Source organism: Nicotiana sylvestris, chromosome 10, assembly GCF_000393655.2.
Source record: "Nicotiana sylvestris chromosome 10, ASM39365v2, whole genome shotgun sequence".
Lineage (NCBI taxonomy): Eukaryota > Viridiplantae > Streptophyta > Magnoliopsida > Solanales > Solanaceae > Nicotiana > Nicotiana sylvestris.
Genome location: NC_091066.1, coordinates 153,650,310 through 153,722,398, shown reverse-complemented (window position 1 = coordinate 153,722,398; position 72,089 = coordinate 153,650,310). Strand labels below are relative to the sequence as shown.

Sequence of the window (72,089 nt, the reverse complement as noted above, 5' to 3'; positions counted from 1 at the left end):
CAGTGGAGGAGTGTTGTACAAAAGAACCCCAGATTTAGGATTACTGAGATGTATAGATGTTAGTCAAGCCACGACAGTTATAACAGAGGTACATGCTGGAGTTTGTGGGCCACATATGAGCGGATATGTGTTGGTGAAGAAGATTCTTCGAGCAGGGTACTATTGGCTCACTATGGAGTGTGATTGTATCAACTGCGTATGAAAATGCCATCAGTGTCAGATACACGGAGATTTGATTCATTCTCCGCCGACAGAATTGCATACAATGTCAGCACCATGGCCATTTGTTGCCTGGGGCATGGATGTCATTGGACCTATTGAGCCGGCAGCTACCAACGGTCATAGGTTCATTCTGGTGACCATCGATTATTTCACTAAGTGGGTTGAAGCTAAAACTTTCAAGTCTGTAACCAAGAAGGCAGTGGTAGATTTTGTTCATTCTCATATCATCTGTAGATTTGGGATCCCAAAAGTGATCATCACGGACAATGGTGCTAATCTTAATAGCGGTTTGATGAAAGAGGTATGTCAACAGTTCAAAATTACACACCACAATTCCACACCATATCGTCCCAAAGCGAATGGAGCGGTCGAGGCGGCCAACAAGAACATAAAGAAGATACTGAGGAAGATGATAGAAGGATCCAGACAATGGCATGAGAAATTACCATTTGCATTGTTGGGTTATCGCACTACTGATCGTACTTCAGTAGGGGCAACTCCTTATTTGTTGGTATATGGAACTGAAGCAGTAATACCGGCGGAAGTTGAAATTCCATCCCTTCGGATTGTCGTTGAAGCTGAGATTGATGATGACGAGTGGGTCAAAACCCGTTTGGAGCAGTTGAACTTGATTGATGAAAAGAGAGTGGCACCTGTCACACCTCCTTTTTCCTACCTCATAAGGGTATAAGGGAGTTTTTCCAATTAAAGGACAATCAAAACGGGATTTGTTTATGTAATTCAGAGTCGCCACTTGGGATATTTATGGTGTCCCAAGTCACCGATTGAATCTCGAATCGAGGAAAATATTCGACTTTCCAAATGAAGTCTGCGAACCAGAAATTCTAAGTAAGGAATTCTGTTGATCCGAGGGAAGGTGTTAGGCACCCCTGAATCCCGTGGTTCTAGCACGATCACTTAAACTGTTATAATGGCTAGACATTTGATTTTTTATACATATTATAAGTCTATTGTACAAATCTTAACTTTGAACCGCTTTTATCAATTTTATTATTATTGTTATTATTTTACGGAGAATTGCAACGTTATAAAAACATATCTCGAACCACGTCACAGTCAATGTACCCATGGTTATCGACACATTTCGACTTCGTTGAGATTTGGATTTGGGTCACATAAATGTGCACCCAAATTTAAGAAAGTTATTTATTAAAAAACGCGCCTAAAGCGATTAGCGTATTGTTGTTTTGGGGAAAGGCCACAAAATTTTGCTAAACGGCCCATCCCGAAGTCTAAGTATTCAATTAAACATTTATCGAGGGCCTCGTAATTTGTGTGTTATATTGGTGAGGCTCATCTCATTTTTATTTTAAAGGTTGTCCTATAATGACTATGTTTTCTATTTCGTTTGTCTCTGTAGTAAATGAAGAAAAAGGTCCTACTTAAATTACATGCTATAACTAAGTTCTGGATGCGGTTTGTTAAAGCAGAATATAATGGTGCATATGGAAAGTCCGTTTGCCAATCATGGGCCAGGTCCAACGTAAATAGCATTTAACTGAACATGGGCCATTGCATTCCAGTATTATGGCCTAGTTAAATTATTCTACACATGTTCCAAATTTGTAATGTTGAAAGGTAAAAAAATGATAATATCTAATTAAACAAATTACCCAAGTTTTAAAGAATCAATCAATTGGGGTGGGGTAACTTAGAGATCTAATTTTAATTCTAACTTCAAACCATTGGATGTTGAAACTAGACTGCCAGTGTAATTAAAATGATCTACTAGGCTTGATTTTGTTTGACATGTATTTAAACACATAATAACTATTAACCAAACTAAAATGAACAGAATGTCATTGGCTATATTACTACACAAAACTGTTCAGTTATACCAAAGGGGAATCAAATTACATAAGAATAGTACATGGCATGTTCTAATTACAATTAGTGAAAAGAAAAGAAAAGCTATATTAAGACTTCAAACTTCCATTCTTTCATAATTGTACATGCTTCCATATTTTCAGCTTACAATAGTCAGTGTATTCAGTTGTGTACCTGATTTTGGAAAGCAGAAGAAGAGGAAGATCAGCAAAATTACAGCAGCACACACAGAGCAATACAGCAGATTGACAACACGGCAAAATCCGTGAAACCAAAAAAACAGTAGCAGAAATCTCAGGAAATTCCAGATTCAAACCAAACAATATCACCAAGCATTAACAGGAACAAGGATTTATAATAAAACAACTAATCTACGAACTTAGTCGAATCGACTACACACATTGTAACTCATAACAATTACAACAAACAAAAGCAATGCTAGAATTGGACCAAATAAACAGGTCTAGTGGAGATGAGAAGATGAATTGAAAAGCAGGGGAAATCAATAAAACTAAACTAAGCACATACATAGATAGAAAATCATAAATATAGAGTAAAGGAAAAAGAAGAGTACCTCAGAACCTCAGAATTATACGGACCCAGGCTCGAACTCAGACCTAAGCACTTTGAGGTCGAACAGACTTTAATCGAAGTGTTCTCAACTGATCTGGGTCGTTCGATCAAGAGAAATCGAAGGTCCAAATCAATTCACTTAACTCAACGGTGTCGTTTGGCTTAAGTTGGGGAATGGGTTGGCCCGGGGAATGGGTCGGGTATGGGGTTACGGGTAAGGATATTGAATCTTAGCCGTTGGATTGATTTAATCCAACGGCCTTGATGAAAAGTGACCAAACGACATCGTTCGGCTTACCCCTGAGCTGGACTGGATTGGGGCGGGTCTTTTGGAATGTTTGGTCCTGATTTTTGGGTCTAAATTCCTGGCCCAGATCTGATTGGCCCTATATTTTAACTCTTTTCATTTTCTTCTTTTAATTAACAATTCATAATTAAAAATAAAAAATAACACTACACAATTATTAATTAATATTTACAACAATCATACAAATTAAAACCTTAAAATAAAATCACACAATGACAACAAATAAATGACAAAATTACAACAATTACATATTTTTTGTGATTTTCCTTCTTCTAAAATCCAATTATGGTTTAATTAATTCCTATTTGTAAGAAATAAAAATCCTAAGTGCACATGCCACATATTTTTTTTATTATTTCAATTAATTATAACAGGATAAACATTCACTGACAAAACACAAATAATTATCCAAAAGTGCCACGCAAATCCTAAAAATTGTACACCAAGAAAATGGAGGTTTTATTTTTTGATTTCTTTTGGAGTAGTTTTCGTGAAGCAAAAATCACGTGCTCACAGCATCTGTGTGTCATGGCCAGTTATATCAAAAGAGAATGGCAAGAGCATACAACAAAAAGGTGTGTCCCCGAGAGTTTGAAGTGGGTCAGCAAGTGCTGAAACGCATCCTCCCACATCAGGCTGAGGCAAAGGGCAAGTTCGTCCCGAATTGGCAAGGGCCATTCATTGTAACCAGAGTGTTGTCCAATGGCGCTTTATGTTTAACAGATATCGAAGGGAAATGCGTCTACATGGCTATCAATTCTGACGCAGTTAAGAGATATTATGTATGATTTCTTTTAATTGTAATTGTTGTTTGTTTGTACTTGGCATTTATCGGAGAATGAAATGACGGAGGCAATTCTTTCTTCTATCCAAACACTTTAACCTTTGCTTCCCCTTTTGAGCCTTATTTATTCTTTCATACCCCTCTTTTGGAATCAGTAATGAAAATGAAAGAAAAAGAGAAGAGAAAAATAATGAAAAATAAAGACAAAGAAAGTCACAAGAAAAATAAAGGAGTTGGGAACTACGTTTGACCTGATTCCTCAAAGAAGGATACGTAGGCGCCTCAAGGCTCGGTCATAGTGTAACAAAAAATAAAAATCCCCAAGCAAGAAAAACTGGGGCAGAAGTTTGTGTTCGTAATTTTGGAAAGAAAGTTTGATTCCAAGAGTTGTACTGTTTTACCCATCAAAATTATTTTGAACTCTTGATACCCCTTTTCTTTAGCCATACACGAAAACCCATATTTATGTCTAAAAAATACCTCCCGATCAGTATCCGAGAAGTGCCAAGTCATGCAAATGGAAGTCGGGGATAACACCCCGATCCCCAGCAGAGAAGAGGATCATGAACTGGAAATGAATTGATAGCCGAAAAGAATCCCCAACAGAGAGAGTCATATCGGCAACACTCCAATCCCCAGCTGAAAAATAAAATAAAATGAGAGAGTCTTATCGGTGAAAACTTTCACAGGCACCATAAGGCTACGGAAGACGAGAGAAATAAAACGAGAGAGTCTTATCGGTGAAAACCTTCACAGGCACCATAAGACGACGAGAGTTGAGAGAAACGAGAGAGTCTTATTAGTGAAAACCCCTCGAAGGGCACTATGAGGCGACAAGACAAGATTGGCGGAAGGATCCGCATTTGGCAAAGAGTTGAGTGCTTGTTTATCCCCAGCAAGATGAGGCCGTCTGAAAGATTGATTGATACAAATAGACTGGGTTGATTAATCCGGAATGCACGGCATGATCGTTGGGATCGGTTATATCATTCAGATCAGTTCTCTTCTTTCCTTTTCCTCAGCATTTGTTCAGAAAGACTTCTTCTTTTTCTATCTTTTGAAATCATCACTTTTTCATTCCTTGGTTTAAAGACTTTATCTCCCAAGCAGTTTATTTTTGAAAAAGATTTTCAGAGCTTATTACCAGTTGCCCAGATTGTGCAAAAACACAATGTGAATAGGACAGGCCAAAGATAAGGCGACAAAACGAAAAGAAGTTTGTCGCAAGACCCAATGATGGATGGGTCTAGATTCCAAGAGGACCGAATTTCCATGGGAAGTTGGAGAACACAACAGTTGAAAAGTTATGGATCAAATTCCAAGAGGATCCCTAGCAGATTTGCAGGATGTAGGAACAACGACAGATTATCGACCAAGTTCCGCAATGGTCGGACAACACAGAGCGGGGAAGGAAGAGAAAAGAAAAACCATCCCCAGCAGGAGTATCATCCCCAGCAAATAATATCATCCCCAGCAAGTTTTGTAATAAAACACAAAGCAGGGAAAGGGAGAAGGGAAAAACCATCCCCGGCAGGAGTGGCACGACCACTCACCACGTTTTAAACTAACAAATTATTCTTTGATTTGAAGCAGGGAAAGGAAATATTATTGACAGCGGGAAGACATTGCCACAAAGAAAATTATCAAACTGGGGCAGAAAATTTTCTCTCATTGCCTAATTTTTCTTGAATTCAGATACCTACTTGGGGAAGATGGAAGATAACACAAGTTTTGAAGGAAGTGGAATCCCCATCAGTTTAAGGGAGAAGGCAATAAAAGTTTTAAAGAAAGCAATCTTGGAAGAAGCAAGATAACCCGAGTTTTAAGGGTAGTGGTTTTTGAATCAGTGCCATCCCCACCATTGATAAAAGGAGGGAAGTAATTAGTCTTAAAGAAGGAATATAACTCCCCAGCAGTGTTATCCCCGGCGGGTTTCAGAGAAGTGAAAACACCAGCTTGAGGGAAGTAGTTTCAGTGGGAGGAAGGTACCAGTTTTAAAGGAAGTAGTCTATGAAGAAGGAAAATAACATAGTTGTGAATAAAACACTGGTGTTATCCCCAGCAGTATTCGGAGGAATAAGACACCAGTTTTGAGGGAAGCAGCTGAAAGAAGATGATTCAAGTTAGAAGGAAAATGGTTCGGGAGGCAGGAAGGAACAACATCAATAAAACACATTTTTAGGAAGTAGTTGAAGTCATGAGCCCGCCTGGAGAATGGAGGTGTTATATTTTTAAGAAGTAGTTAAAGTCAGGAGCCCGCCTGGAGAATGGAGGTGTTATATTTTTAGGAAGTAGTTGAAGTTAGGAGCCCGCCTAGAGAATGGAGGTTGTTATATTTTCAAGTTGTAGTTGAAGTCAGGAGCCCGCCTGAAGAATGGAGGTGTTATATTTTTTAGAAGTAGTTGAAGTCAGGAGCACGCTAGAGAATGGAGGTGTTATATTTTTAGAAAGTAGTTGAAGTTAGGAGCCTACCTGGAGAATGGAGGTGTTGTATTTTTAAGAAGTTGTTGAGGTCAGGAGCCCGCCTGGAGAATGGAGGTGTTGTATTTTTATAGAAGTAGTTGAAGTCAGGAGCCCGCCTGGAGAATGGAGGTGTTATATTTTTAAGAAATAGCCGAAGTCAGGAGCCCGCCTGGAGAATGGAGGTGTTGTATTTTTAAGAAGTTGTTGAAGTCGGAATCCCGCCTGGAGAATGGAAATGTTATATTTGTAAGAAGTTGTCGAAGTCAGGAGCCCACCTGGAGAATGGAGGTGTTATTTTTTTAAGAAATAGTCGAAGTCAGGAGCGCGCCTGGAGAATGGAGGTGTTGTATTTTTAAGAAGTTGTTGGAGTCAGGAGCCCGCCTGGAGAATGGAGGTGTTATATTTTTAAGAAGTAGTTAGAGTCAGGAGCCCGCCTGGAGAATGGAGGTGTTATGTTTTAAGAAATATTTGAAGTCAGGAGCCCACCTGGAGAATGGAGGTGTTGTATTTTTAAGAAGTTGTTGAAGTCAGGAGCCCGCCTGGAGAATGGAGGTGTTGTATTTTTAAGAAGTAGTTGAAGTCAGGAGCCCGCCTGGAGAATGGATGTGTTATATTTTTAAGAAATAGTTGAAGTTAGGAGCCCGCCTGGAGAATGGAGGTGTTATATTTTAAAAATTAGTTGAAGTCAGGAGCCCGCCTGGAGAATGGAGGTGTTATAAAGAAGTAGTTGAAGTCAGGAGCCCGCCTGGAGAATGAAGGTGTTATATTTTTAAGAAGTAGTTGAAGTCAGGAGCCCGCCTGGAGAATGGAGGTGTTGTATGTTTAAGAAGTTGTTGAAGTCAGGAGCCCGCCTGGAGAATGGAGGTTGTTATATTTTTAAGAAGTTGTTGAGGTCAGGAGCCCGCCTGGAGAATGGAGGTGTTATATTTTTAAGAAATAGGTGAAGTCAGGGGGCCGCCTGGAGAATGGAGGTGTTACATTTTAAGAAGATTGTTGAAGTGAGGAGCCCGCCTGGATAATGGAGGTGTTATATTTTTAAGAAGTAGTTGAAGTCAGGAGCCCGCCTGGAGAATGGAGGTTGTTATATTTTTAAGAAGTTGTTGAGGTCAGGAGCCCTCCTGGAGAATGGAGGTGTTATATTTTTAAGAAATAGGTGAAGTCAGGGGCCCGCCTGGAGAATGGAGGTGTTACATTTTAAGAAGATTGTTGAAGTCAGGAGCCCGCCTGGAGAATGGAGATTGTTATATTTTCAAGTTGTAGTCGAAGTCAGGAGCCCGCTTGGAGAATGGAGTCGTAGTAGAAGTCAGGAGCCCGCCCGGAGAGCGGAGGGTTACAACAAAGATCCCCAACATAAATTAAAGTTCAGAAGTCGGAAGGAAGGCAACATTAGTCAGAAGAAGGTGGTTCAAGCTTCGAAGGAAAAATAATTCGAAGCTCTAAAAAGGAAATAAGCAGTTCAAATTCAGCAATCAAAGAAGACTACGAGTCAAGACAGAAAGAAAGAAACGTCATAGGAAACACCAATCACCAAGACGTCAAAGCAACAAGAGACACAAGAGCATGGCTGAAGTTCTAGATAAGATTTTGTAATTCATAGACTATAGTTTAGTCTAGCTTCTTGTTTCCTTTTAGCATGGTGTAATAAGGAGATCGAAAAGCAGTAGCAACAGCATGCAGCAGCAGTAACAGCAAAAATGCAGTCCCATGGTAGTCCCAGCTACCAAAACTTCTCGAACTACATTAACCTGATTCCCTTTTTAGCCAGTGATATGTAGGAAACCTTTGAAGCAGAGGTTCGGTTAAATTATTCAAAAGATGCTTCACACAGAGTAGCCGAACGGGCAAAAATTGCTCGTATTCGCTCACTTTATCTTTGCACGGAAACCCTTTGTGTTTTCGGACAAAGAGGGGCAACTGTGAGCACGTGATTTTTGCCCTATGAGAACTACTCCCAAAAATTCAAAATAAAATAGTTTTGTGTTGTTTGTAATTTATGTGTATTTTGTCTGCGCATGTTTATTTTCTATTTTAAATGAGAAAAATACAAAACTATGTGTTGCATGTGCATTTAGGGTTATTTTACAATTTAGGAATTAATTAAACGATCAAGTTTGTTTTATGAAATGGAAAAATCACAAAAATATGTACTTTGCATTTTAGCATTTAATGTCCAAATTGTGTAATTTTGTCTTCATTTGATGTTTAACTTCGTGTGATAGCTATTATTAAGAGTTAATGTTTTAGCTAATTATCAATTTTATAATTAGGATTTTTAGTTGGTAATTAGGAATTAAAAGAGAATAGAAGAAAAGGAAGAAATAAAGAGAAGTCGGACTGGGCCAATTTTGAATTAAATAAACCAGGCCCTAACCAAAATAACCCCTTGCAGCCCAGTCCAAATACCTTCTTGCTCGGTCCAACCCAGCCAGCTTTGGGGGCGGATGGAACGACGCCGTTCAGGCATGAAAAATATGGGCCGTTGATCTCACTTGATCAATGATCTAGATCACTTCGCCCTTACCCGTAACCCCATCCCCGACCCGTGGACCCGAACCACCCCATCCCCTATTAAAACCAAACGACGTCGTCCCCATTAAGGGAATTAATCCAGGCTGTCAACCTTCATCGATCCAACGGACCACATCAAATCCCCACCCCACTATATATTTCCAAACCATACCCCGCCTCCCAAAACCAAGCCCCCTCTCATTCTCTCCCAAACCTCGTCTCTTTCAGAGACGAGGAACCCTAATAGCCGCCACCCCATCCCTTCACCGTAAATCCGGCGGTGCCGGCTCCGATGACCGCCAAAATAACACCCCTGAACCTCCTAACCACCCTCAACCTGAATCCTCACTCTGTTTGCCTCGAATCAATCTCCAGCTTCTCTGAATCTTCAATCGAAGATTCGAGCAGAACTCGAACCTACCCCAACCAAGCCCAAATTCATACCCTGGCACCCCATGACCTCCCTCGTGCCCGAACCACCTTTGGTTCGAGTCGAATCTAGCTAGAAACACTCGAATCACAAATCGAAACGTAAGAACCCTAGAAAACCAAAACTGGTTTCAGTCCGAAGTTTAAGGGAATTTGGGTATTTAACTGACCTTAGTCGAAGTGTTCTCAGTTGAGAACACTCGATTAAGGTCCGTTCGACCTCAAACAGTTCGAGTTTGAGTTCGAATCAGGGTCGTCCAGGTCCCGAGTTCTTGATGTATTTTCCCTTTCCTGTTTGTTCCAGTTTGTGTTTGTTTATTCTGTTTATTTGTTTAGTTTAGTTTTGTTGGTTTTTCAATTTCTTTTGTCGACTGATTCTGCTCATCTTAATGACCCTTTATTTGGTCAAACTTTTTCTGGTCATGGTTAATGAATGTGATAAAACTATATAATCGATTTGACTAAGTGTCGTCGATTAGTTAAGTTTTATTATGAATCCATGTTTCCATTAATACGATTCGAATCACCTGTGTGCATGTTCGATTCTTATTTGCTATTGATTGTATGTGTTGTAATTCGTGTAGTCGATTGAATAAGTGTCGTCGATTAGTTTTACATGCTTCAATTCTGATTAAATAACCTGATAATAATGTGATTCGTACTGCTTCAATTCTGACTGAATCAGAGTTCTTTTGTTGATGCCATTTGATCTGATTTAAATGCTAGTTTGAACGGTCATTTGAATTCAAATTGAATTGGTTATAGCTAAAAGATGTAGTATAAATTAAAGGGTTTAAGGTAGGACATTAAGTCACAGGAGTTTTTAGGGGTATTTTGGGGTTTTAAAAGGGTTGAAAGGGTTAGTCTTAGTGGTCTGACCATGAGGGTACTTAATTGACCATTAAACTAATATTTTGTCTAGTAGTAGTGGCTTGGGAAACATAATAGCATCGGAATTAATGGAATATTATAAGTTGCCCATGCCTTTGGTTCAAGACACATGATAATGGGTTGTAAGAGAATATCATGGGCAAAAAGATGATGGTGGTATTAGTTTAATTGCTTTTGAGAGGGGGAAGGGTCTGTTTTTGGGCAGATAAATAGAGTAAGGTTTAGACATTGAGGAGGACTTTTTTTTGGAGGAATAGGCAGAAAAGGTTGAGAGTCAAAAACAAATAGAAAAATCCAAAGATTGGCACACACTGCCTGACTTTGAAAAAGATTGAGAAAACCCACTGTGGCATTAGTTTCCTGAAGTCAAATTAGAATTCCAGTTGATGAGTTGCATGTTTCTAGCTTGATTTCTGATTGTGAGAGTCTCAGAGGTTCCCTGGTTGGTCTTCTAGTGATTTTGGATTTATTCAGGCTAGTTTTGAGTCAGTTCTGGTAATTCTGTTGGGTTTTAAACACTTCTGGATTTTTGGTTTATCGCTTGGGTCTGCTGCATATGTCACTAGCTGTTGGTACCTGCTGTTTGGTACTCGTAGTGTTTGTTCGTTGTTCTGCTGTGTTGTATTGCTACTGTTGCTGATCTTCTTCTTCTTCTTCTTGCATTGTCAATACCAGGTACACTTCGAGACTTTGATGTAGCATCTCGTATCGGATATGAAATAGAAATGAAGTAAGTTTTCCTGCTACGGAATTATAGTGAAAAACTTCTGTTGCATATATGGATAATTTGCTTATGATGCATGTATTTGTCCACTGTGGTTAAGTATTTTGAGCCCCAATGGACTGATGGACTGTTTGTTTTAACTTGTGGACTGTGTTGGACTGTTATAATAAATTCTTGAATTTAGATTTAGTTAAACTAATTAGATGTGTATTCATGGAAGCATGAGAGTTTTATAGCTAACAATCTGATTTAACTTGTGTTAATTAATGGAATCTCAGTTTGCTTTCATATATATTCCACTAAATTGTTTTTTGAGGATATAGTTGATTTTGAAATCAGTATGACGGCCACTTTAAGTTTTATGGCCCGGGATTCATTGTTATAGTATAGGTGTTTGTAATTCTGGATTAATAGTTCATAGCAGTAGTTAATCGAATTGAACATGCCTTATTAATAAGACTGCTTTGAATCTGCTCGTGGATGTTAGTGAAAGTAAATAATCGAGCTGTCTAGTCAAAACTCGATCCCTCATTAGGAATCACCATTAGTTAAACAGGTGGAGTAAGCTGAATTTTAATATGAGATTCAAATGATAAATTGTTCCTTAATTTGAGTAGATAAACGTGATTCTCCCTTCTCATAAATTGTTGAGTGCACGTTAAATAATTTGAAGTTGTTCCAGTGATTCTGCATTCAACTAGAATTGAAGCTGAGGTCAGTGGTCCACTTTGGACATTTTGGGCTTCGGTATTGTCACAAACGGCCCAGGTCTAGCTTTGACTGCATGTTCATCTGGACCTGGGCCCAGATCTATAGTTGGTTGGCTCTTAGTACACACTTAGATAAGGGTTTATTTATACGGACTGCATTCAGAACCTAAAGCGAATAAAATTTGATTGCGTATGAGTTCAATAGACCCAGGTCTTCTAATTCTTACATAATGCAAAACTAATTAGGATCTTCTTCTTTGTTTTAGAGGCAAATAAAAATAGAAAATTATAGATTGCTTTAGGATTGGACCTTTAAATAAAAATGATGAGACGAGCCTCGCCGAGTGAAAAGTACAAGTTGCGGGGCCCTCAATGAATGGTTAAAATAAAACATTTAGAATTCGGGACGGGCTATTTAGCGAATGTTACGGCTTTCCCCAGAATAACAACACGTTAACCTCTTTAGGCGCGCAGTTTAATAATGTTACCTACCTAAACCCGGGTGCACATTTATGTGACCCAAATCCAAATCTCAACGAAAGTCAAAACGTGTCACTAATTACGGGTACATTGATTATGACGTGGTTCGAGATACGTTTTCACAACGTTGCAATTCTCTGGTAAAATAATAAATGATAAAAGCGGTTAAAAGTTAAAATTTGCACATATGTTCATAATTGTACAAAAATCCGATAATTAAGCCGAATATGACAGTTGAGCGACCGTGCTAGAACCACAGAACTCGGGAATGCCTAACATCTTCTCCCGGGTTAACAGAATTCCTTATCCGGATTTCTGGTGCGCAGACTGTTAAACAGAGTCATTCTTTTCCTCGATTCGGGATTCAACCGGTGACTTGGGACACCACAAATCTCCCAAGTGGCGACTCTGAATCTTTAAATAAAATCCCGTTTCAATTGTCCTTTAATTGGAAAAACTCCATTTACGTCCCCTTCACGGGGGTATAGGTGAAAAAGGAGGTATGAAAATTCTAACACTACCTAATTAAATATCTGTTCTAATTATTAAATGTAGTTTTCAATATTACATAATATTGATAAAGAGAATGTCACATCTCCTTTTTACCTGCGCCCCCAGGGGCGTAAAGGAAGTTTTTCCAATTAAAGGACAATCGAAACGGGATTTATTATTAAGAATCAGAGTCGCCACTTGGGAGATTTATGGTGTCCCAAGTCACCGGTTTAATCCCGAATCGAGGAAAAGAATTACTCTATTTAACAGTCTGCACACCAGAAATCCGAGTAAGGAATTCTGTTAACCCGGGAGAAGGTGTTAGGCATTCCCGAGTTCCGTGGTTCTAGTACGGTCGCTCAACTGTTATATTCGGCTTAAATTATCTGATTTTAACAATTATGAACCTATGTGCAAATTTTAACTTTTTATCGCTTTTATTATTATTATTCTAAAAAAGAATTGCAACGTCATTAAAACACATCTTGAACCACGTCACATAAATGCACCCGTGGTTTTTAACATATTTTAACATCGTTGAGATTTGGATTTGGGTCACATAAATGCGCACTCGAGTTTAGGGAGGTAATGTTATTAGAATACGCGCCTAAAATAGACTAACGCGTTATTATTTTAGGAAATGTCGGAAAATTTACTAAACGGCCCGTCCCGAAATTTAAGTATTTTGAAATACATTTAACGAGGGCCCCATGATATCCAGGCTAGGGTTATTGACACTAAAAAATGAAGTATAAACCATTTCTACCATCTATTATACATGGAATTACTGGTACGAACATAGACATTCTTCCTAACCTTTTAGGCTCCATCATATTCCAGTTTTAATACTTTATAGAACAGGGTGCCATACTTGGACTATACTAAAATTGAACCACACTAAGTCGATTCTATTGAAGAGAATAGGCATAGGTTAATAGTCCATATACACAATATCTCAAGTATTCAATTAACTTTACATACCACAAATATTCAGATAAGAAAGAAAGAGCAACATGATTCCCAGAATACTCTACTTGTACTAGGATGAAACAAACTAAACTAACTACTTTCACATTACGCTACTGGATTCCAAACAAGTTGTTATTGAAGACTAAAGGCCAAAGATTATTCATTCATCAAGATTCATGTAATTACAACTTTGCATATTTCTGTATCTCATCTTCTATAGATTCAAGGGATACCTGGAAATGGCAATACAATGAGAAGAGAAGGAGGTCAGCAAACAGGCTAGTAACAGTCAATACAACAGCAATACACCAGCAGCAACGACTCAATCAATACTCCAGAAATACCCAGAAAGGTTGTAAACCAACAACAACAGCAAATACCAAGATAAACAGACTTAACCAAGCTTGTATTAAACCCAAAACTGAACCAGTAGACCACTGAACCACTTAAGCAATCACAAGGAATGAGAATCACTGTCCAGAATTCGAATTACACCTACAGATGCAATGAAACAGTATCTTTCTTTTGGTTTTCTGTTCTTAAACTCTCCAGCACTCTCTAAAAGAAACTAATTGTTTAAAACTCTCAAAAACTGGCCTCAACTCTCCTCAAATATTCTTTTAAATTTAACCTCTAAAAACTGATCCTAAAAGCCCTCAAATAAAACTGATCTTTTGGATCCTCAAAACTGCTCTCTAAGACTGATTAGAGAGGAACCAAAAGAAGAACCTCTCTCAAACTCCTAAGGTCTCACAATTCAGAACCTTTTGAACTCTCTAAAAAACTGATCAAAGACTGATCTCCCTTCTCTCAAAAAAAAATTCCGCCCCTAACTCTGTCTCTCTTTTTAGCCCTCTTAAGGTCTGAACCCCCCTATTCTAAGGTCTGCCTTGTATTTTATACCCTAAGACAGACCCATTTTCCAGCCTTTTTTAACACTTAGATTATTAAGAAATGTATTTCTCCCATCATATTCCCTGACAGCCACTACTAAGTGTCTAATTTCATTATTTAATTCAAATGTGTATGGGCAGCCAGAATTTAAAACTCAGGCGTGCCCTGACAACTAGAATGGGCTTCCACTTGATTTTAACATTTTCACTTCAGTGATTTACCCTTAACTTCATTAACTAATGATTCCTAAACCGACTAACAAGCATGATACAGATTTAAACAACAGCTAAAACAAACAAATTCACAAAACTCAACTGATTAATCAATTCAGTGTTTTATTCCAACAACAAAAGAAACAAGACAACACTAAATTGCACAAGATTGTTTAACAATATGCACGAGCATGGGATGAACAAGTTCTATTAAGTTGAAATGAACCAGTTTGACTGACTAAATTATTAAACAAGGCAGGGTTACACACAACTGACTATACAGACTTGTGAGACCAAGAACAGATTCCCCAAATATTATGACAAACAAAACAGCGCATTGGCAACAGAATAAACAAAATGCCAAACGTTTGTTCTTGATAAACAAAATGGTCGAATAAACAAAATGCCAAAATAGAGGACTGGTCGAGTTTCAATCCGGAAATGACCAGAGAAAAGAAAAAGAGACGGGGAAAGTTTGACAACAGAATAAACAAAACTAGGAAATAAACTCACTGGCCAGGCTCGAATTGGGAAATGACATGCTGAGTCAACAGAACATAATGCCAAACGTTTGTTCTTGTTGGAGAATAAACGGGCGTTATTATTTTATGCTGAAACAGACTTGAATAAACCAAGAAATCCAAACAAACGACCCCCTTGTGCACTGGTCCCAATTTAGGGTTCTAAGGCTTGAACTTAGATTTGATATTCGACAAACTTTGGTCTGATTCGAAAGGAATCCATGATGAATTCATTATGAAGGAGTCACTGGGGGTATATGGCGTTGATTTGGGGTCAATTTGGATGAACTAGGGTTTGGGTCGATTTCTTTGATCTAAGATTCAAAGGGCTCGGGGGTGATTCGAAGAAAAATGAGCGTGGAATCGGAGAGGGGATGGTTTGGTGGTTCAGGGGTGTGATTTTGGGGTTGTTTGGCCACCGTCTGCCGCCGTGGGCGATTTTCGGCGGGCGGAAGGCGGTGGTGTGTGGTGGTGTGTGTTTTGGTCTCTGAAGAGACGAGTGGGGGGTGTTTGGTATATCAAAATTAGTTTATTAATCTGGGCCGTTGGATGATGGGAACCAACAGTCCAAATTAAGTCACTTAATCCAAACGGGGTCGTTTAGGCTTAGCTGGGACGGGTATGGTTCGGGGTAAGCGGGTTGGGCTAGAGACGGGTTATGGGAAGGGGATCTTGGACCGTTGGATTGGGTGATTGCACGGTTGAGATTGATTGGCGACGAAACAATGTCGTTTGGTATAGTCTCTTGGACCAGCCGGTTGGGCCTGGATATGGGGTGTGACATGGGGCCTAAACTTTTCTTTTAAAACTGGCCTAGTCCGATTTTTAACTCTTCTTCTTTTGTTTCTTCTTTTTCTTTTATTTTCTTTTTAATTCCTAATTACCAAAAATTCTAAAATAAATTGTAAAGCCAAAATTAACTTAGAAAATACTAATTAACCCTTAATAATAATTATCACACGAAATTAAATACAAAGATAATCACACAATTTTGACATTAGACACTAAAAATGTGAAGTACGTTATTTTTTTCGATTTTTCATTTTCGTAAAACAAATTACTGTTTAATCAATCCTAAATTGCAAAATTAAATTATAAATGCAAATGCAACACATATATTTTTTGTATTTTTCCTTAATTAAAATAGAATAAATATTCACAGACAAAATACAAATAATTATCCAAAAAAATGCCATGCGAATTCTCAAAATTGCACACAAAGGAAAGTTATTTTATTTCGAATTTTTGGAAGTAGTTCTCATAGGGCAAAAATCACGTGCTCACAGCTGCCCCTCTTTGTCCGAAAACACTAGGGGTTTTCGTGCAAAGATAAAGTGAGCAGATACGAGCAATTTTTGTCCGTTGGAATACTCCGTGTGAAGCATATTTTTGAAAGAGAATTGACCGAACCTCTGCTTCGAAGGTTTCCTACATATCCCTGGCTAAAAGGGAATCAGGTCAATGTACTTCGGGAAGTTTTGATAACTGGGACTACCATGGAGCTGTAATTTTGTTGTTACTGCTATTGTTGTTGCTGTTATCACTTACTTACCTCCTTATTACATCATGGTAAAAAAAAACAAGAAGCTAGACTAAACTAGGAATTACAAAATCTTATCTAGATCTTCAAACTTGCTCTTGTTGCCTTGCTTTCTTGTTGGCTTGTGTTTCTTCTGATGTTTCTTTCTTTCTTGTGAAATTCGAATTGTTTCTCCTCCGACACGCGAATTATCTTCCTTTGACCATTGTTGCCTCTCTTTTGACTTCTGCGCTTGAGTTTATGCTGGGGATTTTTGTTGTAACCCTCCGCTCTCCGGACGGGCTCCTGACTTCTACTATGACTTAAAAAGATAATACCTCCATTCTCAAGGCGGGCTCCTGACTTCAATAAACAACTTAAAGATAATACCTCCATTCTCCAGGGGAGCTTCTGACTTCAACTACAACTTAAAAATATAATACCTCCATTCTCCAGGCGGGCTCCTGACTTTAATAAACAACTTAAAGATAATACCTCCATTCTCCAGGCGGGCTCCTGACTTCAACTACAACTTAAAAATATAATACCTCCATTCTCCAGGCGGGCTCCTGACTTCAATAGACAACTTAAAGATAATACCTTCATTCTCCAGGCGGACTCCTGACTTCAATTAACAACTTAAAGATAATACCTCCATTCTCCAGGTGGGCTCCTAACTTCGACTACAACTTGAAAATATAACAACCTCTATTATCCAGGCGGGCTCCTGACTGTTGCACTTGAAAGTATTCCCTGCTCTCCAGGCGGGCTCCTGACTTCAACTTGAAATGCATTCCCTGCTCTCCAGGCGGGCTCCTGACTTCAACAAAACAGACAAAAACAAAGAAAATTTTCTGCCCCAGTTTGGTGGCTGGGGACATATGTGATTGTAAAATTAATCATATTACCAAGTATTACTAAGGATTTGAAAGCTAGGTCCCATTATTCAGGGGAGTCCTGACAACTCTTAACTAAATGACAATTTAAAATCTAAGTTATATCTTCTACAGGTGTAACTTCTGCTAAATCTTGTTATCTAAGAGGATCTTTAAACTACTCCCCATTATCCAGGAGGGTCCTGAAAATCAAAAATCCAATTTATCTTAAGAGTGACAACTTTTATGGCTGAATTATACTACCATACAGCAGACTTTACGCTAAATGTTGTTATCTAATCGAAATCTTAAAGCTAAGTCCCATTATTCATGAGGGTCCTAGAAACTCTTAATTGATTCTTATCTCCAGCATGCAAACTTCTAAACCAACTTATGTTCCTTTGGGATACATTTATGCTAGATTATGCTATTTATGAACTTTAAACTAGGTCCCATTTTCCAGGAGGGTCCTGAAAATCAAAAAATCAAACCTGTTTGGTGACTGCCTTCACGGAGAATTCCTCTGAAACAAACAAACTTTTCTGCCCCTATTTCAATCAAAGAAAAATATTGTCAGTTTAAAATGTGGTGGTTGGTTTGTGGCCTTGACTTTGAGGGCGATTGCTCCTTCACTTCCCATGATAACTGATTTCTACGCGAGGACCTTGCTTGCTTATGGACTAACCACTTTCTCTGTCATCCCTATCACAGAAAATATCTCTTCTCTGTTCAGACCCAATTCCCTTTATCTGTTGCATTGCTCATGAACTGACATTTACCAACCTTTGTGTTTCACCGAAAATACCTTTGATCCGTCCACCTAACACCCTCCATATGTTGCATCGTGCTTCTTGTGTTGACATGAATTCCAAAGCATGTTAATTGCCATCCACTTAGTGCACATGTTGTTCCTTCCTGACTTAAATCACTGGCCTTGGCCTTGAAGTCTATTATTCCTTTACTTATCACGATAACTTTGATTTCGGCTTGGAATACCTTGCTTGTTATTGGTTAAACACTTTCTTTGTTGATCTCATCACAGAGAATACCTTTGACCCGTTCACCCAACATCCTCTATCTGTTGCACTGTTCACGAATTGAGATATACCAAACCTTTGTGTTTCTGATGGACCCTAAAGCATGTTGATTGTTACCAACTCAGTGTGCTTGTTGTTCTTTCCTGACTTATGACACTGATGTACTGGCCAGATCCCGTTTTGTGCAATTGGACAGTTGGTGGAAAATTTTGAAGTCATTTTTCACTTATTTCGACCAAACCGACTCAGGAAGAAGAAGTAAGCAAGACAAAAGGAACAGAGTAAAAGACAAAGGAGAGAGATGATTCCGAAGAAGAAAACTACAAAGTGGAAACCTATCAGATATGGATACCAACTCTAATGACCATGACATGCACGTGTTGATTAAGTGGCCTAATCTGTCAAACAAGTCTGATGTTCGACTCTTGTTTATACCCCTGAACCATGAAACTGGACTTCAATGCTCCGATTATCCGATATGATTCACAATCCTTATTCAACTTGTAGTGCCCGAAGAGTTTTCACCATCAAGCCCCTCTCATTCTGTTCTTTCTCTCAACTTACCGTCGCCTTACGGTGCCCGCGAGGGTTTTCACCGATAAGACTCTCTCATTTTTGGATTCCTCTCAGCTCTCGTCGCCCTACGGTGCCTGTGAGAGTTTTCACTGATAAGACTCTCTCATTTTCATTATTATTATTTTTTCTGCTTGGACCATAGTGTTGCCCCTGATATGAATCACCTCTATTTGCTCGACTTGGCATCTCTCGAAGACTGATCGGAAGGTCTTTCTTTGGACCGTAATGTGGGCTTTTGGATGAGGTTAAGAAGAAAGGATATCAAAGGTTCGAAAACAATTCAAATGGGTTCAAAATTACAACTTTCGGAATCAGATTTCTTACAACAACCATAACTTCTGCCCCAGTTTCTTGCTTGGGGACTTTTGGATTTTTATTTTAATGAGACCGAACCGTGAGGCTGCCTACATATCCTTAAAAGGAATCAGGTCGAACGTAGTTCATGTCATAGAAATTACTTTGTTGTTGTGATTTTTCTTTTGTCTCTTTCTTTTCTTTTTCTTTTTTTTTCTTCTGTTATTCTTCTTTTCTCTCTTTTTTTCTTTTTCTCTCTTTTTTCTCTTTTTCTTTTTCTCTTTTCTTTTCTTTTCTTTCTCTTTCTTCTCTCTTTTCATTTTTTTTCTCCTTTTCCTTTCTTGTTCATTCTTTCGTTTTCTTTTCACTTACTTATCCTCCGCACTTGCATTTCTGAATTGTGCCGTTGATCCCGAAAGAGGGGTATGAAAGAAAATAAATAAGGCTCAAAAGGGGTGACAAGGGATAAAGTGTTTAGATAGCAGAACAAAATGCCTTCGTCATTCCATCCTCCAAAACATGCCAAGTACAAACAACACAATTAAACAAACCAAGGAAAACATTCGTAACATCTTTTGGTTGCGCCAGACTTGATCACCGCACCCACATATTCGCCTTCTACATTTGTTATATACAAAGCACCATTGGATAACACTCTCACTCTCATTACCATGAGCGCCCCCTACAAATTTGGGGCAAACTTGCTTTTATCTTCAAATTGATGCGGTAGGATGCATTTCAATAGGGGTTCTTTATGTTCTATCTGCCCCAGTTTCACACAATTCGGGCTTGAAGTGATCTCAAAATACCTTTACTTATTTCCCTCAAACATCCCTACATCTTCAACATTGTTTCATTGCTTCGTGATTAAACTGGTTTTTAAAACCAAGCTGAGAATGACGCGTGCATGTCACATCACTAGAGTCAACAGGAAAAGAACTATAAAAGAAAAGAGAATTAAATGAAAATGACTAGAAATCATAGAAAACAGAAAATTGTATTAGACAGATGGTGACAGGGTTTGGACAACAAAACAAACAAACTAAACTAGGACTACAAACCTAGACAACACTAAACGGGCTACTAGACTAAACAAACTAGGCAAAATAAGAAGATAGAAGGATTTGAGTCCCAAGACAATATCTGGATTACAACCCTGAAATAACCTGGACAACAGAAATGACAACAAAATAAACCACCAAAACTCCTCCCTGGATAACCAAGACAGGTGTGTCTTTCTAATTGCCAATCTCGGCATCTTAGCCACTGAATTCTGCATCAATATTACTAGAACCTTCACAAACTTCCATCACATTATTCTTAACAAATTGCTTTTGGATTCCCTTTGCTGGCTCGTTCTTAAGATCAACCTCTGACAGCACTGAAAACTTTGCAGTGCGTGGGCCTTCGAGGATCTCAGAAGAATCATCACATTCCTTTTCAGAATAAGCCATACCCACCTTATGCGTCTCATTATGCACAGGCGATGGACTTTGGCTAGTGTTTGCTGCATCTAGATTTTGCACGACAATGTCACCTACATCAATAAGCTTCTAAATTGCTTTCTTCAGATTCCAACACTTCTCTATGTCATGACCCGGGGCATTTGAGCAATATGCGCACCTTTGAGAAAAATCAAACTTCTTTGGAAGAGGGTTTGGCATTTTTATCTGGATCGGCTTCAACATGTCAAATTGCTTCAACTTTTGGAACAAACTGGCGTATGACACTCCCAATGGGGTGAAAACCTTTTCTTTTTTCAGCAATCTCTCATTCTTAAATGCTTGATTAGGCCGGAAACCTGATCCAGGGGGTTTTCGATAGGCTCGTGGGGGTGGATAGGTATTTTGTGGAGCTGAGTACTGAGAGAATGATGTACGATTTTGGGAGTTTTGTGGAGAGAAGTGGCATTAGGGAGGATCACCTGGTGCATTAGGATATCCATGGGGACGATGTCGAGGCTGGAAGTATTGATCGGGAAAGCCCATCGGATCATCTTTTTTGTTTCTCTTTCTTCCACCCAAGCTTACTAGGATGTTTTGAATGTCTTTCGAACAACTCATGATTTTGCCTGACTTGATTCCCTTTTCTACTAGCTCCCCCATTTTTAACACATCTTTGAAAGGCTTTCCCAAGGCCGGGATCAAATGACTGAAGTAGGTGGGACCCTGAGCTTTTAAGAAGAGCTCAACCATTTCTTCTTCCCCAATCGGGGTATTAACTCGAGCAGCCTGCTCCCTCCATCTGAGTCCAAATTCTCTAAAGTTTTCCTCCGGCTTCTTTTCCATTTTAGATAGGGAAGAGCGGTCTGGGGTAACACCTGATCTGTATTGAAAGTATTGAACAAAATCTTGAGCCATGTCACCCAATGTAGGCCACTTACCAACATCTTGACGATTATGCCATTCCAATGCTTCCCCAGTCAGGCTCTCACTGAAGTGCGCCATCAACAAATCATCCAACACTTCTCATTTTATTGCAATAATCCCTCAAATGGGCTACCGGATCCCCACACCCATCATACAAGTCAAACTTTGGCGCTTTAAACCTCGCAGGCAGATAAACGTCGGGGGACATAGACAATTCTTTGTAAGACATGCTACCCTGGTCTCCCGCTCCTTGCTTGTTCATTGAAGACTGCTCTATGCCTTTCAGCCTCCTGGGTATCCCATCTCGCCCTTTTCTTCCTGTGAACTCTTCATTTACAACATGAGACACATCCCGCGGACCCTACTTGTACGAGTTGGGAACCTTGTGGGCAACCTCTGAGGGGTAATATTGGGCATCATGAGCTTTGAATGAGTATTCATTGTCGGGGATAGTAGATGTGACAGGAGGGCGATTTTGGGGAGAGGTAATTGGAGGATGAGTGATGGACCTACTAAGACAGTTGGGAAAGCTGAGATAAGCGGGTAGATTTGGAGAGTATGGAGGATCATTTGGCATTGTGTTCGGAGCTTGGATAAGGACGACATCTAGGAGGCTAGGTGGTGGCGGGGGTGGTACCTTCCCAGTCATCCAAGCTTGATACATGTCAGCCATGTGTTGTTTTAACATCTTTACCTCTTCAACCAACCCATTGTTTTGTTCAACCAACTGCTTTCGAGCGCCGGTATCAACCAACTCAGTTCTGTTGTCGTCTGCCATTGCCTTTTGACCTTATGTTGTAGAGAAGAGCTACCACTTTAAAGCCACAAACCAACCACCCTTCTTATATGAATATAACAAAATGAAACCATCACGTTAGCGTTAGGGCATTTAACATAAGATAATCTCACTTTATGTGCAATGTACCTAGCCACAGTTATCGGTTCTAAAATGACTTCGCGGGTACAAAGGTCAGTTGGCATCATCCCAATTTGTTCATTTCAGCCTTCTCTTTTCTTTGTCTTTCTAGCACTTCTTGGCTTGCCCATTTTCCTTCATTTTTTTATTATCACTCTTTTCTTTCTCTCATATCTCACATCCCACAATTGCACCTCTTTTTTTTTCTTTTTTTTTCCTTTTTCCTTTTTCCTTTTCTTTTAACAGTAAAAAAATGATTCGATCGAATCCTATGTAGGTTGCCTACGTATCATGACCCCGCATGAATCAGATCTTTGCGTAGTTCTGGAAGATCGAGAATAAGGCACATAAACTAACGTTTTCTTTTTCATTTTCTTCTTCTTCTTTTCCCTTTTTACCTTAATGACTAATCCGATGAGAAAAGAGAATTAAAAGAAGCAAATCTTTTTTTTTGAATTTTCTAGACTGAATGCTCTATAACCTATTCTAAACTCAAGCTTAATGAGCATTTTTTTTCTTTTTTTTTTTTTGAAACAAATACTCTATTAAGGAAAATCCTAGAAGAGAAAACCCCCCTTTTTATTCATTTTTTTATGAAGAAAATCTAAAGAATAAACCACAGAAAAATATTTTGAATTTTCATTCGATATCCTGACGTAATATTTCGAAACAAGCAATGAAAAAGATCAAACAAAATATTTTTGGATTTCAATTTTGATTGCCCAAAGAAGAAATTCTAAGGATAAAACAAAATATAAAGTATATTTTTTTGTTATATCCTAAAGTTCTAATGAAAATAAAAAGAATTTTTTTCATTTTTTACTAATTTTCCAAAGAAACACCTCAAAAGAAAATCTTTTTGGATTTTGGAATTAACACCTTAACGAAAGCTTTTAAAGATGTACTAAAAGAAAAATTCTCTTTTTTTTTTGAATTTTGGTTCTAATATACTAAAAGAAACACAAAAATAATTTATTTTAAGTCCTAGATATTAATTGCCTAAAGGAAAAATAACCAAATTTTTTTTCCATTTGTAGAATTAATATTCTAAAGAAAACATATAACGTAAATATAAAATGCAACATCTCTTTTATTTTGCTTTTGATTTATAACCCACTTTTTCAGATGCAAAATAGAAAATGCAATGGTAATAAAAAAACTCGACATTACTATACAAAACTAGAAAGTAAAAGACGACATAAAAAAATCTCTTTAAGCAACTTCTGAATGCAGTGGACCTGGGGTATCTGTCATGCTCAAACTCCGATAAGTAGATCCACACCTATATGAGAAAGCTTGAACCAACACTATGTGAGACAATAACATTCCCTACTAGACACATGCAAGACATGGTTGAGGCTATTTTTGCAAAATGGCTTATTCGGCCAAAAGGTGGCTAGAAGTGCAAAATTTGGCTAAGACCAGCCAAGAACCAAATATTTACTAGGAAGACCGGACCCTATGTGGGTTGCCTACGTATCACGCCCCGAAAGACGAGAATCAGGTATGCGTAGTTCGGGCAAATTGGATACGGGCGAGAATTAAAACAAAAACAACTAATTTAGAGAATATATATATTCTTTCCTTTCCCTGAAAATGATGAAACATATAACATCTTTATTTTTCTGAAAATAATGAAAAAAGTGCAAAATCATTTTTTTTTCAATTTTCAAGCTTTTTTTTTTCTTAACAAAAATGTGACAGAAAACATAATTAGGCCCCCTCGCTTTATCTTCACACTTCACCCTCTCTTTTTATTTTTTTTCATTTGCCCTCAACTATCATTGGTGTGAGCACGTGATTTTTGCCCTACGAGAACTACTCCCAAAAAATTCAAAAAAAAGGTTTTGTGTTGTTAGTGATTTATTTGTATTTTGTCTGTGCATGTTTATTTCTTCTTTAATTAAGAAAAAATACAAAAATATTTGTTGCATGTGCATTTAGGATTTAATTTTACAATTTAGGACTTAATCAAGTTTGTTTTACAAAATGGAAAAATCACAAAATATGTACTTTGCATTTTTTGCATTTAATGTCCGAATTGTGTGATTTTATCTTTATTTGATGTTTAATTTCGTGTGATAGTTATTATTAAGAGTTAATATTTTTAGTTAATTGTCGATTTTATAATTTAATTAGGATTTTTAGTTTATTGTTGAAAAGGAAAATTGAAAAGGAAAAAAGAATAAGAAGAGGAGAATTCGGTTGGGCCACTTTGGCCAAGCCCAAATCCAAAAAACCAGCCCATACCTGCCCCAAATCCAGTCCACCTGCGACTAGTCCAGAACGACATCGTTTGGGCATTATGAATCTGGACCGTCAATCTCATACGATCAAATGGTCCAGTCCGTCTCCAGATATATCCAAACGATGTCGTATCTGGCCAATAAATCCAAGTCATTGATTTGTTTTGATCTAACGGTCCCAGGCTTCCCCCATAACCCGGTCCATTTCAACCCGGGTCGACCCAGTCCTGAGGCATGACCAAACGTCACCATTTCCTTTAAGTGAATTGATCCAGGCCGTTGATCGTGCTTGATCCAACAGCCAGGATTAAACCACCCCTCCGTATATAAGTCCAACCTCTCCACGAATCCCTTACCCGTTTTGCTCGAATCAACCCCTAGTTTCTCGAATCTTCAATCGAAGATTTGAGCAGAACCTAAACCCACCCCAACCAGTCCCGAACTCACACCAAGGCACCCCCTGACCACCCTCGTTACAGATCTGTTAACCGTTTGCCTCGAATCAACCTGTAGTTTCTCGAATCTTTAATCGAAGATTCGAGCAGAACCTAAACCTACCTCAACCAGTCCCAAACTCATACCGGACATCTCCCTGCCCTCCCTCGTTACCAAACCACTGTTGGTTTGGTTCGAATCAGACCGGAACCGTTCGAACCCCAAATCAAACCCCAAGAACCCTAGAAAACCAAAGGCTGGAGTTGGTCCGAATTAGAGGAATTTGGGTGTCCAATGGACCTTAGTCGAAGTGTTCTCAGTTGAGAGCACTCGATTAAGGTCCGTCCGACCTCAAAAAGTTCGAGTCAAGGGTTCGACCTGGGTTGGTCTAGTTTCTGTTTTGTTAAGGTACCTTTTTCTCTTTTCTTGTTCTATTTTGTTACGGTTATTTGTGTTATAATCCAGTCTTGTTCATTGTTCCTTCTTTTTCTCCATCAGACCTTTTATTTGGTCCAATTTTATCATTGCTTCTGTTTGTTGTCGATTTTTATATGTTATAACTGTTTAATCAATCGAATAAGTTTCTTCGATTAGTCTGGTAGGTTTGAGTGTTAGTTCAACACGATAGTAGTTTAATTTTGGTTTTGATTTTCATAGCTCATTCCTGTCTGTTTCCCTTCCTGCCTCGTTTGTGTTCTAAAGTTTGTGTTAAAATGAGCTCGTTTGTATATTTGAACTTAGAACTGAGCCTGTTGGTATATTCAGTTCATTGAACTGAATTTATTGGTCATTTGTTATCCTGAATATGTTGATCCCCTTAAGGCTCTTCTGGTTGTTTCTTCTTTTGTATTCCAATCTGATTAAGGCATATGCTCATCTAGTTGATTTCATTTCATCTGTTGCTGAGCTAAATATGATTGGTTCCCCAATATAATTAGTTCAATATGTGTTGCCCTGAACCCTTAGTCTTCATTTTAATGCCATTTGATTTAATATCTTGAATTACTAACTGATTTGAACTGGTTATAGCTGTTGTAGTTTGTTGGATTCAGCTTAGTTAGTTGGTAGGTTTGAATAGGTTAGAGTTGAAAGGTTCAATGCAGAGTGAAAGGGATTGGGTAGGATAGTAATTTCAGGGGCTTTAGGAGGGTAATTTGGGAATTGAAAAGTTAAAAAATGGCTAGTTTAAGTGGGCTGTCAGTAAAGCACTTAATTAACATTAAACTAATGCATTTGTTTAGTGCTAATGGGGAACAAAACGTGATGGTGTGGAAGGTCTAAAGGAAATGGATTAAGAAATAGGTGCTCATACTTGTTTGAACAATTAAATAAGGAAAAGACAAGGGTAGTGGGGAACAAGTAAATTAAAAAGAGAACACAACATGTAGTAGTGGTGGAGGAATATCATGGGCAGAAAATCTGATAAGGCAGAGGGGGCAGGCCTATTTTGGGGGTTATATATAGAGTCATTTTTAGACAGAGGGGGATCTTTTTTTTTAGTCGAGTCTGGGCTTGGTTTTTCTTCTAGGTCAGAACTGGAAGGCAGAAAGAGAGAGGGGAAAAGAAAAAGAATAGGAGGCAATTGTTGAAAACTTGAAAACAATTTTTTTTAGGCAGTTGGAAAGGAGAGTCCTGAAAATCCATGTTGGTGAGTCTTTAATCAATCTATGAGAGCACTATTTGAGAGCATATTGAGGTCAGTTTTTAGTCAGTTAAAAAGAAACATCTCAGAAAGCTTGTAAGGATTCAATTCTAAGAGTGTTTGAACCTGAATCTAGAGTGTTAGGTTACTGTTTCATCAACCCTTTGAGCAAACCTCCAGTCCACTTTCAAATTTGGAGTATTTTGAGTAGTTTGAGATTCTATTCTGTATCTGTTTAGTTAAGTGTGAATCCGGAACTAAATTCTATTTCAAAGAACTGCATCCCATGGTCTGAGGTTGATTGGTTTTGGTCTGAGTTTTGGTTTAAGTTGTTGCTGCATTGCTTGAAGTCCTTTTCCTGATTTTGGTTTGCTGTTGCTGTTGGTTTACAACCTCTCTGGGTTTTTCTGGAGTATTGATTGAGTCACTGCTGCTGGTGTATTGCTGTTGTATTGACTGCTACTAGTCTGTTGCTGACCTCTTTCTCTTCTCATTATATTGCCATTTCCAGGTACACAGCTGTAACCTTGGTTATTTGTAAGCTGAAAACATAAGCATGAATATACATGAAGATTTGAAGCTTTAAGTTTGATTTAGCTTTTCTACTGATTTGTATATTAGGATATCTCACTCACTAATATCATGTAAATACCTGCGGGATGTATAACTGGACAGTTCTTGTAATGATTTAATTTGTGAACTTTCAAATGAACTTTATATTTGCTCTTGGTCAAAAGGGGGGTGCTGTAGTCAATAATATTTGGTTTGTTTTAGCTTGATTATTAGGTAGTGTATTTCGAATGCATGTCCGTTAGAATCCGGCCTAATAGACTATTTAATTAATACAACAATCTAATTTTAATATTAATGGCTTGAGTTTAGGATTAGGAATAGACATCTAAATTACCTCTTTCTAACTATTGCTCTTCTAAAACCTGTAGTAATATACTTAATTAGATATAATCACTTCACATTTCTGCGTGGCAAATTGTTGAATATGTGTAGAATAACTTAAGTAAGTTTCATTAAGTGTCTAGTTCGTTTAAAATCAGAAGAGTGATGTGTTTTGTCGAAAAGAGATCGATAGCCCGTATTTAGGCGGATTGGGCCTCAACACTTGAATAAGATGGCTCAGGTCCTATTTTTAACACTACATTCATTTGGACCTGGGCCCAGGTTAGTGAGTAGCCATGCCCGTCTGCGTACTTAGGTTCTGATTTTAAACGGATGGTGTTCATGACCCAATTATAATAGCTCTTAAACCATATAATTAGCTAGGACTCCTCCTTTTATTTTTAGAAACGAACTAAGTAGAACGCTATAGATTACTTTAGGTTTGCCCTTTAAAGATAGTAAAATGAGATGAGCATCGCCCAAATAAAAATGCAACATTGCAAGGCTCTCAATGAATGGTTAAAATAAAACATTTAGACTTCGGGACGGGCTATTTAGCGAATTTCACGGCCTTCCCCAAAAGTTAATAACGCGCAAGTCACTTCCGGCGCGCTTTAAAAATTTACTCTCTTAAACTCGGGTGCACATTTATGTGACCCAAATCCAAATCTCAATGAAGTCGAAATGTGTCGCTAATCACGGGTACATTGATTGTGACGTGGTTCGAGATGCCTTTCCATGATGTTGCAAATTCCTTTAAAAAAAATAATGAATGAGACGAGCCTCGACAAACAAAAAAACACAAGCTGCGGGGACCTCTATACGCGTTGGTAAAATTACTTAGACTTTGGGATGGGCCGTTTAGTAAAATTTCACGGCCCTACCCAAAAATAATGACACGCTAGTCGCTTTAGGCGCGCCTTTAATAATTTACTTTCTTAAACTCGGGTGCACATTTATATGACCCAAATCCAAATCTCGACAGAGTTGAAATGTGTCAATAACCACGGGTGCATTGATGTGACGTGGTTCGAGATATATTTTTACGACGTCGCAATTCTCGTTAAAAATAATAATAATAAAAGCGGTAAACAGTTAAAATTTGCACATAGGTTCAACATGTATTAAAATCAGATAAACAAGCCAAACATGACAGTTGAGCGACCATGCTAGAACCACGGAACTCGGGAATGCCTAACACCTTCTCCCGAGTTAACAGAATTCCTTACCCGGATTTCTGGTTCGCGGACTGTAATACAGAGTCAATCATTTCCTCAATTCGGGATTCAACCGGTGACTTGGGACACCATAAATCTACCAAGTAGCGACTGATTGTCCTTTAATTGGAAAAACTCCCTTTGCGCCCCCTTGCGGTGGCGCGGGTAAAAAGGAGGTGTGACAATTGGTCCGTCAAATGACCCTTTTACCCCTGAATAGATGCAACATGTAGCACATAGGATACATCAAGATGGTCTGTTATTTTGGGTATACCTGTCCTAGATGGACCCAACCCCTGAATTGAGTCCCCAAAGTCAAAATGCACATGATGCAAACAAGCGTTCCTACTAGGGATCCGGCATGAGGCTGAGTTATTCTAGGTTCAAAACCTGGGTATGTGTTCTAGACTGTGTACCCGAACGAACAACTCGAGCCGAGGAGGGGGCTACGTACCGGGAACCAAAAGGCCATCCGGCTTAGTAACTTGTCCGAGCCTCTTTCTTATTTCAAGGTATGACACTAACAAAATAGAGAGTCTCGACCATCAAGCACATCCCCGAAGATGAGAAGAGAAGGGTTTCGTAGAAATTTATATACAGTTCAGATAATATCAAAGAGGTAAAAGTATCATTTAGCACATTAGGCCCAAACATGTAATAAAGTCAGATAACAGATAAAGCCAAAATATAACAATTCATCTAAGCTCGAATTCAGAACCATGAACAAGAGATTCTGGGTTCTTGTCCCCAGCAGAGTCGCCAGAGCTGTCACACCTCCTTTTTACCTGCGCCCCCAAGGGCGTAAAGGGAGTTTTTTCAATTAAAGGACAATCGAAACAGGATTTATTATTAAGAATCAGAGTCGCCACTTGGGAGATTTATGGTGTCCCAAATCATCGGTTTAATCCCGAATTGAGGAAAAGAATGACTCTATTTAACAGTCTGCGCACTAGAAATCCGAGTAAGGAATTCTGTTAACCCGGGAGAAGGTGTTAGGCATTCCCGAGTTCTGTGGTTCTAGCACGGTCGCTCAACTGTTATATTCGGCTTAAATTATCTGATTTTAATAATTATGAACCTATGTGCAAATTTTAACTTTTTATCGCTTTTATTATTATTATTTTAAAAGAGAATTGCAACGTCATTAAAACACGTCTTGAACCACGTCACATAAATGCACCCGTGGTTTTTGACATATTTTAACATCGTTGAGATTTGTATTTGGGTCACATAAATGTGCACCCGAGTTTAGGGAGGTAATGTTATTAGAATACGCGCCTAAAATAGACTAACGCATTATTATTTTAGGAAAGGCCGGAAAATTTACTAAACGGCCCGTCCCGAAATCTAAGTATTTTTATATACATTTAACGAGGGCCCCACAATCTAGGTACTTAATATGGCGAGGCTCATCTCGTTCATTATTTAAAGGGCAAACCTAAGAGCAACTATGATTCTCTACTTTATTTGTCTCTAAAATAAAAGAAAGAGTCCTAGTTAATTATGTATTGAATTATAATACGTTGAACTATGAATTGAATTCTTCCAGCCAAGTCCAAATAATGAATTTGCTTGTGCACGATTGCAGCAACCCGACATTTCAGCCACCAGCGTTTGGGCTCAAAGTCGTGGATCAGTTCTAGAGCCCAACGTTCTTTTAATCTCCCCTAGGAGACCCTTTTGTGGGTTAGAAATCTTTGGGCTTGTTTGCCACGCATTCAAGCCCAATCTCCATGGTCCAAAAATTTCAGACTTTAACCAAACGAACTTACACTAATGCCTCAATCCTTTCTTTCAATATGCAATTAGTGGGCGAATATACAGTATCTCAAATATTCAATTAACTTTACATACCACAAATATTCAGATAAGAAAGAAAGAGCAACATGATTCCCAGAATACACTACTTGTACTAGGATGAAATAGACTAAACTAACTACTTTCACATTATGCTACTGGATTCCAAACAAGTTGTTATTGAAGACTAAAGGCCAAAGATTATTCATTCTTTAAGCTTTGTGTAATTACAACTTTACATAATTCTGTATCTCATCTTCTATAGATTCAAGGGATACCTGGAAATGGCAATACAATGAGAAGAGAAGGAGGTCAGCAAACAGGCTAGTAGCGGTCAATACAACAACAATACACCAGCAGCAACGACTCAATCAATACTCCAGAAAAACCCAGAAAGGTTGTAAACCAACAGCAACAACAAATACCAAGACAAACAGACTTAACCAAGCTTGTATTAAACCCAAAACTGAACCAGTAGACCACTGAACCACTTAAGCAATCAAAAGGAATGAGAATCACTGTCCAGAATTCGAATTACACCTACGGATGCAATGAAACAATATCTTTCTTTTGGTTTTCTGTTGTTAAACTCTCCAGCACTCTCTAAAAGAAACTAATTGTTTAAAACTCTCAAAAACTGGCCTCAACTCTCCTCAAAGATTCTTTTAAATTTAACCTCTGAAAACTGATCCTAAAAGCCATCAAATAAAACTGATCTTTTGGATCCTCAAAACTGCTCTCTAAGACTGATTAGAGAGGAAGCAAAAGCAGAACCTCTCTCAAACTCCTAAGGTCTCAAAATTCAGAACCTTTTGAACTCTCTAAAAAAAATTGATCAAAGACTAATCTCCCTTCTCTCAAAAAAAATTCCGCCCCTAACTCTGTCTCTCTTTTTAGCCCTCTTAAGGTCTGAACCCCCCTATTCTAAGGTCTGCCCTGTATTTTATACCCTAAGATAGACCCATTTTCCAGCCTGTTTTAACACTTAGATCATTAAGAAATGTATTTCTTCCATCATATTCCCTGACAGCCACTACTAAGTGTCTAATTTCATTATTTAATTCAAATGTGTATGGGCAGCCTGAATTTAAAACTCAGGCGTGCCCTGACAACCAGAATGGGCTTCCACTTGATTTTAACATTTTCACTTCAGTGATTTACCCTTAGCTTCATTAACTAATGATTCCTAAACCGACTAACAAGCATGATACAGATTTAAACAACAGCTTAAACAAACAAATTCACAAAACTCAACTGATTAACCAATTCAGTGTTTTATTCCAACAACAAAAGAAACAAGATAACACTGAATTGCCCATAAGATTGTTTAACAATACGCTCGAGCATGGGATGAACAAGTTCTATTAAGTTGAAATGAACCATTTTGACTGACTAAATTATTAAACAAGGCAGGGTTACACACAACTGACTATACAGACTTGTGAGACCAAGAACAGATTCCCCAAATATTATGACAAACAAAACAGCGAATTGGCAACAGAATAAACAAAATGCAAACGTTTGTTCTCGATAAACAAAATGGTCGAATAAACAAAATGCCAAAACAGAGGACTAGTCGAGTTTCAATCCGAAAACGACCAGAGAAAAGAAAAAGAGACGGGGAAAGATTGACAACAGAATAAACAAAACTAGGAAATAAACTCACTGTCCAGGCTCGAATTGGGAAATGACATGTTGAGTCAACACAACATAATGCCAAACGGTAATAAAGCGGTAAAAGCATCATTTAGCACATTAGGCCCAAACATGTAATAAAGTCGGATAACAGATAAAGCCAAAATATAACAATTCATCTAAGCTCGAATTCAGAACCCTGAACAAGAGATTCTGGGTTCTTGTCCCCAGCAGAGTCGCCAGAGCTGTCACACCTCCTTTTTACCTGCGTCCCCAGGGGCGTAAAGGAAGTTTTTCCAATTAAATGACAATCAAAAAAGGATTTATTATTAAGAATCAGAGTCTCCACTTGGGAGATTTATGGTGTCCCAAGTCATCGGTTTAATCCCGAATTGAGGAAAAGAATGACTCTATTTAACAGTCTGCGCACTAGAAATCCGAGTAAGGAATTCTGTTAACTTGGGAGAATGTGTTAGGCATTCCCGAGTTCCGTGGTTCTAGCACGGTCGCTCAACTATTATATTCGGCTTAAATTATCTGATTTTAACAATTATGAACCTATGTGCAAATTTTAACTTTTTATCGCTTTTATTATTATTATTTTAAAAGAGAATTGCAACGTCATTAAAACACGTCTTGAACCACGTCACATAAATGCACCCGTGGTTTTTGACATATTTTAACATCGTTGAGATTTGTATTTGGGTCACATAAATGCGCACCCGAGTTTAGGGAGGTAATGTTATTAGAATACGTGCCTAAAATAGACTAACGCATTATTATATTAGGAAAGGCCGGAAAATTTACTAAACGGCCCGTCCCGAAATCTAAGTATTTTTATATACATTTAACGAGGGCCCCGCAATCTAGGTACTTAATTTGGCGAGGCTCATCTCGTTCATATTTAAAGGGCAAACCTAAGAGCAACTATGATTCTCTACTTTATTTATCTCTAAAATAAAAGAAAGAGTCCTAGTTAATTATGTATTGAATTATAATACGTTGAACTATGAATTGAATTCTTCCAGCCAAGTCCAAATAATGAATTTGCTTGTGCACGATTGCAGCAACCCGAGCATTTCAGCCACCAGCGTTTGGGCTCAAAGTCGTGGATCAGTTCTAGAGCCCAACGTTCTTTTAATCTCCCCTAGGAGACCCTTCTGTGGGTTAGAAATCTTTGGGCTTGTTTGCCACGCATTCAAGCCCAATCTCCATGGTCCAAAAATTTCAGACTTTAACCAAACGAACTTACACTAATGCCTCAATCCTTTCTTTCAATATGCAATTAGTGGGCGAATATACAGTATCTCAAATATTCAATTAACTTTACATACCACAAATATTCAGATAAGAAAGAAAGAGCAACATGATTCCCAGAATACACTACTTGTACTAGGATGAAACAGACTAAACTAACTACTTTCACATTATGCTACTGGATTCCAAACAAGTTGTTATTGAAGACTAAAGGCCAAAGATTATTCATTCTTTAAGCTTTGTGTAATTACAACTTTACATAATTCTGTATCTCATCTTCTATAGATTCAAGGGATACCTGGAAATGGCAATACAATGAGAAGAGAAGGAGGTCAGCAAACAGGCTAGTAGCGGTCAATACAACAACAATACACCAGCAGCAACGACTCAATCAATACTCCAGAAAAACCCAGAAAGGTTGTAAACCAACAGCAACAACAAATACCAAGACAAACAGACTTAACCAAGCTTGTATTAAACCCAAAACTGAACCAGTAGACCACTGAACCACTTAAGCAATCAAAAGGAATGAGAATCACTGTCCAGAATTCGAATTACACCTACGGATGCAATGAAACAATATCTTTCTTTTGGTTTTCTGTTGTTAAACTCTCCAGCACTCTCTAAAAGAAACTAATTGTTTAAAACTCTCAAAAACTGGCCTCAACTCTCCTCAAAGATTCTTTTAAATTTAACCTCTGAAAACTGATCCTAAAAGCCATCAAATAAAACTGATCTTTTGGATCCTCAAAACTGCTCTCTAAGACTGATTAGAGAGGAAGCAAAAGCAGAACCTCTCTCAAACTCCTAAGGTCTCAAAATTCAGAACCTTTTGAACTCTCTAAAAAAAACTGATCAAAGACTAATCTCCCTTCTCTCAAAAAAAATTCCGCCCCTAACTCTGTCTCTCTTTTTAGCCCTCTTAAGGTCTGAACCCCCCTATTCTAAGGTCTGCCCTGTATTTTATACCCTAAGATAGACCCATTTTCCAGCCTGTTTTAACACTTAGATCATTAAGAAATGTATTTCTTCCATCATATTCCCTGACAGCCACTACTAAGTGTCTAATTTCATTATTTAATTCAAATGTGTATGGGCAGCCTGAATTTAAAACTCAGGCGTGCCCTGACAACCAGAATGGGCTTCCACTTGATTTTAACATTTTCACTTCAGTGATTTACCCTTAGCTTCATTAACTAATGATTCCTAAACCGACTAACAAGCATGATACAGATTTAAACAACAGCTTAAACAAACAAATTCACAAAACTCAACTGATTAACCAATTCAGTGTTTTATTCCAACAACAAAAGAAACAAGATAACACTGAATTGCCCATAAGATTGTTTAACAATACGCTCGAGCATGGGATGAACAAGTTCTATTAAGTTGAAATGAACCATTTTGACTGACTAAATTATTAAACAAGGCAGGGTTACACACAACTGACTATACAGACTTGTGAGACCAAGAACAGATTCCCCAAATATTATGACAAACAAAACAGCGAATTGGCAACAGAATAAACAAAATGCAAACGTTTGTTCTCGATAAACAAAATGGTCGAATAAACAAAATGCCAAAACAGAGGACTAGTCGAGTTTCAATCCGAAAACGACCAGAGAAAAGAAAAAGAGACGGGGAAAGATTGACAACAGAATAAACAAAACTAGGAAATAAACTCACTGTCCAGGCTCGAATTGGGAAATGACATGTTGAGTCAACACAACATAATGCCAAACGGTAATAAAGCGGTAAAAGCATCATTTAGCACATTAGGCCCAAACATGTAATAAAGTCGGATAACAGATAAAGCCAAAATATAACAATTCATCTAAGCTCGAATTCAGAACCCTGAACAAGAGATTCTGGGTTCTTGTCCCCAGCAGAGTCGCCAGAGCTGTCACACCTCCTTTTTACCTGCGTCCCCAGGGGCGTAAAGGAAGTTTTTCCAATTAAATGACAATCAAAAAAGGATTTATTATTAAGAATCAGAGTCTCCACTTGGGAGATTTATGGTGTCCCAAGTCATCGGTTTAATCCCGAATTGAGGAAAAGAATGACTCTATTTAACAGTCTGCGCACTAGAAATCCGAGTAAGGAATTCTGTTAACTTGGGAGAATGTGTTAGGCATTCCCGAGTTCCGTGGTTCTAGCACGGTCGCTCAACTATTATATTCGGCTTAAATTATCTGATTTTAACAATTATGAACCTATGTGCAAATTTTAACTTTTTATCGCTTTTATTATTATTATTTTAAAAGAGAATTGCAACGTCATTAAAACACGTCTTGAACCACGTCACATAAATGCACCCGTGGTTTTTGACATATTTTAACATCGTTGATGTTTGGATTTGGGTCACATAAATGCGCACCCGAGTTTAGGGAGGTAATGTTATTAGAATACGCGCCTAAAATAGACTAACGCATTATTATTTTAGGAAAGGCCGGAAAATTTACTAAACGGCTCGTCCCGAAATCTAAGTATTTTTATATACATTTAACGAGGGCCCCGTAATCTAGGTACTTAATTTGGCGAGACTCATCTCGTTCATTATTTAAAGGGCAAACCTAAGAGCAACTATGATTCTCTACTTTATTTGTCTCTAAAATAAAAGAAAGAGTCCTAGTTAATTATGTATTGAATTATAATACGTTGAACTATGAATTGAATTCTTCCAGCCAAGTCCAAATAATGAATTTGCTTGTGCACGATTGCAGCAACCCAGTATTTCAGCCACCAGCGTTTGGGCTCAAAGTCGTGGATCAGTTCTAGAGCCCAACGTTCTTTTAATCTCCCCTAGGAGACCCTTCTGTGGGTTAGAAATCTTTGGGCTTGTTTGCCACGCATTCAAGCCCAATCTCCATGGTCCAAAAATTTCAGACTTTAACCAAACGAACTTACACTAATACCTCAATCCTTTCTTTCAATGTGCAATTAGTGGACGAATCATAATAACTCAATATCGAAGCTAGAAAAGATGCAACTTCTGAATTATGACTACATGATATCCAGGCTAGGGTTATTGACACTAAAAAATGAAGTATAAACCATTTCTACCATCTATTATACATGGAATTACTGGTACGAACATAGACATTCTTCCTAACCTTTTAGGCTCCATCATATTCCAGTTTTAATACTTTATCGAACAGGGTGCCATACTTGGACTATACTAAAATTGAACCACACTAAGTCGATTCTATTGAAGAGAATAGGCATAGGTTAATAGTCCATATACACAGTATCTCAAGTATTCAATTAACTTTACATACCACAAATATTCAGATAGGAAAGAAAGAGCAACATGATTCCCAGAATACACTACTTGTACTAGGATGAAACAGACTAAACTAACTACTTTCACATTATGCTACTGGATTCCAAACAAGTTGTTATTGAAGACTAAAGGCCAAAGATTATTCATTCATCAACTTCGTGTAATTACAACTTTACATATTTCTGTATCTCATCTTCTATAGATTCAAGGGATACCTGGAAATGGCAATACAATGAGAAGAGAAGGAGGTCAGCAAACAGGCTAGTAGCAGTCAATACAACAGCAATACACCAGCAGCAACGACTCAATCAATACTCCAGAAAAACCCAGAAAGGTTGTAAACCAACAGCAACAGCAAATACCAAGACAAACAGACTTAACCAAGCTTGTATTAAACCCAAAACTGAACCAGTAGACCACTGAACCACTTAAGCAATCAAAAGGAATGAGAATCACTGTCCAGAATTCGAATTACACCTACGGATGCAATGAAACAATATCTTTCTTTTGGTTTTCTGTTCTTAAACTCTCCAGCACTCTCTAAAAGAAACTAATTGTTTAAAACTCTCAAAAACTGGCCTCAACTCTCCTCAAAGATTCTTTTAAATTTAACCTCTGAAAACTGATCCTAAAAGCCATCAAATAAAATTGATCTTTTGGATCCTCAAAACTGCTCTCTAAGACTGATTAGAGAGGAAGCAAAAGCAGAACCTCTCTCAAACTCCTAAGGTCTCAAAATTCAGAACCTTTTGAACTCTCTAAAAAAAACTGATCAAAGACTAATCTCCCTTCTCTCAAAAAAAATTCCGCCCCTAACTCTGTCTCTCTTTTAGCCCTCTTAAGGTCTGAACCCCCCCTATTCTAAGGTCTGGCCTGTATTTTATACCCTAAGACAGACCCATTTTCCAGCCTGTTTTAACACTTAGATCATTAAGAAATGTATTTCTTCCATCATATTCCCTGACAACCACTACTAAGTGTCTAATTTCATTATTTAATTCAAATGTGTATGGGCAGCCTGAATTTAAAACTCAGGCGTGCCCTGACAACCAGAATGGCCTTCCACTTGATTTTAACATTTTCACTTCAATGATTTACCCTTAACTTCATTAACTAATGATTCCTAAACCAACTAACAAGCATGATACAGATTCAAACAACAGCTTAAACAAACAAATTCACAAAACTCAACTGATTAACCAATTCAGTGTTTTATTCCAACAACAAAAGAAACAAGATAACACTGAATTGCCCATAAGATTGTTTAACAATACGCACGGGCATGGGATGAACAAGTTCTATTAAGTTGAAATGAACCATTTTGACTGACTAAATTATTAAACAAGGCAGGGTTACACACAACTGACTATACAGACTTGTGAGACCAAGAACAGATTCCCCAAATATTTTGACAAACAAAACAGCGAATTGGCAACAGAATAAACAAAATGCCAAATGTTTGTTCTCGATAAACAAAATGGTCGAATAAACAAAATGCCAAAACAGAGGACTAGTCGAGTTTCAATCCGAAAACGACCAGAGAAAAGAAAAAGAGACGGGGAAAGATTGACAACAAAATAAACAAAACTAGGAAATAAACTCACCGGCCAGGCTCGAATTGGGAAATGACATGCTGAGTCAACACAACATAATGCCAAACGTTTGTTCTTGTTGGAGAACAAATGGGCGTCATTATTTTATGTTGAAACAGACTTGAATAAACTAAGAAATCCAAACGAACGACCCCCTTGTGCACTGATCCCAATTTAGGGTTCTAAGGCTTGAACTTAGATTTGATATTCGACTAACTTTGGTCTGATTCGAAAGGATTCCATGATGAATTCGTTATGAAGGAGTCACGGGGGGTATGTGGCGTTGATTTGGGGTCGATTTGGATGAACTAGGGTTTGGGTCGATTTCTTTGATCTAAGATTCGAGGGGCTCGGGGGTGATTCAAAGAAAAATGAGCGTGGAATTGAAGAGGGGATGGTTTGGTGGTTCAGGGGTGTGATTTTGGGGTTGTTTGGCCACCGTTTGCCGCCGTGGGCGATTTCCGGCGGGCGAAAGGCGGTGGTGTGTGTTTTGGTCTCTGAAGAGACGAGTGGGGGGGGGGGTGTTTGATATATCAAAATTAGTTGATTAATCTGGGCCGTTGGATGATAGGAACCAACGGTCCAAATTAAGTCACTTAAGCCAAACGGGGTCGTTTAGGCTTAGCTGGGGAGGGTATGGTTCGGGGTAAGCGGGTCGGGCTAGAGACGGGTTATGGGAGGGGGATCTTAGACCGTTGGATTGGGTGATTGAACGGTTGAGATTGATTGGCGACGAAACGATGTCGTTTGGTATGGTCTCTTGGACCGGCCAATTGAGCCTGGATATGGGGTGTGACATTGGGTCTGAACTTTTCTTTTAAAACTGGTCCAGTCCGATTTTTAACTCTTCTTCTTTTGTTTCTTCTTTTTCTTTTATTTTCTTTTTAATTCCTAATTACCAAAAATTCTAAAATAAATTGTAAAGCCAAAATTAACTTAGAAAATACTAATTAACCCTTAATAATAATTATCACATAAAATTAAATACAAATATAATCACACAATTTTGACATTAGACACTAAAAATGCGAAGTACGTTATTTTTTTTTTGATTTTTCATTTTCGTAAAACAAATTACTGTTTAATTAATCCTAAATTGCAAAATTAAATCGTAAATGCAAATGCAACACATATATTTTTTGTATTTTTCATTAATTAAATTAGAATAAACATTCACAGACAAAATACAAATAATTATCCAAAAAAAAAAAATGCCACGCGAATTCTCAAAATTGCACACAAAGGAAAATTATTTTATTTTGAATTTTTGGAAGTAGTTCTCATAGGGCAAAAATCACGTGCTCACAGAGAATAATATTATGCTCGATAGGAGAAAAGTTTGAAAATAATTTATATTTTCTGTACAATCAAAAAAGCATAAAATCTCAACAAATAATTAAGTCTTTGAATTAATAAAGCAACAAAAAAGTCAATTCAATTTTGTTTTAAAATTATTATATAAGTAAACTTATTTGTCAAGTTGATAAAACTCTTAAGGTACACAAATTATTTTACACAATAAGAGCAGTTGTCGTGAAAGAAATAAGAAAATAGAGAAAAATTTATTATAATATAGTGTTAAAAGTTAAATTGCTAAAATGTTAAGTTGAAGCAATAAGGATATAACCCAAGACAAAAACAATTCACAAAAATTACCCTTATCATTTTTTCTTTCTTTTTATATTTATTTTAATAAATGATAGCTCCCTATATTTTTCATATCGTATTACATCATTTTTTATAATTCAATATTAGCTATTTTATACTTTATATTGTTATTTATCTATAGGCTTGCAGGAGCTATAGTTCTATCTTTACACTCACAAATTTCTAAAAGACCCAAAGATTCAAATTCTTCAATTTATTTTATTATCTTTGAATAATTATTGCAAAGTATTTTTTTGTTATTTGTTTATAGTATTTGGTAATAAAGGTAACAATAATTTTCATAAGATATATATTATCTCATAAATCATAATAAGACATATAAAGACTTATGTGGCGTAGGATTTCTTTGTTTAATGAGCTAGCTTAGTGAGATTAGCATTCATTATATTTAGAAACTTACATTTTTTTTCTTTGATATTTTTTCAATAACTAAAACACATTATTGAATAATATATGTATAATTTTTAAAAATTATATATTTATTGATATAGGTACAAGCCACCTAAGACTAGTAGTATAAAAAATTAAAAAAAACTAAAACCCTAAAACCCCATCTCTTATACACGTGCAACTTGGCAAAATACATTAATTTTTCATATAGGTCCCCCCTTCTTTTATTTTGGGCTACATTATTCTTTAATAAAAAGGGACCATTACTTTACAGTTAGAAAATTTTGTCTCTGTATATTCTTTTTTGGTTCTATTGTTAACCAGAAAACCAATAAATATTATTTAACATCAATAAACTTAAATTATTTAATGTTGAGGGGTATTTTTCCAAGTGTAACACCCCTAAACGAAACCTACTCTTTGCTTATTCGCTGTTTTTCCCTTACAGTGTTCTTCAGTGTCTTTCTCTGCCTCTGCTTTTGGACCCATTACTGCGTCCGCTTTTAAGCTTATCAATTTGTAAACTGATCTTACTGAGATGGCTCAAGCTCAAGCGATTTCTTCAGTGAATCTTCTCTTCCGGGGCTCCATAAAAAGTATTCGTATTCACTTTTTTTTGGGCGTTTGTGTTATCAAGAAATGGTTTTAAACCTTAAAGATTGGATTTTGAAGCTATTTTTAATGACCCTTTTGTAAATGCAGGTTCACCTCGGATTCAAGATAAGCTTTGCTGCTCTAAAAAGTTGGATTCTTTACAAGAGGTTGGGTTCTTGATTGACACCCTTTAGATTTATTTTAATGTTATTCAGCTGAAATTTTTACTGATGGGGTTTTTGTTTTTAAAATTTTCTTGTTATTGCAGCTTGGTGTAAAAGCTAGTGAATTTAATGGTCTTGCAATTGCTCATAGCCGTTCTAGCTTTGCTTTGCCTTGTGCTACTCATGGTAGTAGTTTTTACCATATTTTATTTGATTGATTATATAGGTCTATAATAAGTCCATGCACGTGCAAGCTTGATTCTTTTTCTTGTGTTAGTTCAAGTGTTTGAAATATTTTGTGTCAAATGATTTCCTTAAGGATTTGGGTTGATAGTTGAGTTGGGAACTTGGAACTAAAAGGACCTTAAATTATTGCTATTCTGAAGGAGTATTCTTTGAGAAAAATTTGATCTTTATAGGGGAATACACTTTAACTTCATTCATATTCTTGTGGATTTGGAAAGAACATGAATCATGATTCTTTCCTGCTAAAAATGGTCTATGCAATTCTAGTTATTCTTGTTCTAACGCGTCTGCGGTCTATGACTTGAAAGTCTCTGTATACAATGGAATATAAGGATCCCATATAAAGGCCAAATTAGCATGGCAAAAAATGTCTTCCATGAGAAATACTTTATCATATCATCTTCAATGTTTGGGTGGATATAAAGTTGGTGGAATATGATTTTGGTGGAAGATGGGGCTAATGTTGGGGCTTGGATATTCTTTTCATCGATTATGAGTAGAGTAGAGAAATATAGACATGCTAGAAGGAGTGAGCAATAAAGAATTGGATTTAAGCGGAAGCTTTGTGGACTTAAGCTGTTATTTTCCTCTTAAAGAAAATATTTTCAAAAAATGCTAATGTCATGTCCTTACTGCTTCCTACAATTTTCAGTTGATAGCATAATGATGAAAAATTTACTTGAATATTGAAGGTATCCAGGCAGTCTTGACCAATGACAAAGAGACGGCTAGTTCCAGCGTGGTTGGGGAAAAGCCTCTGCGCAAAAAATTGAACAAAGTGGTTCTAGCTTATAGTGGTGGTTTGGATACTTCAGTTATTGTACCTTGGCTGAGGTAGCTCCTTTTTGTTTTCTTTTATTTTCTTTTACAGCATTGTTGACCTAGGGTAAGTCCCTTCTGTTGCATGTAAGCCTCACTGTCTGAATATTTTTTTGGTGACGCTCTTAACCTCAAATGTTGGTTGACCACTTAATTTACCTCTTTTAGCAGTATGCTGTTAGTTCTGCAAAAATATTTCTAGAAATTCATCTTGTATGTCAGCTTTACAAGGTGGAATCTCAGTTAATATTGTACTGTTTGTTATGTATATCTGAAGTATATGTAGATGAGCGGAAAGGCTTGTTAAATATGAGAACACTACTATCTTTGTGATGTATGGAAAAGGATAACTTTAGGCAATGAAAGCAGCTCAAATTCAGCTTAAAGATAACGGCTATGTTTGACCCTTTTTTTGTGTGGAAAAAACAAGAAGATAATAGTTATAGTTGATTGGAAAGATATCCAAGTAATCCAATCTATTAAACACAAATATCCGTCAGTGTTGTCAAAGGCGCGCTTAAGCCCTAAAGCGAGGCTCAAAGCATGTTGAGCGCTTCGCCTCACTTTGTGGGCGCTTCAGTGTCACATCAAGACTCTAAGGCATACTTTTCCTTGCCAATGAGTGTAATCATGAAAATGCGACACTAAACAATTGATAATTCACCTTCTTGATGCCAGCAATACAACACCTTACTTCATCAAAAAAAAAAACAATTGATAATTCACTTTATCGTAATATTTTTGTCCATATATTTGTTATTCATGGTTATAATTATTGCTCCTGGACTACATATACATATTTTTACTTTTTCTCCATTTTCGCCTTTTTTCATTAAAGCCACGCTTTATTTGCGCTTAAATCCCAAAGGGCCTTAGAGTTTTTTTGCCCTTTTCGCCTTTGATAACACTGATATCCATAGTTCACTTTTATTCTACTTTGGTAATGATGTAAGAAGAAGTGAGGATTCATATCGTCGACCCCAACTTGTTTGGGACTGAGGCATAGTTGTTGTTTTATCAAAATACAAAAATAAGTTTCCTGAAAAAGCGAACAATTTTGTTGCATGGCCCGTATGCGATGCTTTCGTCCCTTCGTCTATTTCTTAATTTTCTTTTTTGTTTTGCAGGGAGAACTATGGATGTGAAGTTGTCTGTTTCACTGCAGATGTTGGTCAAGTATGTTTTTCTCTCTAGTCACCTATTAGTAGTTCTTTTTGTTCTTGTTCAGAATAAATTATAAAATTATTGTGCATAAAATGGAACTGTCAAACAGAGAAGTTTATTTTTGTAAGAACCCATGTGTGAGATGAATTAATTCTTTCTCAGGGGATTAAGGAATTGGATGGTCTGGAAGCGAAGGCCAAGGCAAGTGGGGCTTGTCAATTAGTAGTGAAGGATTTGAAAGAAGAATTTGTGAAAGACTACATATTTCCTTGTCTGCGAGCTGGTGCTATCTATGAAAGGAAATACTTGCTTGGGACATCAATGGCCCGCCCTGTTATTGCTAAGGTGAACTCCAAATCTTAAATAATAAATTCAACCTTTGTTGTTATTTTTTCCTTCTGTGAACCACCAGTCCCACCTTCCCAGGATAAGAGAGAAAATAGATCCAGTTGGAGAAGTTCATGTTTGTTTGCCAACAAAATAAAGGTCTAGCTCAAGTTTAGTGATAACTCATGTCTGTCTTAATCTCATTTTTGGTCTCTGGTCAGTATTGCATTTAATTGGCACCTAACCAAGGATATTGGACTATTTTTGCTCTTGTAAAGCAGGTTATGCGAATAAGATCATAATTGGTTTGGATAGTACCCCAAGTTAATAGTTCGTAAAGCAGGTTATGCGAATAAGTTCCAAAATCTTGGAATCATAATTGGTTTGTATATTACCCCAAGTTAATAGTCTAAGTTGTTTCGTGACAGACACTTTCTCCTACATAGTTCATTTTTTAAGTGGTAGTTTGTCCTAAAATACAAGCATCAAACAAAAGAACTGAAAAAAGGAAAAAAGGAGGTAGTCACATCAATTAGACAATCACATGCACAACTACTCATTCCGTGAAAATAGAGCTTGTGAGAGAACAGTGTACAACTCTTAGCTCTAGGGTCCAATCATTCCAATAATTGGACTAAGCTTGTTATTATAACCTCTCAAGCAACTTCTCAAGGATATTAAATGCAGAGAATTCCCAAGATTTGGTGCTTCACAGGGTGTAGGAGGTAGGAAATTAACAAACCTTGTCATTAAATAAAGTTGTCATATGCACAACGTTTGTGCATACATTTAAGAGAAAATCGAGATTTTGGAATATAGGCACCATTTGGAAAAATAGTATGTCTGTCCCCGAGTCACTAGGGGTGGGCATAAAATCCGAAAAACCGAACCGAATTAATTCGATATTTCGGTATCGATTCTTCGGTTTTTCGGTATTAATTTGGTATGAAATTTTCTGTTATTCGGTACCTCGGTACAGATTTCGGTATTCAAGATTTAATTTTTTGGTATTTCGGTATTATCGTAATACCAAATTCGGTACCTCGGTACAGATTTTGGTATTCAAGATTTAATTTTTCGGTATTTCGGTATTACCGTAATACCAAAATATTTCCCATAACTATAACTATAACCCAACCGGTCAACCCAAATTACCCAACCCCATAATGCATAATCCAGGAACTATTAGTAATAAAAATAAGCCCAAGCCCAACTCAAGTCAGACGCTATCAGGCATCAACTAGGTTAGAGTTCACTTCTCCATCTCACTTCTCTGTTCTTCTCCCCTTGTTTCTAACACCCTCCTCGACGAGACAACGACTGCAATTGCTTCAAGTCTTCAACGACGCCTCCCCATCCTCGACGACTCCTCTCATAACTCCTCCCCTTGGCAAGGAATTCAAGCTTTCAACACTCAACAAGTTCTCGTTCCTCAATCTTCATCATTGCTCATACTGTAATGATTGGTTTTAAAGAAATTAATTTAGGAAGTAGAAACTTAATTTAACTCTTCAGGTAGGAGGAGTAATTAATTTTCCAGTTGTTCGTTTATTCAATTTAATTTAACAAAGTTGTTGCTAAGAGGCTGTAGTTTTACCGGCAATTTTGGGTGCTCTGTTGTTTAATTTTTAAGGTCTGAAGTAGAATGAGATTTCCTTTTTGGTTAAAATCAATGAATAAGGATTCATATTGTTGACCTTGAGATTTTCTCCTTTATTCTCAATATAAAAATGAGAATGACTAGACATGTGTTGCCTAAGAACATACAAAAGCACTCATAAGATGGAATATGTACTTGAAGCTTCGTCTCACTCCCCCCAACCCCTAACGCCGGCGGCGGAGGCTAATCGAAGAACAACAATGCGGTGTTAGCCAATTTTATTATGGGAGAAAAGGTCTTTTTCACCTCTGAAGACAAATCCTTTGAAATCACTGATATTAGTGAGGGCCAAAGAGGTGGTTTCTTTTTATTGAACACAATAGATGTTTCACCAGTAAGTTAAAAATTGATGAAAGCAATTTGAGATGGGTCTGTCATAACCTGAAGCAGGCATCAAGGGGTCAAGGAGATCTTTACAGAAGATGGGGAGGAAGCAACAAGATCTTTTGCATAGAGTCTACCGGAACTATAATATCCATGGGCGCTTCATCAGAATAGAAAAATGGTTGGGAAATAGAAAATCGGCAATTATAATCCCGGAGGTTGATTACAACACGTGTTGGTGCGAAATCGCCGACAAAATTCTCAGGTTCTTAGGCAAGCCATCCAGTCCAAACCTCCAAAGATTCACCACTCCTGATTTCTCTTACATTGAAGCAGCAAGCATTCAAAAATGGCCAGAAATAGCAGCTCAAGCTCAGGTCTCGTCAGAGATCTCGTAAGAGGAAACCAGTTTGAAGCTTAACAAATACCTTTCCTGCTGCCTTGTGGGCTTCTTTAACGACCCATTCTGCTCAAGCCCTAGTGCAGAGATCATTCAACCTTGGTTCCCGAAGAGATGGAGGATGACAATGGGGTTGATAGTTACACCACTTTCGCCCAACTATTTTCTTTTCCGGTTCCCTTCGACAAGAAGCAGAGAGAGTTAAAATTGGTGATTGGTTTTGGAATGGGCGAAGACTCACTCTTGATTGGTGGTCTCCGGCTACCGGAACTAAAGCTACAGTGGTAAAATCAGATCACCGATGGATTAGGGCTTTCGGTATTCCTTTACATGCATGGTCGGAAAGCACTCTGAAGGGTGACAAGTGTGGCGGCTATATCAGTGCAGATGAGGATACGAAGAAGAGAAATCATCTGTTATGGGCTCGCATGTGTTAGGAATGGTGCACACGAGATTCCAAACAAGATTGATTTGGTTGTAGGGGAATGGGCTTTCGAAATCTCTATCATCACTGATGCCCCGTTAAGCACGTCGATGAAGCCGGCGCCGGAGATGGAAAGATGAAGAAGAAGATTGACCTTCGGTCCTGTGACCATCAGTCCTGTGACCTTTGGTCTAAAGAAGCGTCCACATCAAACTTCACGCCTCACATGTCATCAGATTTTAAAATTGAAAAGGATATTAGGGTTGGGCCTACTAATGTTAAGTTAGTGGCCCAACATAAGGCCAAAGGCCCAAAACCCAATCTGTATCTGGACCAAACTTATTATGCTAAAAGAAAGAAGGGAAAATGGTTTAGTGACTCTTCAAAAGGGATGCAAAGGCAGGAATAGAGAGTAACTGGGCCAGCCCATTATATTAATGGCCCAATAAAAGTTGCTGGAGAGAGAAATACAGAAGTTATTAATCCTAAGCCCCCCTCTTCGGTGGCCCCTGTATCTGATTCTGAACTTGCAGCTTTAGGCGTTGGAGAATATGAAGCCGATGATGAAGCAAACCACATACAATCTCTTCCTCTTCTCAAACTTCCATCGTTGCAACGGGATTTAATGATGGCAAATGCTTCCGACATTGCCTTCTCCGACCTTTCCTCTCCTCCTGGCAGTGATACCCTATTCCTTCCCTGGCATGGCGACACTTCCCATGGGAAACAAATGGTTCATACTCCAGCAGTAATTTAGACATCCCAATGGACCAAGATAGTCATCGCCAAGGCATGCAAGGCTTTCGGGGTGAATTCGGCAGGCTTCGAGCATGAGATATTTGATATGATTCTAAGAATGGAGGAAAAAAGACGATCTCAACTCCAACAATAAAGGGGGAATAAAAATGGGGACAAAAAATCAAAGAAGGGTAAAAGTGAAGCTCAGAAACTGGTATGCATTTTGAACTATGACAAAGGTGGAGGTTCAGATAGGGGCAGCTACCACAAGACATTCTTTGAATGAAAGTCAAGCTTATCAGTTGGAATATTAGGGGGCTCAATGATATGAGCAAAAGAAATACCATCAAGTCACTTATACAAAAATGGAGGCCGAACATTCTTTGCCTTCAGGAAACAAAGACTGAATTTTTTTCTGTGGCTATAGCTAGAGAATTATGGGGCTCTAGATGGGTAGAATGGGTGGAGTTGAAAGCCAGCGGCACTAGAGGAGGTATAGTTATCTTATGGGATAGAAGACTTTGGAATTGCATTGATTCAAAGCAAGGGAAACATTCTATCTCGGCTATGCTAGAAGGAATTCAGGTAGACATTAGACTTTGTTTCACTGGAGTCTATGGGCCTCACTCTAATCGGGAGAGGGTGAATTTGTGGAACGAATTAGCTGCAGTAAGAGGGCTCTGGGATGAAAACTGGATTGTAGGGGGGACTTTAATGTTTGTAGATTTGAGAGTGAAAGATTCAATTGTATTAGAAGATCAAGGGCTATGAAAAGCTTCTCTGACTTTATTCAAGATATGGGCTTAGTTGATCTTCCATTGCAGGGAGCCTTTTACACGTGGTCGAGGGGGGAAAACTCTTTACAGGCCCTCAGAATAGATAGGTTCTTGATATCCTCAGAATTGAATGATCTCTTTGGCTCTGTAAAGCAATTAGCCCTCCCTATCGTTGTTTCTTATCACAGACCAATTGTGTTAGAAAGTGGTGACTGGTCTACTGAACCCTCTTATTTCAAATTTGAAAATATGTGGTTACACCAAGAAGGGTTTATTGACATGGTAAAACAATGGTGGCAAGGCTATGTGATAAATGGTTCTCCTGATTTTATTCTTTCTCAAAAGCTGGAATTCTTGAATAGAGACCTAGTCATATGGAACAGGGAAGTCTTTGGCAAAATCAGCACCAGAACAAATAAAGCATTGGAAGAACTTCTAATCCTGGAGCAAGCAACTGAAGGAAGGGTGCAGACTCAATCTGAAAAGAGTAAGATCCTGCAATTGAAAATGGAGATACAACAGTTAGTTAAATCAGAAGAAACATCATGGAGGCAAAAATCAAGATGTTTATTGTTGAAAGAGGGTGACAGAAATACTAAATACTTTCAAAGGATAGCTAACTCCCATAGGAGATACAATTGCATCGATAGACTACAGGTGGGAGAGGATATCATTGAAGATAAAGCGCAGGTGAAAGAGGTGATTCTTGATTTTTATCAAGAACTCTACTCAGAGAGTGAAAACTGGAGACCTGGTGCAACATTTGAGGTCTTGGAAGCCTAAATGCAGAGGAAAAGGATAGTCTTGAACATATTTTTGAGGAAGAGGAAGTGGAATGCTATCAATTCTTGTGCCCCGGATAAGAGCCCTGGACCCGATGGTTTTACAATGACTTTTTTTCAAAAGTGTTGGGACACTATAAAACAAGATCTCATGGGAACCTTCAACCACTTTCACAACAATTGTCACATGGTTAAATCATGCAATGCCTCTTTTATTGCTCTTATTCCTAAAAGGAAAGGGGCAATTGAACTCAAAGATTTTAGGCCCATCAGTCTCATTGGTAGAGTCTACAAGATAATGGCAAAGGTCCTAACTACTCGGCTAAAAAAGGTGATCGGGAGGCTGGTCTCGGGGTACCAAAATGCATTTATCAAAGGTAGGCAAATCACTGATGCCGCCCTCATTGCTAATGAAGTGCTAGATTGGAGACAAAAAAGTGGTGAACCTGGTCTTCTATTCAAGCTGGATATTGAGAAGGCTTTTGACAAACTAAATCGGCATTTTCTAATCTCAATCCTAAGACAAATGGGATTTGGAGAGAAATGGATCAAATGGATCAGATATAGCTTCACCACAATGAAGTACTCTGTGCTCGTTAACAAAAGCCCTGTAGGCTTCTTCTCTCCTAAAAGAGGAATCAGACAAGAAGACCCCCTATCTCCCTTTCTATTCATCTTAGCCATGGAGGGGCTTAGTAGAATGCTGGAAAAGGCCAAGCAGATGCAATGGTTACAAGGTTTTGATGTGGGTAGCAACTCGGGATTGACAGTTTCTGTATCACACCTATTATTCCCAGATGACATTCTTATTTTTTGTGGGGCAGATAAATCTCAAGTTCAGTTCCTTAACCTCACTCTCATGCTTTTTGAAGCCATGTCAGGTCTCCACATTAACATGTCTAAAAGCATTATTTTCCCCGTTAATGTGGTTCCTGAGCTAGAAGAGTTGGCAGATATTATGTATTGCAACACTGGTTCCTTCCCTACCTCATATCTTTGTCTTCCTTTGGGTGCCAGTCAGAGATCTACTGAAATATGGAATGCAGTTGTTGAAAAGTTTGAGAAAATGTTGGCTTCTTGGCAGCAACAGTACCTATCTCTAGGCGGCAGATTAACACTATTCAACAGTGTTTTGGATAGCATACCTACCTATTTCATGTCCCTCTTTCCAATGCTAGTCAAAGAGCCCGTTTGGATTGGCTTAAAAAAAGTGCTTTTAAGCACTTGCTTAAAAGCACTTTTTTTTAGTGCTGAAGCTTGTTCTCTAAATAAGTAGTTATGTGTTTGGATAATAGTGCTGGAGCTGGAAAAAAGCTGTTGAAGTGTTTGGTAAACAAGTGCAAGTAAGCACTTTTTCTGTTAAAATGACTGAAATATCCTTAAAGCTGTTAACACACGAAAAATAAGCTTATTACTACAACATCCTTAATGTAAAATTACCCAAATACTGATTAATTTATGTCTTAATTAACTCTAAATTAAATTAATTAGATAAGATTATTTTTAATAAATATAAACTGAATGGCAATAGAATTGTAATATGCTTTTGTTCTGAATATTCAACTACTAAATAAAACTATTTGTTTCTAGAGTGAAATGAAAAAAAATGTAATAGAAGTATAAATTATTGCCAATAAAACTAATGCCTCAGCCTTTGCATCGTTTTTTTTTTCTATGCTAGTTCTCACATTTGTCTAATATTAGGTAATTAAGGGTTTTATTAATTACTTATCACAGAAAAATAAAGCAACCTAATTTATTATAATAATATGAAGAAAAATATCTGCTACGTCAAAATGGAAGATGGGAAAAAATGATGTTATGACTTAATTAGTAAAGTAAGGGTATTTTGTAATTTATAAAAAAAAGGAGGGATAATAAGGTCAATTACTTGGTCAAACATGAAAAGCTTTTAAGCTAAAAAGCAATAAGTTGGACATTCCCAACTTGTTGCTTTTGGCTTAATTCAGCTTAAAAGTACTTGACTTAAAAGCTGTTTTTAGGTTTGCCAAACACTCAAACAAGGCAAAATGTGCTTTTAAGCTGGTTTGACCAGCTTTTAAGCCAAACCAAACACCCTCAAAGTACAGAAACAGCTTGACAAGATTAGGAGATCTTTCCTATGGGAAGGTAATAGCTCCAGCCACAAATTCCACCTAGTCAAATGGGCCAAAGTCACACTTCCTAAAACACTAGGAGGTCTTGGGGTCAAAGACCTAGCACTTTACAACAAAAGCATGTTAATGAAATGGCACTGGAGGTATAACCAAGAAGATGCTGGCCTTTGGAAGGAGATAGTTCAAGCAAAGAATGGGGATAATAGTCACTGGTGTACCAATGCTATCAGAACACCTTATGGTACTGGGTTATGGAAGGGTATCAGGAGACTATGGATGGCTTCTCTTGCAACACATCTCTTCAGATGGGAAATGGGGCACTCATTCAATTCTGGAAAGACAAATGGCTGGGACACTCTACTCTAAAGGAGGCATTTCCAAGACTATTCCTAGTTGCAACCAACCCAGATTCTACTATTGCTCAAAACAGGAGGACAACACATGGAGACTGAACCATAGAAGAGACCTAAATGACGGGGAGATTGAGGACCTATTTGCACTTCTTGAAAGCCTCCAAAACAGCTCTTTCAACACCCAGAGCAGAGACAAACTCAAGTGGGGCAATAGCAGGGAAGGCACTTATTCAGTGAATGCAAGTTATCTTCAATTAAGCTCCAACAAAGACTTAATTGATCAATGGCCTTGGAAGCTTGTCTGGAGAGCAAAATTACCACCAAAAGTGACATGCTTTAGCTGGATCACTTTAAAGGGAGCATGCTTAACTCAGGATAATCTCATTAGGAGGAATTTTCAACTACCTAACAGATGTTACATGTGTCTTTGCAACCCAGAGACAATTAATCACCTGTTTCTTCATTGCCCAGTTGCAACAAGTATATGGAACATGTTTTTGTCACTTTTTGGACTGCACTGGACTATGCCATGCAATGTCAGGGAGGCTTTCTTGAGTTGGAATGCCTGGAGAGTTGGGAAGTCCATCAAAAGTATATGGTCTATGATTCCTGCTTGTATTTTGTGGTGCATATGGACAGAAAGGAATCATAGATGTTTTGATGGCTTTTCAATTGCCAACCATGCACTCAAGGCCAAATGTTTAGTTAATCTTTTTAGTTGGGTTAAATTTACACCTCTATATAACCCTGACTCTTATTTGGAATTTATCAGCGCCTTAGTCTTACAATAGTTTTTTTTTTTTGTCATTTGGGCTGATATTTCCCTTCTTTTGTAACCTATGCATCCCCTGGATGCTTCTTGTTAATGAAATACAATTTATTTCATAAAAAAAGATGGAACATGTACTTGAAAGATTATAATCTTCTTTAACAGATATATTGGCATTCAGGTGAATCGGGCTATTAAGCTTGAATTCATTTCTTAACAACCTTTGCCTTTTTCTTCAATAATTTCTTGCATCAAACAGAAGTTATCAAATGTCAATCAACTAACTTTGTTTGATTTCATGACCAATTCACTACTTTTTCGTCTACAAAGACTTGGTACGATACCGAAACCGTACCGAACCGAACCAAACAAGAAAATACCGAACCGTACCGAACTATTTTGGTACGGTATTTGGTATGCACAATTGATATACCGAAGTACCGAACAGTAATTTATAAATACCGTACCGAAGTACCGAATGCTCACCCCTATGAGTCACTTTAACCTTTCTTGACATTGGAGGTTATAGAAAGATGGGGCTGCTTGTTGGCTTTCTAGCAGTAGATTATTTGCTTAGGAGTCGTATACAGCACCCCAGATGAATTTCCTATGGTTGGATTCAGGTAGGTTCACCTCTCAGAATGCGACCTGACTGTATGAGAGGAAACATTACTTTTGGCAGAAGATTATAGAAAGCTATGGCTGTCTTCTGGCTCCTCTTGCAATAGATTTTTTGCCTGGGAGCTATGTTGCTCAGATCCTCCTCTTGCAGTAGCATTTTCTGGAAAATTGTCCGTAAAAGCAGTTCAGGTTGGTCTTTCCTCTATATAATTGCCTGAACTGCAGCGAAATGAATAATTTATTAACCCGTATCGCAAAGAAGCCGAAGAATTTGCCAGTCTTTACAGACAAGCTTCTCATGGAAGAACAAAATCAGCAAACGAAATTCTTAAGTACATAAAAAGATCATGAGAAATGATAAAACTTGCATTTGCAGGAATTCTGATGCACTCGTTTTCATTTGTTCACGATTTATGTTTGGTTATTAAAATTTCTTCTGGTCCGCTTGTGATCTTTAGATGTCTGCTAGACTGCTACTAGTTTCTTTTATTTCCCCATATTAAATGTGTTTTGTACGTCAAGCTTTTACATTTCCAGAAAGATGAACATGCTAGTAAAGTACCAGCATGGTACTTTACTAGGTATAATCTATGCGGCAAACTTTTCGTGTCATATATTGGTCCACCAAACTAACCTACTCAATTTCAGTCATGAATCAGATATAACAATTGATAATCTAAATGTCCAAATTTTAGTATCGGTGCTCTCATTGCCTTAAATTAGTTTTGGACTCTGAAATTTAGCTGATAATTGCAGGCAATGGTTGATGTTGCCCGAGAGGTCGGAGCTGATGCTGTTTCTCATGGATGCACAGGGAAGGGAAATGATCAGGTATTATCCTGGATCTTCTTTTTAACTTTACTATGTCAATTGATCAGATCACTATTCTTCAGCTTCGTCTAAAACCTATTTGTCTGAGCCCAGGGGACAATTATGCTTCTTTACCATTACAGGTCCGTTTTGAGCTGACATTCTTTGCGCTGAATCCTGAGCTCAGTGTTGTTGCCCCATGGAGGGAATGGGAAATTACAGGAAGAGAGGACGCTATTGAATATGCTAAGAAGCACAACGTACCAGTTCCCGTGACAAAGAAATCCATCTATAGCAGAGACAGAAACTTGTGGCACCTTAGTCATGAGGTAATATTAGCTTGTTTTGGGCTTATGTTGCTTCTGATATACTCATTTAGTATGCTGATTGTTCTTTATCCTTGACTTAGTTGCGAAGTTTCGGAACTTCTTTCCTTTTTTATCAAATACCATTTCCTGTTTTCTTTTTCTGCTTGTCTAAATTTGGAATTTTGTATCAATACAACTGTTTTCTTTTCACTAAGAATTTTGACCAAACGAACAAGCTCATCTTCCTGGGAGCAAATAGTTATTTACTATGTAAAACAGAGTACTATAAAGGGGTATCAATCTGAATTGGGATATGTATAGGAATGTCATGATTGGTAAATGAATCACGAAAAAGTTGAATCTCTGCTCTTAATAGTTTTTAGTGATTTCCTTAGTAAACAAGGAAATAAGAAACTAAAAGATCAAGAATTAAGAAAATATTATGACGTAGGCTCTGCCACTTGGGCGGAACTAAGACGGGCACCCCTCCAAAGTGCAATGGAGCCCACCAACCTAGGCCATGGGCATTCTTGATCGCCCATTGAACCTTGTTCAGGTAAGTTTTGTAAAAAAATATTGAAGTAAGGCTATGTGAATAGCCGATTATACCCGTAAAACTCATTTTGATATGGTATTGAAGGGAGATATTCTGGAGGACCCTGCAAATGAGCCAATGAAGGATATGTACATGATGTCAATTGATCCTCAAGATGCACCTGATCAACCTGAGTAAGAAATTTTTTTCCCCTCATTAATTGCAGTAGTAAGATCTAAGCATTTTGTTTCCTCAGTTTTAAAACTGTTTCTAACTGTGAAGGTATGTAAACATTGGGATAGTCGCTGGGATTCCTGTTTCAGTAAATGGGAAGGAGCTGTCTCCTGCAACTCTTCTTTCTGAGCTAAATGAAATTGGCGGGAGACATGGAATTGGACGAATAGACATGGTTGAAAATCGGCTTGTTGGAATGAAGAGCCGTGGAGTATATGAAACTCCTGGGGGAACTATCCTCTTCACAGCTGTGCAGGAACTCGAGTCTCTTACACTTGATCGCGAAACAATCCAAGTCAAAGATTCTCTTGCCCTCAAATATGCTGAGTTAGTGTATGCCGGCAGGTGGTTTGATCCACTTCGTGAGTCAATGGATGCTTTCATGGAGAATATTACAAAGACTACAACGGGTTCAGTTACTCTCAAACTATACAAAGGATCAGTTTCAGTGACTGGTCGTCAAAGTCCACATAGCTTGTACAGACAAGATATCTCATCGTTTGAGAGTGGGGATATCTACAATCAAGCTGATGCTGCAGGATTCATTCGGCTTTATGGACTTCCGATGAGGGTTAGGGCAATGCTTGAGAAGGGTCTTTAATTTTTTGATCGTGTCGTGAGTTGATGAAGGGGAGCCTTGGCGCAACGATAAAAATTGCCGCTATGTGACCAGAGGTCATGGTTCAGGCTGCAGAAACAGCCTCTTGCATAATGCAAGGTAAGGCAGTAAGACCAATATGGTCTGGCCATCGCCTGTCCCCTGCATAGCGGAAACTTGCAGCAGACTATCCTTTCTTGAATTGATGGTGTGTAGTGTTGAAAAGAACATCAAGGGTCAGTAGTATCTTGTTCTTCCATTTTGTTGCACTTAGTTCCGTATTTTACTCTGGAGGCTTGTTTGTTCAGATTGTTTTGTAGACTTTTTCTCTCGTTTGGCATATTGAAGGCAAAACTTTTGGACTTTATAGTCCTTTATGGAAACTTGCTGAATCACATATCAATAGTCAAATAGGCAAAAAACGTTAGGTGATTTCTGTACGTCAGAGAGGGAGGGAAAGTGATTTTGAGGAGAAGCACGAAAAAGTATTCTCTCCAAAAACACTTTTTTAAGAAACACTTTTGAGAAAAATACATTTAGAAGTAGTTTTCAAAAACTTGGTCAAACACTAATTACTGCTTAAAAGTATTTTTCAAATTAATTAGCCAAACACATTGTTTTTTATCAAAAACACTTTTTAAAAAAGTATTTTTAATAAGTTGATTTTAGCCAAACAGGAGAGAGAGAGTTATTAGGTGCTTGTGAGTAGTTGGTATCTGAGATAGTCAAGGTGCGAAAACTGACCCGACACCACTGTTATAAAGAAAAATGAAAACTGCTGAGAATTCTTGCTTTTAACATCTGATTTTCTTTACCAGTAACTATATTGTGAAACCAGGCTGTGAAAACATTGTGCTCTGCATGGGAAATCACATTTACCTCTTCAGCGTTTATTTGTGTTTGATTGCTAGTTCTTGTTTGATTAGTTGAGCAGTAACAATAAAATGTAGCAAGACTTGAAACGTGTAAGTCCTTACTGGAAAAATCTTATGTGCTTGGGCCAATTGTAGCACCAAAGGGAATTTGTAAAAGCAAATTTGGGCAAAAATAGAGAGGAAAAAAAAGAAGAAAAAAGATCTGTTGAAATATCATGTTACTGAATGTTACAACTTCAACAGCCATGGAATTCATATAAAAAAGCTACAATCATCCTAATTTCAGGGCCAAATTTCAAGGCTTTTGATCTGCTAATTTTAGCCTAATCTTGGTATTACATGAATTTCATAGAATAATGGACTTTTAGTCCTGCCTTAGATGAAAAGCATCATCCAGAAGAACAAAATTCCTGAAAAAAAGAAGAAAAGAAATAGTTCATCACTCCAAATCTGTTCATGAAATTTGGTATCAGAAACAGTAATGTAAAAGGATGACAATATTAACAAAAGTTTTCAAATAAAGAAGACTTTTTGTCCAAAAAGTATAAAGCTTTAGACAAAGGAAACTGAAAAAAGGCATTGCCTTTTACCTCCAATACTCATTTCTGTTTGAATTTTGTGTCTCCATGTCCCACTCCATGCATATCCTGATCACATCAAAACAGATTATTAGTCTAGCTGTTAGGCATTTGGACTAGAGAGTTTAACTTCTATACAGTCAAAGCTTTCTGCAAGTGAAATTGCACGTGTAACAATGTCATTATACTGCCAGCGGATATAAGTTAAGTATCTTCCAAAGAATAAGAACAACAACAAGCCCAATATCTTCTCACAAATGGTGTCGGATGGTGTGTTCGCAAACTTTAATTCTACCTGGTGAAAGTAGAGGGGCTGTTTCCAATAGACCCAACTCAAAAAGGGTGAGAAGAAGATGAAGAACAACAAGAAGAATGAGGAGAAAGGAAAGAAAAGGAAGAGAAAAGGAAGGGGAAGGGGGTTGAGAATAAGTAGTACTAAATAATAACATGGAATACGATAACTGAAGCGAACTAAACCACATGACAGTAATCTAGATGGAAGAATATGAAGGAACAAGTCCATCTTCCAAAGAAACAACATTAAATATCAACAAACCTCTTCCAAAGCAATTAATGGTAGTGTTAACACCATTCCTACAAATGCAAGCAAAAGACTCATCTGAACCAGAAAAACCACAAATTCCACCACTATCCTCACAGTTCTTGCAAGAATCATCAGTATAATATGAATTATTATACTGCAAAGAAATCCCATATTGCCATTTCATAGGATCTCCTTCATCACCACCAAAACCATATATCGACGAATAAGAAGAACACTGAAGTCTAGGCAAGTTCAAACCATAACCTGAACCAATAGGAACTGGTGGATCATATACACAACATGTAGATATAGGAGCATTTGGTTCTAAACCAATTCCTGTCACTCCTTTACAAGAATAAAGTCCTCTACATACATTTGAACCCGAGCCGGTATCACACAAATCTTGTTTTGGATCAAATACAGCTGATGTTGTAGAACATCCTAGTAAAACAAAGATGTTTTCTTTCATAATGCTGAAGGGAGTCGACCGATCCAACGTAAAACTGCCTGAATTTTGCATTGATGAACATGTTGACATAAAGGGGTCTGTTAAAATAAGTGTGTTGGTTGTGTAGTCTAGTGTGGATATAGTATAAATGCCAGTGCCAGTTGAAAACTGAAGTACACCAGAAGTGCATTTTATGAATCTTGAAAATGTAGGATGTCCACAACCAAATCCTGAACCAAAGGGATATTTTAGGACAATGCTGCCACATTTATCAGTACAAGAACCATTTAGTGGAATGATACTTGGAACAGCTTGAAGTGGATGAATAAGAAGAAATAAAAGAAAAAATGGAAATATTTTTGTAGTAAATGACATTGATACTGGAAAAGAGAGAGAGGTGTTTGACAATAGGGGGGAATGATTTGAGTTTACTGATGAATGTGGAAAATGAGTCCCGCTTAAGTGTGACAGACAAATATGTGAATAAGTGGGGTATGTTCTTTTCGGTGGAGGAGTAATATTTTCAATTCTCCTCAAAAGGAGAGCAAGATTTTTATCATGTCTCTTGGCTAAAAAATAGTTTTCCAATGGTAGAAACAAAGTCATCTTTCGTGATGCCGAGTTTCTATTGGAAACAATATCTCTATCCCACAATAGGGGTAATATCTGTGTATACATTACCATCTCTAGACCCAGTGGCGGATCTAAAGGTATGAGTATGATTTCCGGGAACCCAGTAACTTTTGGCTAGATCCTGTATTTGTATTAAAAAAATCATTCAATATATTAGAATATTTATAGTTGGGAACCCAATTCTTTAGTCCACTTATTATAATATATTAATTTAAAGTCGATGTAGGAACCCATAAACTTTAAATCCTGGATCCACCTCTGCCCAACTCCACTCGTGGAGTTGTTGTTGTTGTACTATAATAGAAACAAAGATTGGCCGGAATTTGTAGAACGCGGATTAAAACATTGAATTTTTGGTACAAATTTAAATAACAATTCCTCAAATTTTATTGTTAAAAGAAATATATTTACATACTCAAACTTTACATAGAAAGCTAAAAGTCAAATTTTATGATTAAGAGTATTTAAGAAATATTTGAAAAGTCGTACTGAAGAACAATGTTAAACTAATACGAACTTTAAAAAAGTGAATCAAAATAATTGAACTGATTTATTACTAATGCTATAGAGACTAAAAGCTGGAATAGCTCAGTTGGTTAGAGCGTGTGGCTGTTAACCACAAGGTCGGAGGTTCAACCCCTCCTTCTAGCGTGATGTTTCATTTTTTATTTTTTTCCGGTCACTACAAGGGTTTAATTTGAAAATGAATATTTATAAGGGATTATAGCACCTTTTGTCCTTCCGTTATTAGCATATATATTTCCCCGATATTATTAGCATATTATAATTATGGTTTTTGTGATATATGATTAAGCACGTTACTAAAAGTGTGTTTTTGGCCCCTTTATATAGGAAATATATCACATTTAGCTTAATTTAAAACTTTATAACATTTAATTATGAAGTAATAATAAAACTTAATATAATATATAAGTAGTCAAATAATGTAATAGTATATAATTTGCGAAGTTTCACAGAAAACATATATTCTATTAAAAATTAAAGGTTGGATATGCTTATCCAAATATTACAAGACCAAATTAAAATTTGTTTATTTTTTATGGACTAAAAAAGTGAAAAGCGCCAAATTTCACTTTTTAGAAAGAAAAATAAAGTACTCCATAAAGAATAGTATAAATGTCACTAGTAATTCCTTTTTTTTTGTTTTATTCTAATCTCATTTATTTTTCACTCTTTTTTCTTTTATTTATTTATTATTACTATTTAGTAATTTATTTTCTCGGAGGAGCAAAACAAAGACTTTCAGTTTGACTTCGCCGGCGAACACAATGGAGAGAGATCAAAACGAAAATTCAACTTCGCCGCCGGCGACGGTGATCGAAGAATGGAACGGAACTTCGTCGACTAAACTCACAAAAACAGCCACCATAACTGCCACGTCATCATCTTCAATCTCTATCAAAAGGTCAAGTAATGCATTCACTCATATCTCTCAACGAATTCTCCAAGCTTTTGTTCCCGAGGCAAGTTCTACTCTATTAATTAATATTAGCAGTCTGAAAGTTTTCTCAGAAAATTTATTTATATACTTCGCACAAACATATTTGATATAATTAGTTTATTTGTGAAAAACAAAAGTGTTTATTTGTCTTATATATGTATTTTGGTTACATATTTCAAAAGATTTGATTTTTGTTATGTTTCTGAGATAATGATGCATAAGGTTGGATAAAGAATTACGTATGTAATATTTGGTTGGTGGAGCAAAAGCAAAACATTCAAAAGATTTAATTTTTATTGATTTTCAAAAGAAAAGATTCATAAAGTTTGCCTTCTAATAAAAAATAATTATAAAGTTATTTTGATAAGTAATCCATTAAGTAACTCTGTTGAATTGTTTGTTTAAAGGTGGAAGAATATTCAAGAGAAGCGAAAACAATTTTGGGAATATTTCTGTGAATTGTATTAAAAATTTGAAAAAGATTTGAATTTTGGTGTTTTAAGGAAAAGAATACAAAGATGAACCAATTCTCATATATTTGGTGGAATGGAGGTAAAGAGAAAACTTCAAAAGATTTGATTTTTATTATTAGTTTCTGAGGAAATGGTGCATAAGGTTAGATAAACAGTTATGTAACATTTGGTTGAATGGAGTAAAAGCAAAAACATAAAAAGATTTAATTTTTGTGTTGTCTAAGGAAAAGAATCATAAACTTTGCTTACCTTATCAAAAAACCATAATTTTTTTTCCAGATAACGAACCCGTTAATTAGCTCTGTTGAATTGTAACAATAGTCAATGGAGCAAAATCAGTTTTGGAATTTAGCTGAATGGTATTAAAAAAATTGAAAAAGTTTTGATCTTTTTTGGTGTTTTAAGGAGAAGATTTACAAAGATGGAACAGTTCTGTAGGAATGGAGGTAAAGAAAGAACTTCAAAAGATTTGATTTTTATTATTTTCTAAGGAAACAATGCATAAGGTTAAATAAACAGTTCTCTAATATTTGATTGAGTGGAGTAAAAGGAAAAGCTTAGAAAGATTTAATCTTTATCGACTTTTAAGGAAAAGATTTATAAGGTTCGTTTGTTTCTTTTTCTCTTTGGAGTAAGAAATGTTGAGGGCATTTCACCGGTATCAACAATTCTGTCTGATTTTTCTAATTTCTTTTCCAATTTATTTGTAGGGGTTTCCAAGTAGTGTTACTCCAGACTATGTTCCTTTTCAAGTGTGGGACTCATTGCAGGTTAAGATATATTGCCTATAATTGGTAAAACTTGTTTTCAGTTTCTGAATGTGTTGAGCACTGTCAGATCTCTTTGTTTTTCATGTTATTGTTAATGATTTGGATTGCTGCAGGGGCTTTCTACCTATGTGCGGATGATGCTCTCTACACAAGTAAGAGGATATTAGTGTTAATGTGAGTTACTTATGATATGAAAGGCTAATTTACCTGTTCAAACAAATATAGGCTCTTCTAAGTGCTATAGGTGTTGGTGAGAAATCCGCTACTGTTATTGGGGCAACGTTTCAGGTAAGTTCACATCTTTTTTTTTTCCATTGCAATTTATGTTTTAAACTAGTGTGATGACAATGGTTTTAAAAAATTTCAGTGGTTCTTGCGAGATTTAACTGGTATGGTTGGAGGCGTCTTGTTCACATGTTACCAGGTTTATTTCATCTTTTCTGGCTTAATTTTCCGGTATCGTCTTGATCCTATTGTGTCAAACAATGCATGCCTTGATTCTTTATGAAGACTGAAGCTACACAAGCACCTCATTCCTCTGAAGATAAATGATTTCCCATCAGTTACATTTATGCCAGTTTCTGTTTCCACTTGAAACTGTATGCCAGAAAGATGCTCCTTTTCCATAAAGAAAAGGAAATGATGATCTCTTTCCTAGAAGAAAGTTACCATGGCAGCATATATGGGGCGAAATAGAACATTCTTTGGGACAGTGATATTTTTGACATGTCTCGTACTACCAGCCTCCTGTTAATGATTTTTGAATCATAAGTACTTGTTTGGAAAATGACTCTTGCTTTTGCTTTCTTTTTCAGGGTTCTAATTTAGACAGTAATGCCAAAATGTGGCGTTTAGTGGCAGATCTCATGAATGATCTTGGTATGCCCTTTCACCTGTATGTTGTGTGCGCTTTGCATCGAAATTACATAAAAAAGAATTTCCTTTCTCAGTCTTTTGGCTGGCCAGTGGCCGGAGTTTAAGATGTTCGTTGACTTTCTCTTTGACTTGCATTTGGTTTTCGTGGCCGTAGAAAAAAAAAATAGTAAAGTAATGGTAGAAAAGATAGTTTGATAGAGAAGATCACATCAAAGTTTATTTGAACGGTTTAACGAATTTGAAAGTTAAAAGTTGTATAGAAATTCAATGGTCAAACATTTTGGGACATTCTGAAAAGGAAAGAGTATTATGTAAATTGAGACAGAGGAGGTATTGTTATTGTTTGTAATTTTAAATGATTTATTAGATTTTAGAAATGCAACAAAAATAATTTTACTATAATGAAAAACGTTTTTTAGAAGGTTAAATGACATTGATTTATGCTTTTGTTGTCATTCCTGAAACGGATGCAATGACAATAAAATCATTTGTATTTCTTGCAGGAATGTTGATGGATCTTGTGTCTCCTTTATTTCCGTCGGCCTTTGTGTTCATTGTTTGCTTGGGGAGTTTGTCAAGGTCATTCAGTAAGTGAAATATCTGCTCTTAGTGGCAATGTCATTCTCTTATCTTCTAAATAAAGTGTAAACTTCTTGTCTGGTTGTGTCTAGTATTCAACTTGTTTGTCTAATGTCTTTTCTTTTTTAGGGTTGGGGCTGTTAGCGTGAATTGTCTGATATATCAGATCCTTCACCTTGCCGAAAGTACTAATGTGCTTTGTAATTCAATGTAAAGATGCTACCTTTACTATGTTGATCTGTTGTGTCTTGATTTATTATATAGGTGAATCTTTGTTGTAGATATTTAAGATGGAACACAACTTAAAAGGAAGATACTATTATATTCAATCATTCTTACTGCAAGACACAAAATAGATATAAAGCTTATTTTGTCCTGAAAGTAGTCTCTCACAGCGTGTGGTCATCCAAAAAATTTGGAGAGATGCATCATCTCCTGTTTCACATCAATATCTTTGTTAAAGTGCCTAAAACAGTTAAATTTCACATAAGCATTTGTTCCAGAGACAATAATTCTTCTCATTCTAGTCCTATCTAAGATCAAGAACTTTGACATCTATAAATTCATTGAACTATTTCTTTCACCAAGCTAATGGAAATTAGCATCAGCACTGATCAGTTTCCTTTATCCCAGTCACCATGAACGAACTTTTCACCTCCACGTGTGTTTCCAATTACTGAAGATTATAAAATCGTTTTCCTTGTCAGATGAGTTGATTGATCTAATTGACAAGAAGGAACAATCCCGCGCGCAAGAGTTCCTTCTGCAAACTCAGTCCAATCATCTTTATAGGTTGGAGAGTCTTTTCGAGCGAAACACACAAAAATTAGCATGATAATCTGCAGCAGCAGCACGTACTTTCCTTTCCTTCAAGACTTCTATTTCTTTCCCTCCTTGTAGTTCACAAATTGCATGTGGACTCTCTTACCATCCCCTCTTGACTTCCAGCTTCCAAATAATGCTATAACAGAGCTGGGGTAATGCATCAGATGGAAAATAGATTAAGCATCAAAGTCTGCAGGTTACTCACAACTTTGCGGTGAATGACAGATGGTCCATGTCCTTTCCCATCTCTTACACATATATATGTTGGTCTTCAGTGTTGCAACAGAAGATTGTAAAATCTTATGGACTTAAGCTTCTCAACTAATCTACCTGATAAATACTTTCAAAGTGTAATTTACTTATTTGCTCTAATGTTATAGTTGTTCAGTTTCTTCTCCTTGGCTGCTTTAGTTGTTTGTCCTCCTGACTATAATATTATGAAATTTCAATTGCAGTAGCTTTATGGTCTGTAATTAATTCAACCCATTTTAGATGTTGGGTAAATTTTGGGAAAGAGTTTTAAGCAGTCTGAAGCATATTTTTAACCTTGCTGGCTGACCTTGAAGCTTTTTCTTTTAATAGAAGATGATTTCTTCTTGTTAATGAGGCCAAACATACCACAATGATAGGACTGATTTTCTAAATATCATCTTTATTTGTTTCGATTTAGCTGGTGTTGCTAGTGGAGCCACTAGAGCAGCTTTGACACAGCACTTTGCCCTTCAAAACAATGCAGCAGATATAGCTGCAAAGGTATTGTGATAGATATTACAGTGGCGAAAGAATTGCAAAATTCCACTTACTCAGACTTGGTATCCGTTTTCCCTGTTCTGATAGGAAGGAAGCCAAGAAACTCTTGCTACAATGTTTGGGATGGCTTTAGGAATGCTTCTTGCACACATCACAAGTGGCCACTCATTTGCCATATGGATATCCTTTTTGTCTCTTACTATATTCCATATGTATGGTTAGTTATGCTTTGCTTTCAATTTCCTGTTTCCATGAGTTTTAAAGTGCAATGCCGAAGCTTTCTTAATGCAAAATGTACTAACTTGATGTATCTGACAGCGAACTATATGGCTGTCTGTAGTCTTTCACTGAATACCCTGAACTGTGAAAGATGCTCAATTGTTTTATCACAATTCTTCAAGACAGGCCAAGGTGAGTTGAACTACTTAATATTTTCATAGTCATAGAATGGATAACTGTATCTATCTCCTAGAATATCATCTGAGTAGGAATATTTATGACGTTGTATTGCGATGCTTAAATGGCCCAAATATTCTGTTGCTTTTATCTTTTGCAATTGAACTATTAATTTAAAGTTCCTGTGTGTGCTGAATGTTTCACACGAGTCGTTGACTAGACATGCACAAAAGTTTATGTAAATCTTGAGCTTTATGTCCAATAATGTAAGGTTGCTAATCTGGAGGTTTCACGCCTTGGTTCCAGTTCTCTCTCCAAAGCAGGTCTCCTCCATGGAGCATGTTCTACCTTCACGGCTGTCCTCGTTGACCTCAAAAGGCAGTGATTCTCTATACAAGCGAGTACATTTAGGTGTCAGAGTTTCTTCACTTGACAGCCTTGCTATGTGAGATTTTCACCTTTGTTATTAATAATTTGCACCCATATTTCTTGCACGTGGTATTAGCAGAGAAGAATATTTGGGTTGTTGAATAACGAATTGTCTTTTGATCGATAGGGTCAACCTCTTACAATCTGCTGGATCAAATCACAAGAAAGGTTGATAGACATGTTAAACTTTTTTCAAGCTAGGCTATTTGACCTAAGAGTTTCACTTATACATTCTCTCTTATCTTTTCAGCAAAGTATTTACTTCAACAAGAAAGGGATATTATCAACATTATTACTCATAAGGATTCAACCGCAGCTGATATATTGCAATCATTCATCCATGCGCTTGTCATGGCAAAACTAGGTGATCAAGGTGGATCCATGTCTTTGGAGAGCCAATCATGGATGAATAAACACTATGAAGTTTTTCTTCTGAAGGTATTTGTCTACTCCATGAGCTCTTTTTCAGGGAGGAAATTCATGATATATTCACTGCTTTTATAAGTTCTAAAATCATAGTCAACTAATCAGTATCAAGTTTCTGCCAAAAGATTTCCTTTGATTTTTTTTGAAGAAAACACCACCTAAATATGTGGACAATCCATTTAGTGTCAATGCAAAAAAGTTCATAAGCTAATATTCGTATCTGAAAGTGAAAGCTTTGGACTGGTCTAAGATGACATGTGCAAACGCCACTAAGAAGTTACCCACATATAAGCCCATTTTCTCGTGGCAAATTGTCCATTAATTCTACGAGCTGTGCATTGTGTTTTAGATTGAACTAACTATCTTGTTTCTTTCACAATTCACTGTCGCAGCTTCAGTCATCAGGATGGAAGACTGAGCGTCTGCTATCATCATCAGTTGTTTGGAGAGCAAATTGGCTAGTAGAGTACTCAGATGGCAAACATGACTAGAATGTTTTACGAACTTAAAGTTATCGAATATTGATGAGATGAAAATTCTGGAACCACAAAGTAATTTTAAGAAACATGTGCTTTCAAGTTCCAATCCGGGGTGATTTCAAGTCATCATTTGGTATATCTTGGATCTTCAATGACAGTGAGAAGGTAAACCTTAAAAAGAGAGGAGATTTTATTTGGCAAGAGGAGTTATTTAGTTACATGTGAAGTATCAGAACCAGTCAGTTTTGCCTGGCTTACATACTGTGACTTCAAAGGATAGCAATTGATGCATAGTTTCTGAGATCTTGGAGAAACTTTTGTTTACTGGAATTTTAAAAGGTGCTAGCTATTCTTGAGATCAAAGTTGTATTGTAATTTATGGCATTATTTCATAAGCCTGAGTGGAGATTCCATTGAGGTGTGCCCCAACTAACGGGAGATTTTGGTTTTAAGGAATATTTTATTTGCAATGAAATGTTGTCTATACATCTTAGCGGTATTGTTAATTGGCCTAACAATGTATGTATATAGGTCAATGCCATTTTCTTCCTACAGCGCAAAAATCACCTCCAAATAGGGTTTTCACTGCAAAATTTGAAAATTGAAAACCAAAGTAGGGCGTTCACTGTATAGCGACTCCTGGCAGGAGTGAGAGCCAACTCTTCTCCAAATTAGGCTTTAAATTTTGGAGCCAATCCTCCGGCTGAAGGGCGACCTGACTCCTCCAGGTATGATAAGTGCTGGTATTTCCTATTACCCTTTGTCCTTGTTAGAGATATTTCTTAGATTCCTTTTCTTTTTCTTTCCTTTTTTGGTATTTGAAATTGATGTATTTGGGTTGTTATTTTGCATTTGTATTGCACTTGCATGTTATTAATTTGTCAATTTAGAGATACATTTGATTCTTTCAGTTGAGTTCTCACCTTTTTATGCAATGAATAAGCTTGTTTCGTTATAGACCATGAAAAGTTTGATATCTATAGTAGACCTGCATTTTTTTTCATTGTTTTATCATCGTTTATTCTCGAGTCTGAATGAAGTTTCTATTTGTCCTTCATTCAGTTACTTTTTCTCTTTTTTCTGTTTTTTTGGACAGGTTTTGTAAATCAAAATCCAACATTCTTTTTCTAGCTGTAATGTTTTTTCATATTCCTAACTGTTTGTTCTGTAAACTATTTGTTCTTTCCATATTCCTCATTGTTGCTTCATTTTTATGTTCTCTAATTACACTGGATTTTTAATGCATGATATTTCAAATGTTTATTCATATTCTCTACTATGTTTTTGTGCACGATATAGAGTTGAAGTGAATATTGAGCATTCTCTGACTTGCTTTTGTAGTTTAAAAGAATGGAGTATTCTTTTCTTTCTGAGTCAGGTAGTAATAGCCAGGGATAGTTGGATTGTAAGGATTAGAGTTTGTAGGATGTGGGATTCTATTAATGCAAAGAAAAACAAAGAGTTAATTAGTTTAGACATGATTTTATTGACGTCAAGGTACCTAAATACCCATTTCTTCTTCTTTTACATTCTGTTGTATTTTTTAGTGGTTAGACACTTACGGATTCTTTTTAGCAGAATAATTTGATGCGTGCTGTATTAAGAAAAAGTTAGGTAAATCGGTATAGGTACATGTTGAGTGAAAGTTCGTTGTTTGTTATCAAGAACTTCAAGGTTATTGAACGTGTTGGTGGATATAGACCAACTAGGAGTAATTTTAAAATTATTTTCTTGGTCACAACTTCGCCTGGGAGATAGATGAAGATATTGTTAGGATTATCGACAAATTCCAATTTGTTAAACCCGAGATGATTGATTCAAGGGGGAACAACAATACAGTTTTGACAGGTACATATTATTACATTAATGTTTGTACCTAAATAGTTTTATATGAAAAGTATATATCATTGTAATTTTAATATGACTACTTTTTCCCTCAGTCTTGTAGATATAGTTGGATGTTTACGTGGAATTGGTAATATGAAAAGCGTTGGATGTTGTTACTGATGGAATTTATGAATGTTGGGCCTTCTAAATTGTGAATCCATCTTTTTGGAAGAAGATAACTAACAGTATATAAAATGAGATAAGTGGTTACTAATCAGTTACAACTTAGATTTTCCATTTATATCCAACGCCTCCATATCACCAATTCCACGTAAACAACCAACTACATCTAGGATAAGGGAACAAAAATAATCATGTTAAAACTTTTCATGATATGTACATATACATAAAACTATTTTGCGACAAACATTAATAGTAATAAAATACTTGATAAGTTTGTGTCATCATTCAGCATTGCGACAATCATCTCTAGTTTATTAAATTGAAATCAATTTATGAGAATTTTAACCATGTCTTCATTCTCATTTTTCACTTAAACGAAGTTGAGACCAAGAAATTAATTTTAAAATTAGGGAGAATGAATAATTCAGTTACAACTTTGCAAATCTTTAGCCCATGTTAATGGGCTACAATAGGCCAAAGTGTGAAAATTGACCATTTTTCTTGTTATTTTTTTATTCAACAGATCTTCAAGCACGAAAATTGGGTAACTTTTATTCTTCTTCCCCAAGTTTGTATATATTCCTATTCCATCTACAAAAAAGCAAATTAATATATAATGCAACTCGAGAACCTTAAATTTTATTCTTTTCCAAGTTCCAAATAGCAGAAATAAAAATGAAATTTGAAAAATTGTTGCACATGATTTGGGAGATAAATCAACAAAGAAAGTCGATTTATACATAGATTAGAAAAATTAAAAATTGAACATATGAAAATTTCAATTTTGGATTTAACTGAACGTGTGTATAGTTATGTATAACTTTGTATAAGTTTGTATATACAATCTAATAATGTATACCAGAAAAATAAGACAAAGAAGAAAAAGAGAAGAAAGTGTCAAACTTCTATGGATGCCTATTATACATGTACAACGTATACATACACTTATACATTAAAAACATAAATAATTTATACAACATCGTATGCAGATATACATACTTATACAATATTGTATAAGTGTGTATAAACATTACCCATACAACATTTACACTAGAAAACATCTTCTATCCTTCACTACTTTGTATTTTTGAGTGGTTGCTGGTGTTGAATTTTCCCGGCGAGGTTTTGGCATTCAAATCTGGGCTTGTAGCAAAGGATGATATAAAAATTGAGAAAAAAAGAAAATACGAGACGAGGTCATCGGAGATACTCTTCTAGGCAAGATCTGATAGTTTTAAGCCAGATCTAATAATTTCTGGACCGACATGCCAAATTTATTGTGGTCCTTAACCTTTTTTCATCAATTAACTCAAAATTCGAAACCTAATTGACATAGAATGTGAGGATTAAAGAGCCCTTGTGCTCAAAAGCAATTAACAAGAGTGTGTACAAAATAATTTTGTAATTTTTAGGGAGAAAGAAAAGAGCGGCGAGTGGGGAGAGATTGAGTATTCTGGGAAAGAAGAAAGAAGAAAAGAAAAAAAAACCTAGAAGTGCGTATTCAATAATGGGCTAAAGGTTGAAAAGTTTCTTTCAAATTTTATACAACCTGAGCCAAACCGGGTAAGGACTTTAAACCTAGGCCATTTTAGGTTGGGCTCTTGGGCCAAGTGACAAGAGCTGTAATTCTTTCTTCAAATTGTAAAAATAGCACGATCTAGCCAGTTTTCGGACTGGTCATTCAAAAATAGCCAGCGTTTACCAAGTCAATGAAAAATAACCACTATTTTGCTGCAAAAGAGACCGGTCCAACATAATTTACTGGAGTTCGGTGCACCTGGTTATGAACTTCCAGCATATTATGCTGGACCGGTATACTTTGCTGGCTCCAGTATATTATGCTGGACCAGTATATTATACCGGAACTCCAGTATATTAGACTGGAGTTCCAGTATAATAATATACTGAAACTCCAGTATATTATGCTGGAGTATTTTTCCGGATTTTAAACAGTATTTTCGTTCAGATTTATCTTTACATGAAAAGTGACTAAATTTCGATTACTTTTGAAATTGGGCTATTTTTGAATGACCACTTGTAAATCTGGCTATTTTTGAATTTCTCCCCTTAAAATTACTCCTAATTGGTCTATATCACCGACACTTTTAATAACCTTAAACTTTTTTTGGGAGAAATTAAAAAATAGTGAGATTTACAGTAAAAATTGCATGGGGCGCCCTATTTGGTCGTCCCCATTTAACCTATACCCATTTTTTAAAAAGTTTTAACTTGTATCCACTTTTTAAACAATTTCAGCCCCCTTTCTCCTCATCATTCTCCTCCTCTTGGACAAATTTGAATCAGCTTACCTACACAACATTCAATCAAAAGATCCTGAGCATCTCGGGCAACACGAACATCTGGGGGCAACATTTCTTTAATAATTTTTGTCATAGTTGCTGAAAAGCGATACACTGGTCAGTATAGTGAAAGAAAGCAAACCATTAATGAAACTAAGTTATTTAAATTAAATACTAGCAAATTCGTGAAAATTAAATGAGTTTCAGAGAGTAAGAATAAAAAGCAACATTAAATATGTTCTAGTGGAGATAGAAACCTTTTAGTTCATCAATTTGGTATTTAAGAAGTATACCAAATTGGAGGAATCTGACCAAGAGGATTACATAAGTTAGTGAGCACCTGTATTTTCATTCGCCAGTTACTAACAAAAACTTCAGCTCTAGAGTTGAAGTTCACCAGTTACAAACAAAAATTTCAGCTCTAGAGCTGAAGTTTGACAGTTACAAAATAAAAACTTCAGCTCTAGAGCTGAAGTTCGCTAGTTACAAAAACAAAAACTTCAGCAAATAGAGAACAAAACTTCAGCTATTATGCTTAAGTTCAGCAATTACAAACAAAAACTTCAGCACACTTGGTTCATCACACTTGTTACTTCAGTCCCGTCTACTAGAATGCTAAAGTTTTGCGTGATTGCCTTTGCTACTTCAGTCCCGTATGCTGAAGTTACGCGAAAAAGTGGGTACGCTTGCAATTTTTTTTTGCAAAGCGGTCACACGTTAAAACGTGACCCAAAAAGCAGGTATAGATGCAAATGCCCCAGATTTACAAGTGGTTGTTCAAAAATAGCCCAGTTTCATAAGTAATCGAAATTTAGCCACTTTTCATGTAAAGATAAATCTGAACGAAAACACTGTTCAAAATCCGGAAAAATACTCCATCATAATATTTATACTGGAACTCCAGTCTAATATACTGGAGTTCCAGTATAATATATCGGTCCAGCATAATATACTGGAGTTTGGAGCACCGGTGCTCCAGCCTCCAGTATATTATACTGGAGCCAGCAAAGTATACCGGTCCAGCATAATATGCTGGAAGTTCATACACAGGTGCATTGAACTCTAGTATATTATGCTGGACCGCTCTCTGTTGCAGCAAAATAATGACTATTTTTTATTGACTTGGTAAACGTTGACTATTTTTGAATGACCAGTCCGAAAACTGGCTAGACCGTGCTATTTTTACTTTTTTTTTTGGTAAAAAACAACAAACATTCAATCAATACGTGGTTGTACATGTTTACTTGATGTTTTTTCTTATTGTAGCATGCATCAAATTATTTTGGTAGAAGAAAAGAAATTAGAAGTGTCCACCAATTAAAAATTACAAAATGTAATAGAAGAAATCGGCACTAAATTACTTTCTCATCTATAAATGATGTCCAAACTAATTTGGCTCTCACTCACATTAATAGAATCCCATATCCTACAAACTCTTATTCTCACCATTCAATAATTCCTATTACCATTCAACTCCGAAAGAAAAGAAAACTCCATTGTTATAAATCATTAAAAGCAAGTTAGAGCGTGTTCAACGTTCATTGTAACTTTGCAAAATTACAATTCCTATAATATGTTCTATTTTTGTTATGATCTTATCTGCCTTTGCTATGTTTTTTGTACTTGTACCATCTTGGTACCTTTATTAATAAAACTTTTACCATTTCCAAAAAAAAAAAGAAGAGGATGGATGTGTGGCTTCCATTGGAGGAAGCAACATATTCATTGCTATGAACTTCATTTGACCTGAATATTTTGAAAAACTTTACCCATATTCTCATTCCTTGAAGTGCAAGTCCTTTTC

The 72,089-nt window shown here is 36.9% G+C and overlaps 3 protein-coding genes, 1 non-coding gene and 1 pseudogene across 5 annotated transcripts; 3 read left to right on the top strand and 2 right to left on the bottom strand.

Annotated features, from left to right (window-relative positions):
- The first annotated feature begins 41,081 nt into the window (after window positions 1–41,081).
- On the top strand, window positions 41,082–55,815 carry LOC104221286 (argininosuccinate synthase, chloroplastic). Its single transcript, XM_009772318.2, has 10 exons — window positions 41,082–41,265; window positions 41,372–41,430; window positions 41,532–41,613; window positions 42,366–42,507; window positions 43,620–43,668; window positions 43,819–44,001; window positions 53,704–53,778; window positions 53,901–54,086; window positions 54,706–54,794; window positions 54,883–55,815. The coding sequence occupies exons 1-10, from the start codon at window positions 41,208–41,210 to the stop codon at window positions 55,433–55,435; spliced, it is 1,476 nt and encodes a 491-aa protein (XP_009770620.1). The 5' UTR covers window positions 41,082–41,207; the 3' UTR covers window positions 55,436–55,815.
- Window positions 54,492–54,629, bottom strand: LOC138880575 (U1 spliceosomal RNA; annotated as a pseudogene).
- A 700-nt stretch (window positions 55,816–56,515) lies between the features above and the next one.
- Window positions 56,516–58,311, bottom strand: LOC104221277 (wall-associated receptor kinase-like 20). Its single transcript, XM_009772307.2, has 3 exons — window positions 57,442–58,311; window positions 56,898–56,954; window positions 56,516–56,717 (listed from the first exon to the last, which is right to left on the bottom strand). The coding sequence occupies exons 1-3, from the start codon at window positions 58,250–58,252 to the stop codon at window positions 56,683–56,685; spliced, it is 903 nt and encodes a 300-aa protein (XP_009770609.1). The 5' UTR covers window positions 58,253–58,311; the 3' UTR covers window positions 56,516–56,682.
- A 776-nt stretch (window positions 58,312–59,087) lies between these two features.
- Window positions 59,088–59,161, top strand: TRNAN-GUU (transfer RNA asparagine (anticodon GUU)). The gene has a single exon. It is a non-coding gene; the product is annotated as a tRNA-Asn (tRNA).
- A 572-nt stretch (window positions 59,162–59,733) lies between these two features.
- LOC104221262 (protein root UVB sensitive 3) lies at window positions 59,734–66,501 on the top strand. Of its 2 annotated transcripts, none has more exons than XM_009772289.2 (14): window positions 59,734–59,994; window positions 61,156–61,215; window positions 61,329–61,367; window positions 61,441–61,503; window positions 61,583–61,639; window positions 62,031–62,094; window positions 62,595–62,678; window positions 64,166–64,248; window positions 64,333–64,462; window positions 64,564–64,656; window positions 64,948–65,086; window positions 65,198–65,238; window positions 65,321–65,508; window positions 65,889–66,501. In XM_009772289.2, exons 1-14 carry the CDS (start codon window positions 59,800–59,802, stop codon window positions 65,985–65,987), a joined length of 1,335 nt encoding a protein of 444 aa, XP_009770591.1. In that variant the 5' UTR covers window positions 59,734–59,799; the 3' UTR covers window positions 65,988–66,501. The 2 variants fall into 2 exon arrangements, with proteins under 2 accessions (XP_009770591.1, XP_009770602.1); XM_009772300.2 differs by having other exon boundaries at window positions 59,906–59,994; window positions 61,156–61,239.
- Window positions 66,502–72,089: the final 5,588 nt, after the last annotated feature.

Bases quoted from the DNA above. Each gene is read 5' to 3' on its own strand.
- LOC104221286 (XM_009772318.2), top strand. From the start codon at position 41,208: ATGGCTCAAGCTCAAGCGATTTCTTCAGTGAATCTTCTCTTCCGGGGC. The intron at 41,614-42,365 runs GTAGTAGTTTTT...TGAATATTGAAG, and splicing joins TTTGCCTTGTGCTACTCATG to GTATCCAGGCAGTCTTGACC. The intron at 53,779-53,900 runs GTATTATCCTGG...TTACCATTACAG, and splicing joins CAGGGAAGGGAAATGATCAG to GTCCGTTTTGAGCTGACATT.
- LOC104221277 (XM_009772307.2), bottom strand. From the start codon at position 58,252: ATGTCATTTACTACAAAAATATTTCCATTTTTTCTTTTATTTCTTCTT. The intron at 56,955-57,441 runs GTTTGTTGATAT...TGATGTGATCAG, and splicing joins CATTAATTGCTTTGGAAGAG to GATATGCATGGAGTGGGACA. The intron at 56,718-56,897 runs GTAAAAGGCAAT...TCTTTTTTTCAG, and splicing joins AACAGAAATGAGTATTGGAG to GAATTTTGTTCTTCTGGATG.
- LOC104221262 (XM_009772289.2), top strand. From the start codon at position 59,800: ATGGAGAGAGATCAAAACGAAAATTCAACTTCGCCGCCGGCGACGGTG. The intron at 61,640-62,030 runs GTTTATTTCATC...TTTCTTTTTCAG, and splicing joins TCTTGTTCACATGTTACCAG to GGTTCTAATTTAGACAGTAA. The intron at 64,463-64,563 runs GTTAGTTATGCT...TGTATCTGACAG, and splicing joins TACTATATTCCATATGTATG to CGAACTATATGGCTGTCTGT.